General features: G+C 42.0%; 4 protein-coding genes and 1 long non-coding RNA gene across 7 annotated transcripts in view; all 5 read left to right on the top strand.

Moving 5' to 3' along the window:
* Nucleotides 1-23767, top strand: part of LOC126995340 (uncharacterized) — a 112046-nt gene extending 88279 nt beyond the window's left edge. Inside the window, exons 4-5 of the mRNA XM_050854820.1 lie at nucleotides 13799-13860; nucleotides 23675-23767. Of these exons, the coding sequence (XP_050710777.1) occupies nucleotides 13799-13860; nucleotides 23675-23767 (155 nt within the window). The remainder of the gene's footprint in view (nucleotides 1-13798; nucleotides 13861-23674) is intronic.
* Nucleotides 23768-33592: 9825 nt separating this feature from the next.
* LOC126995496 (apolipoprotein D-like) lies at nucleotides 33593-42025 on the top strand. 2 transcript variants are annotated; one of them, XM_050855080.1, is made up of 6 exons: nucleotides 33593-33750; nucleotides 38831-38983; nucleotides 40002-40089; nucleotides 40369-40485; nucleotides 41127-41212; nucleotides 41644-42025. In XM_050855080.1, exons 2-6 carry the CDS (start codon nucleotides 38837-38839, stop codon nucleotides 41794-41796), a joined length of 591 nt encoding a protein of 196 aa, XP_050711037.1. In that variant the 5' UTR covers nucleotides 33593-33750; nucleotides 38831-38836; the 3' UTR covers nucleotides 41797-42025. The 2 variants fall into 2 exon arrangements, with proteins under 2 accessions (XP_050711037.1, XP_050711036.1); XM_050855079.1 differs by having other exon boundaries at nucleotides 33674-33797.
* A 10136-nt stretch (nucleotides 42026-52161) lies between these two features.
* LOC126995495 (apolipoprotein D-like) lies at nucleotides 52162-57985 on the top strand. Its single transcript, XM_050855078.1, has 5 exons — nucleotides 52162-52334; nucleotides 53267-53354; nucleotides 54087-54200; nucleotides 54462-54547; nucleotides 57591-57985. Exons 1-5 carry the CDS (start codon nucleotides 52191-52193, stop codon nucleotides 57735-57737), a joined length of 579 nt encoding a protein of 192 aa, XP_050711035.1. The 5' UTR covers nucleotides 52162-52190; the 3' UTR covers nucleotides 57738-57985.
* Nucleotides 57986-62406: 4421 nt separating this feature from the next.
* On the top strand, nucleotides 62407-65360 carry LOC126995494 (apolipoprotein D-like). 2 transcript variants are annotated; one of them, XM_050855076.1, is made up of 6 exons: nucleotides 62407-62535; nucleotides 62688-62839; nucleotides 63549-63636; nucleotides 63793-63906; nucleotides 64094-64179; nucleotides 64597-65360. In XM_050855076.1, exons 2-6 carry the CDS (start codon nucleotides 62696-62698, stop codon nucleotides 64756-64758), a joined length of 594 nt encoding a protein of 197 aa, XP_050711033.1. In that variant the 5' UTR covers nucleotides 62407-62535; nucleotides 62688-62695; the 3' UTR covers nucleotides 64759-65360. The 2 variants fall into 2 exon arrangements, with proteins under 2 accessions (XP_050711033.1, XP_050711032.1); XM_050855075.1 differs by having other exon boundaries at nucleotides 62424-62604.
* A 4301-nt stretch (nucleotides 65361-69661) lies between these two features.
* LOC126995493 (uncharacterized) overlaps nucleotides 69662-71922 on the top strand; it is an 85562-nt gene continuing 83301 nt past the window's right edge. The window contains exon 1 of the long non-coding RNA XR_007750341.1: nucleotides 69662-70012. This is a non-coding gene — a long non-coding RNA (uncharacterized LOC126995493). The remainder of the gene's footprint in view (nucleotides 70013-71922) is intronic.

Raw genomic sequence — 71922 nt, 5'->3', positions numbered from 1 at the left:
GCCAACACATTGCAAACCTCTTAAACAATTATTTTTCCTCGGTGTTTAATACTAACAGTCTTCCTCTCGCTACCACCAACACCAGTACTATTGTAAATCTCGAGCATGCATTGCCTAATTTTGAAATAACAACCGATGAAGTCCTTAAACCTCTCCATTCACTTAAAACAAATAAAAGTCCTGGACCTGACAAAGTATATCCAACTCTGCTGAAAGAAACGAAGAGCGAAATACTCTCCTCCCTCACAACCGTATTCAATATGTCCTTGCGACAAGGCATCGTCCCTTCAGATTGGAAAAAGGCTAACGTGACACCGATTTTCAAGAAAGGAGACAAAAAAGTACCAGGTAATTACAGGCCCATTAGTCTAACTTCGGTTGTAGGTAAGCTACTTGAGGGCATAATTAGAGGCAAAATTGTGAGTTACCTTGAAAGCCACTCATTGATTGGGGACTCACAACATGGCTTCCGAAACAAAAGATCCTGCCTATCAAACCTATTAACCTTTTATAACGACCTCTTCACTGTTTATGACGTAACCAAATCACTGGACGTAATCTATCTTGATTTCCAGAAAGCGTTTGATAAAGTCCCGCATCATAAATTACTTTACAAATTAAAGCAAATAGGTATTGACGGTCAAGTAAACCAATGGATCGCGAATTGGTTGAGCAACAGACAACAAAGAGTAGTGATTGACGGATTTAACTCAGAGTGGGCGCCTGTCACTAGTGGCGTCCCTCAGGGCTCGGTCCTTGGCCCAGTGCTCTTCATTATTTACATCAACGACGTGGATGTTGGACTCAATAACCGCATTAGTAAATTTGCAGACGACACAAAGATTGGTAACTCAGTTCTCACTGACGAAGACAGGCAAAGCCTCCAAGAGGATTTGCACAAAATTTCAGCTTGGTCGGATAGATGGGAGATGCCCTTTAACGTAGACAAGTACCAGGTCCTTCAAATTGGAACGAGGAATAAGAAGTTCGAATACGAAATGCGCGGCGTTAAACTCAAAAGCGTTCAATGCGTCAAAGACTTGGGGGTCAAAATCGCGTCAAACCTCAAATTCTCACAGCAATGCATCGATGCAGCAAATAAAGCGAACAGAATGTTGGGCTTCATTAAAAGAAACTTTGTATTCAAGAATAAAGATGTAATACTCCCGCTCTACAACAGTTTAGTCAGACCCCACTTGGAATATGCGGTACAGTTTTGGTCCCCCCACCATGCAAAGGATATTGCTTAATTAGAAGGTGTTCAGCGTCGGGCAACGAAAATGATCCCTTCCTTGCGCAACAAATCCTACGAAGAAAGGCTTTCTACCCTTAACATGTTCTCTCTTGAGAAACGTCGCCTCCGAGGAAAACTGATCGAATGTTTTAAAATACTTAATGGTTTCACGAATGTAGACAGATCAACATTGTTTATGATCGATGACAGTCTGCGCACGAGGAACAATGGCGTAAAACTCAGATGTAGACAAGTAAATTCAGACTGCACCAAATTTTTCTTCACCAACGTTGTAGTGCGAGAATGGAATAAGCTTCCACCATCAGTGGTCCAGTGTAACACGATTGACTCCTTCAAAAATAAGCTCGACCGTCACTTCCTTCAACTTAATATCAACTAGAGTAGAAGTGCAACGTTTTGGAGTCTTCTGATTAATGTAAAATCACTTAGGTTTAAGGACAGACCACCAAGTCTGGACCATGGGGTCTGTGTGGTCTGATTTTCTATGTAAATCTATATAAATCTCTCTTCTTAGGCAAACATTTTATTTGGTTACCTTCCCGTACCAAAGAGACAGCTAAAGAATTCTGACATTTTTTTTACAGCAAAGGAGGCACGGCGGAGGGCAAGACAATATAGCAAAATAAGCTTGAAGCGCGTTGCTCTAGAAACAAAAATAACTATTCCTCGGAGAGGGAGGGACACACACACACACACACACACACACACACACACACACACACACACACACACACACACACACACACACACACACACACACACACACACACATAATTAGAGAGAGAGAGAGAGAGAGAGAGAGAGAGAGAGAGAGAGAGAGAGAGAGAGAGAGAGAGAGAGAGAGAGAGAGAGAGAGAGAGAGAGAGAGAGAGAGATATTGATATAGTTATATATTCCCTCATAGTGGAGTAATTTAGAGGCTAGGTAGCTAGGTTACACTTGCTGGGTTGTATTATAATAAATGTATTTTTAATATTTCCGCCGTAAAGACAACCACTCTCCCACCTTGACACCTGAGATTTTGATTACCGCTCAACTTGACTTAATGAAAGACGCAAGATGGAAAGAAAGACGTAGCATATGACTTTACGAGGGGGAAAAGGGCCGCTAAGGATAAGGACTGTTTAAGGAGATAGATAAAAAGCACAGGAAGTCTTCAGGAGAGGAGAGGAAGAGCTAAGCCAAGGTGGGGTGACTGGTATAAACTGGTAGGACTTGTCGTCATTATTCTTTTTGGTCTTGTACCACCACCACACCCTTAACAATCACTACCTATTCCCCAGACCACTTCACCCGCCTTGACCCTTCCCATACACCACAACGATCGTTCTTCTTATCTTCCCACTCCTGTTCCTCACGTCACTGCACCTTCATTCCTTTCTCTTGTCCACGCTTCGTCGCCCGTGTCATGCGGATATACAATGATGACTGTTGAAAATGTTGATCACAGGATAATGGCCGTCATGAATAGTTTACACACACACACACACACACACACACACACACACACACACACACACACACACACACACACACACACACACACACACACACACACACACACACACACACACACACACACACACACACACACACACACACACACACACACACACACACACACACACACACACACACACACACACACACACACACACACACACTATGCCCTGCTCCTCTCTTTCAAGCTTGATTTTCTCGTGTGTGTGTGTGTGTGTGTGTGTGTGTATGTGTGTATGTGCGTGCGTCAGAGGGAGGGTGTGGGCGTCCGTTGCATAGCGTTTTTCCTTTTGTCACTTTCTGTTCCCTTTCATGCTCTTTCTTTTTATATCCTTACCTCGGCGTTTTCTCCTCCCTCCCCCTCCGGGTCGGTAATTCATGCACCCGTAAATAAGTGGACAATTCTTAATTTAGGATTCACCTTGTCAACTCACCGTGTGTGTGTGTGTGTGTGTGTGTGTGTGTGTGTGTGTGTATTACTGATGATGTGACCACGTGCTGGACTCGCAATTGCAGCCAGTAACTTCCCTCTTTGGGCTTGGACTTACATATTCATTAGTCTGTGGGTGCAGGTGAGACAGCACACACCACACGCCCCATCTGCCTTGCTCTTAGGGGACAGTTTTCGCTCCTTTTATACGGAAAAATCTTTAGGCCTAAGCAAATTTCGGCCTACTATTCGGCAGCCTGGTAGTTTGACATTCGCCTCCGGATTTAGTATGTTGCGGACTCACAATTGCTAGCCATGTACCTTTCTTGAGTGAGTGTGAAGCTGCATGGTGGCGGATCTTTGCGTACAGACGGACCCTCATACCATACCAACGCGCACTAGGGAGGCAGTACCCAACCCTCGACTGACACGCTGGGTGAACAGGGACGCTGATTATATGATTCTTTTCTTCCTCTCTATCCAACTTATCTTTCTTCCTAATTTCCTTCCTGCCTTTTTTTCTGTCTTTCTTTCTGATTTCTATCCTGCCTTTCCTTCCTGCTTTCCTTCCTAACTGATTGTTTTACTACATTCCTTTCCTGCTTTACTTTCTTATTTTCTCATTCTTCTTTCTTTCCTTCAATTTCTTTCTTTCTTCTTACCAGGCTCCCTCTCTCCTTCCTTGCCTTTCCTCCTTCCACCCTTCCTTCCTCTCTTCCTTCCTTCCTTCCTCTTTTACTCTTTCATACTCACTAGTTTTCTTCTTTTCCTCCTTCCATTCATTATTACTTCCTTCCTTGCCCCAATCCCTCTCCCTCCCTCCCTCCCTCCCTCACCCATTCGTTCTCCCCGTTTTCCAGCAAGCCAAGCAGCCAGTAAGTCATTCCTTCCTTCCTCCCTTCCTTCCTTCCCTTTGCCTCCCCCCAAGCCAAGCAGCCAGCAAGTCATTCCTTTCTTCCTCCCCTCCTTCCTTCCCTTTGCCTCGCCCCAAGCCAAGCAGCCAGTAAGTCATTCCTTCCTTCCTCCCTTCCTTCCCTCTGCCTCCCCCCAAGCCAAGCAGCCAGCAACTCATTCCTTTCTTCCTCTCTTCCTTCCTTCCCTTCGCCTCCCCTCAAGCCAAGAACCAAGCAAATCATTCCTTCAAGCCACACAATTGAACCATCCTTTCCCTCTCCTTCCGCCACCTCCTACATACATTAGCTTCCCCCGACATGAGAGGGGAATCCGGGTGCCACAGGCCGCCTCAACCGCGCGCCGCCTCGCTATACGACCCGGCCCTTGGTTTCTTGGCCCTCCCGAGACTGCCCTGCGGGGGATCTTTAAAAGACATCCAGGAGAACCACTTAAGGTAATGACATTTTTCTCCGAGACCCAGAATAATGAGGCGCTCCCGAACACAATTTTCTTTCTCTCTCGACCCTACTACTTTTGATTCAGCAGGGAATATGGAAGGGATAGGCCTTGAGGGGGAGTCTTTTAACCATTTTAATCTTAGAAATGGTGGGATTTGATGTCTTCCTTTATTTTTTTGTAATTTTTTTTTTATTTGAGCCCTTATGAAAAATCTTCTTGTTACCCCAGCCAGCGCGGGGAACGTGATGTGAAGATAATGCTTAGGCCTGTGCCAGCTGGAAGATTATTGATATATATAGATATATATATATATATATATATATATATATTTATATATATATATATATATATATATATATATATATATATATATATATATATATATATATATATATATATATATATATATATATATATATATATATATATATATATATATATATATATATATATATATATATATATATATATATATATATATATATATATATATATATATATATATATATATATATATATATATATATATATATATATATATATATATATATATATAGAGAGAGAGAGACCGGGATCCCACCATTCCGTTTTGACGGATCCGTCGACGTTAATGACGTCAAAATGACGTCACCCAAACAGCTGCCGCGCGGCAGGGATGAGTTAGACTCCGTCCCACTGTTGCCCGCCGTTCATTGACAAACATGGGCAGCATTAACCACAACGACTTCTTGATTGCTGCCTCTCTGCTTGCTGCTGGAGAAGAGAGGCCAGCTAGCTAGCTTAATTATATAAACACTTGTTGATAAACACTTGTATACGAGCCTCAAATGAAGTTTATTATGCATACGCAGTCCTTATGTTTATCAATTGCTAATACCAGAATCCTATATGAAATGAAGTAGCATGCCTGATATAGTCTGACGGGCTATTAATTGGTGTCTGGACGTGGGCAGTGTGAAGTTGTAAACTCAACTGGGTAGGGATGTGTTTACATTCGGTGCGGCGGTGTGCATTTTGCCACACTTCCAGCTCTCACCAAAAGATATTTATCGCCAAACGAAATAGATGTACATATTGCAAAAATATCTAAATTATTATTATATTGAAATGTATGTATGTTATTTTGTATATAAGTACTTTCATTTCATATCTTCATGATATGTAAAATATTCAACATCACTGAACGGGCCACCACCGCCGCCATCACGGACCCAGAAGTTGACTTGGATTCATCTCTGGCCGGGCCAACGGAGCTCCGCTCGCGGGCCCGGGCGGACCCCGGTTCCCACTGTCCTCTCCGTTGATGACGTCACTGACGGTCGGCGGATCCGTGAAAACGGAATAGTGTGAACCCCGCGTGAGTCTGGTTGCTGGAGCGGGATGGAGCATTATATCAGAGAGACAGAGCTCGGAAATGTCGGAAAAGGTCTTTGTTCCGATGTGATCTGAAGAAGATATCCATGTATTTTGACTTGATGAACTAATACATTTTTTTTCCAATGTTACAGTTTGAGCAGTCTGTCGGAAAACACTGCAAAAGTTATCTTATTTCACAGAAATCATCATCATCATCATTACCACTCCGTCCCTATACCGTTGGCACACCTATCCCTTACATCTCGCGGGGAATAGTGTTATGCTCTTTCTTTTTATATTCTCACCTCGGCGTTTTTCTCCTCCTTCCCCGTCCGGGTCGGTAATTCACGCACACCATAAATATGTGGACAATGCGATCCTTAATTTGGGATTCACCTTGTCAACTTACCGTGTGTGTGTGTGTGTGCGTTACTGTTACCTAGTTGTTAAAGAAGTTTGCGCACATGTCGACAGCGCAACACGGCACAGGAAGAGACCAAACAAACCTCTCCTCTGTCGTGCGTCGCGGGAGCCGTGTGTCATGGGCCGCTGCACGTGTTGCCCGGCGGGAAGCAAAAATGCGGACCTCACTGCAAAAGAAAAAGAAAAGCGTTGAGGACGAGTTTTAAGAGTTTCCGACCTGAAAGTTTGATCCGCTCAGTCATACCCTGGCATCAGGCCATGTCTTGCCGGCTAAAGTATGACAAAATGTATGATTGGATTTTCCGGAGAAGTGCATGAGTGCTGAGGAGGAAGGAGGACAAGAGGCGGGACGGATGGACTCGCTGGTGGTAGAAAAGAAGGGAGAGGGTAAGCTTAGTAAGAAAAACAGTGCTTTGGAGAAGGAAGAGTTGAGAGAGCAAGAATAATATAAAGAGATCATGAAGGAAGAATATGGAAAGGACAAAAATAAAGGGAAAAGAAAGAAGGGGGAAGTATGAGACTAGGCCGGAGACGGAGACGGAGACGGAGACGGAGGCACAGAGGGTAGAAAAGAAAATGGAGACGGAGTAAATTTAGAAAAACGGTGCTCTAGAGAGGAAGGCGTTAAGAAAGGAAGAGTAAGAGTACACTGAAAGAAGAATAAGGAAAGGAAAAAATAGAGATGGAAAAGAAGGAAGGGGGGAGGGATATAAGATAAGAAAAACAGTGCTCGAGAAAGGAAAGAGGTGAGAAAGGAGGAGCAAAAAAAGTAAGACTCCATGAAGGAAGTAAAAGGAAAGGAAAAAAAGTAGTGAGGGAAAAGAAGGAAAGGAGGGTAAGAAAAGGAAAACAGTGTAGAAGTGGAAAAGGTGAGAAAAGAATAGTATTAAAAGTAAGTCCATAAAGGAAGAAGAAGAAAAGGAAAAAAAGAAATAGAGAAGGAATAAGAGGGAGAGAATTATTAAGTACAACACAAATGCAACACAAATAGCAACTTATGGACGCATATAAAGTAGATATTCATTGTTTTCTTATTTCATGGGGACAAAAGATTCTCTCTCTCTCTCTCTCTCTCTCTCTCTCTCTCTCTCTCTCTCTCTCTCTCTCTCTCTCTCTCTCTCTCTCTCTCTCTCTCTCTCTCTCTCTCTCTCTCTCTCTCTCTCTCTCTCTCTCTCTCTCTCCTTATTTTTCCCTTTTCCCTCAATTATGTTTTCCGCGAATTCTCTCATTTTCCCGTCACGACTCCCTTTCTTTTTAATCATCCTTTGTGTCTCTTCGTCTTCCTCTCTTTCTCTAATTTCTTCTGCTTTCCATTCTTTTTAGCTCCTTCTCCATTCCAGTTTTCATTAGTTATTTTTGCGTTCTGGCGGATTATTTTTCTCTCCACCCGTTGACATTTTCTTTCGTGGAATCTTCATTTAATTGATTTACTTCGTTCGTATTTCATCCCCGCGCGTCTGATATGTATTCGTCGTGTAATATCTATCGTCTATTGTCTGTGCTCTGTCGGCTTTATTTATATACCTTTGCTTGCTGTTCTTTGTTTTCTTATATTTCTTACGTGTGCCTGGTCTCCTATCTTCATATCCTCTCTCTTCTCCTCTCCCCTATCATCTTCACATGCTCCTTCTCTTCCTCCTCCCTCTCCTTCTCATTCTTCTATTCCTCCTCCTTTTCCTCCTCATATATCTCCTCCTTGTCTTCCTCCACGTCCTGTTCTTATATCTCCTCTTCTTCCTCTTCCTCCTCTTCTTATTTCTTCTCTTTTTCCTCCTTTTCTTCCTCTTTCGTTTCCATTCCTACCTACCCTTCCTTTCTTTCGTCCTTGATATTCATCATCCACACCTCATTCATCTCTGAAGGTCTTTTATTCACCCACTCAAACGCCCACTCAAACTTGCCTTCCTTTATCTGAGTCCGGGAGGAGGAGGAGGAGGAGGAGGAGGAGGAGGAGGAGGAGGAGGAGGAGGAGGAAGACGAAGAGAAGCAAGGCTAATGTAGGGATTTCAAGACAAAGGCTCTTATGTATTCATAGGAAACACCAGCTCAGTGGGGGCTTTCAACAGTACGTCACGGCTGGTTTGATCTGACTGGCTGGTGGTGGTGCTACGTTCATTAGGGTACATGATATGAGAGAAAACATGTGTTAGAGGAACGAGAGGCTTTGGGCTGGCTATCCGGTAGTGCTGCTTCCTTTTGGTCACCGAGCTGACGATGACTAGCGGGAGAGTAAGAGGGAGGGTAGTAAGCTTTTGTCTGGCCGCCTATATAGTTGGGAGCGATTGGCGTGTGTAGGAAGGAGCTGCCTTGGATGACTGAGTGTGGGTTCTACTTTGGTTTAGTGACAGAAGAAGTAAGTAAAAGCATATACAGGAGTTAGTAGATGATATTGACTTGCTCCTTTCATAGGTTGTGATGATGCTTCGTTTTGGGTTCATTATAGACGATGAGAAACGTGTGAATGAGATGGTAGATGATGATTTTGCAATTCTTCCTGAAAGTGATGCTTTGTGTTGGACTAATGCATGCAAGGAAAAGAACGTGTAAAGGAGGGTTTAGGTGCTTTCGTCTGCCTATTTGTCCGGCTAGCCTGTTGTCTGGCGATGCTGTGTCGATTATTTAGGAAAGAGGAAGTACGTTGGCAGTGCGCGGGGACGAAAATTCTGAATGTTTTAATGCAAGTTCTTATCTGGAAGGAAGAATGAGAGTAAGGCGTGTGACTTGTTATTTCTTATCCGTATTGGCATCGACAGAACTCGGAATGGGATAGATAGACTGATAGATTGATAAATAGATAGATAGACAGATAGATAGATAAATGGAAACAGATAGAGAGAAAAAGAAAGTCACTCAGCCAGATAGACAGACAAACAGACAAACAGAAAGAGACAAAAAGACAAACGAAGACAGACAGATAGATGGAAGAGTGAAAGATATGCAGCATGACAAAAAAAACGTGTAGTGCTTCCTGCGAGTTTTGTTTTATTTCCCGCCCTCGTAAAAGGAATAATTGCATTGCCAATAATCGTTACACAGTTTTTTCTCCCCCCTTTTACTTGTTTCCCTTTTTAGCGGTGTGGTGACAGAGGAGAAGTAATGATGCTGTCCGTTGCGTGACTAAATTCAGTACTTTGCTATTTGTTTGTTACTTTGCCTCTCATTTCACCCCACCGAATGGCCTTTTTACTATTGTTTCTGGGTCGTTATTTGAGGTATCTGACTTTCCACTCAAACTGCATGAAATTGTAAAGTATGTACGTCGACGTGAATGTGTTTTAGTCTACTCCTATGGGGACGTGCATTTTTCGTGCGCTACCTCGAGTGAATACTTCAGTCCTAAGTGTGTCAGCTAACTGTATTTTGGTGTTAAAGAAGAAATAATAATAATTGTAAAAGAAGAAAGGACTGAAAGAGTACGAACGAAAGGAGAAGAGAATGAAGAAATGGATGAAAGAAGATAAGGGAAGAAGAAATGAGAAATGGGACGGAAAGAGAGAAAAGGAAGGAAGAGAAAGAAAAGAGAAGGGAAGTGACGGAAAGGGATGAAAAGGAAGAGAAGGGAAGGTAAAGGAAGGGAAGGGGAAGGGAAAGGAAACGAAAGGAAGGGTAGAGAAGCATGGAAAATAAAGGGAAGGGAAGGGAAAGGAAAGTAAGGAAGAGAAAGCAATGGAATGGAAGAGAGAGAAAGGGAAGGGAAGGGAAGAGGTGAGGAATTAGTGGGAAGAAAAAGGATTAGTATATTTTTTTATAAACACTTACGAAATACATTGTTATTCGTTTTTCTAACTTCGATTAGACTTGATTTGCTCATTTAGAACATCCAAATTAAAAACACATCGCATTAAAGGGATTAAAAAATACTCTCCCTCTAGTATAATTTCCGTTTCGATATTCGTCTGGTTGTTTCACCCCTTCATTCATTTTCTACTCCCTCTTTAATTTATACTTTATGCACCCTTGCTGTGTTTCTCCCTCTCCCTCTTTCTTCTCCCTTCTCCACCCTTTTCTTTCTTTTCCTCTGTTAATGCAATCTCTCACTCTTTCTCCCTCTCCCCTTCCATTATCCTCTCATCTCACTCTACTTTCCTTTCTTTCTTTGGGCAATCTATCTTTGTTCCTTCATCTCCCTCTCCATTCGTCTTTTCCCCTTCTTTTTCTTTCATTTCCTCCGTTAATGTAATAGATCTGGATTTCTCCCTTTCACCCTCCTTTTGTTTTCTTTTTTCCTTTCTTCCTTTAGGCAATCTTTATATGATTTTCCCTCTCCCTCTCCCTTCATCATCTCCCCTTCCTTCCAGTTCCTCTTTTAATACGATCTTTCTGTGTTTCTTCCTCTTCCCCTTCCTCTTCCCTTCTGTCTTCAAACATTTCTTTCCTTTTTTGGGCAATTTATCTGGGCTCCATCCTCTCCCCATCCCTTTATCTTCTCCCTTTCCTTTTCTTTCCTCATCTCTGCTATCTCTTTGTTTCTCCCTCTCCTTCTCCCTCTGTCGTATGGCCTTTCCTTCTTTCGGCAATCTTTTTATTTCTCCCTCTCCCCCTCCCTGTATCTTCTCCCTTTCCTTTCCTTTCCTCTCCCTCTTTTTGCTTCCTTCACTTTTTTTCTCTTCTTATCTTCCCTTCATGTCGTTATTAATATCCCTTGTCTTGTCTCCCTGCTCCCCTCTTCCCCTCTTTCCTCTTTCCTGTCTCTTCTTTCCTCCCCCTGTCCACTGAAAAAATCCACGGCACTCAAAAAGGAGAAAAATGTAGGAAATAAAAAGAATCTGTCTGTCGACACCAATTATTATTTTTTTTTTTTTGCTTTTTGTATTCTTTTGTTGCCCTTGTTCCACCCGAGACGTTGTTCGACATTGGTTCATGTATTATTTTGTGTTCTTGTCATGTTTTTCATTCTTTTTTCTTTGTGTATTTCTCTTCTTTTTCCACCTTTTAATTGCGTTTATTTTCGATGTTTTCCTGAAGCAAGTATTTCGTAACTGGTTGTCTGACTCAATACTGTTTAACATGCTGATCATATATATAATAGTATTTTCTAATAAAAAAATATAGAGGAATTGATTGCTGGTATTTACTTACCTGATTAACAAACTACCTGGCATCAAGCCATTCAAAAGAGTAAATCAAGTAAGCAGATAATGAAACGGTGGAGAGTAAAAAGTGAACATTGGAAAAAAGAAAGAAAAAAAAGAGAAGGAAGGAGAAAAAGAAAACAACTATTGTATAAATAAATATTTGTAACTTTCTGAATATTTACCTGATAGTGGTTGCCATGACAGAACATCCCTGTGACTGACTGCCTAGCTGATTGTCTGTACCTCCATCTGTCATTCTGCCTTGAGTATTTACAAGATGAAATAAATACTAGTCAACACAGTGAAGCACACTCATACATATACAATCACAAAAGTCAAGTTATTTTCACGCTATGTTGTTGATTTGCGCGAGAGCGACTCTTCATAATTTGCTGAAGTGAACCTCTGTATTCGGATATAATATCAGCTGGAGTGTGTTGGTGCTTGCATTTGAGTGTTTATTAGTTTGTGTGTAGGGGGGTGCGGTTGATGGTGTGGGTGTGGATGTGGGTGTGGGTGGGTGTGGAGGGGGGGCGTAACGAAGAACTGGGGTAGGGTAGGAGTCCGATATGTCGCAACTTGCTTCGTGTAACCTCAATTTATCTCCAGAACTGAAGCGCGTCACGGAATGTAATACCAAGGAAAAGATAAGAACGTCACCGGTAATACACATGCGACGAAATTAATTAAGGGACGTTTATTAAGTATTGCTAACAGTTTCCAAACCAGAGTTTTACATATTACAAGACCGTGTTAAAGTTAGCGGTATATACAGTTCGAGGGCATGACTTCGCTGTGGTGCAGACGCGAAGGCAGGAGTACTGACTCATCGGCCACTGCTCTTGAAGGTGTGATGAATATTTGTGTAAAAATGGAGGAAATGATTGGAAAAATACAGCTCAACTTTCTTATCTTTTATAACTTACCAGGGATGTCAAAGTAGTCGTTTTAATGTTTGGTAAATTTTTTTTTTTTTTCAAGCAGTAAGACACGAGAGGAGAAAACAAAGTCAAAGGGGGTAAAGGTTCTGCGAGGGAAGAAGCGCCAGGAAAAGGAGGAATCTGAAAATACTGTTGGTGGAGAGAAGTAAAGTCAAAGCGTTAATTTTGAAATCAATCTCAATATGAAAATCAAATTAATAATGTAAAATGATCTAATTCCCGCAAATACATTTTTGATAGATAAAAATTACGGATCAGGTGCTGGCTATATAAATTCTTATTCCTCCTTTCGATATTTCCAACAAAATATGATTTGGACATTGTTTTATCTTGCTCAATATTGCACGATTCATTTTATTCCTCATTCTAATTGATTCATGTTTGTGGCAATGGACGATAAAGTTGTGAGGAAATCAGTCGAGAGCAAAACTGAGAGCATTGGCCGAGCAAGGCGTTGAAGGTTGGGAGAGGGAGGGTAAGGATGCCGCAATAGATGGGAGTGCTGGGAGGTAGACATTGTTGGGTCACCATAACAAAGTAACAGAGTGTTCACAGATCTCGGAGGACGCGCGTCAGGTGTGTTGCATCAGGCTCCGGTTGGGTGTTGGGCGGGCTGAATTAGCAATGCGTCGCGTCGTGTCACTGTGTAGCTGAGGGAGTCTTCCGCCGCGGGGGTCAAGGGTCATATTCTCAAAGATTTCGACGCCCAGACACATATTTGACAAGGCTTTCGTATGAGATTTTAACATTTCCATGGGTAGTTTTCTGACCCACTTCTTCTGTATCATGAACCTAAGAAAACACTCATGAGAATCCGACTGATCTCCTTTTTGGCCTTTGAAAAAAGGTGATGTGGGAGCTGGAAGCGTCTAATAGAATTGCAACTCAGGTCTTGCCGCGGCTGCGTCTCCTCTGTGGCGGCGGCAATTATTTTTACAACTTTACGGCGGCATTAAGAGTCGGCGGCGGGAAATGAAGCCCGAGCAGAGGCAATTTCATCAGGTTCGCGATACTTTTCCCTCCATTAATTAATTGATTAGTAAGGTGTGAATTATGTATTTGCTCATTAATTAAAAGGTAGATTTTTAGTATGTCCCTGGCGGCCCCAACGCGTCAGGAACACTGGCGCTGCACACACCACCATCACCACCACAACAACACTACCACCACCATAACCACTACAACCCCCAAGTAAAACTCTACCAATATTACCACCACCACCATCTGCAGCCACACCAATAACACCACTACTATATCCATCAAACCCCACCACCGCCACCACCACCACGAATAACCACGTTAATACCACCACCACCGTCGCGAAGCACTTCAATAACACCACCACTACTTTCATCATTCCCACCCCCAAAGCCACCACCAACAACAACATCCCTACCACTATCACCACCACTACCAATAGTTACAACTGGGCAATCAGTTTAATTAAGGTTTTCGTCTTTTTCAGAATTCCGCTTTGCCGTCGCGCTCTCTGATGTCACCACTGCGGGCCTAAGCCTCGCCACAAAGGTAAACCCATTGCTCTCCACGGGAAAGGAAGGGAAAGCAAGTCTCGTTCATCATGGAAATTGCGCGCCAGTAAATATTAGGAACGGAAACACTTTTAAGGCGTCGGCTCTGTGATGTAAAATAGCAAGGGTTAATTATGCATTCATTAACGTTAATCACCTGTTTATGGACCTATCTTTAAAACTGGAACGTAAAACTATATATCAATACCTTCTAAACCTAATTTGCTACCTGGGAATTTTTTACGAATATAATTGAACGCTTGACATTAATATCTGGACGACTTTGCTTCTCTTCAGAATTGCCTTACGTTCCCTGAGTTTTATGATTTTGTTTCGATATATTTGTTTTTATCATTTGTAGTCATCAGCTTCAGTTTCCATATTCTCACTTTTTTTTGCTCATCTTCCTCGTGTTTTCATATCCTCACCTTTATTGCTCCTTCTTCTCTTCCCGTATTCCTCCTCTTCCCGTTTTTTGTTTTGTTTTTGGCTCATCTTCCTCGTCTTTCCATATCCTCACCTTTTATTGCTCGTTTTCCTCCTCTTCCCGTATTTTTCTCCCGTATTCCTCCTCTTCCCGTATTTTTCTCCCGTATTCCTCCTCTTCCCGTATTTTTCTCCCGTATTCCTCCTCTTCCCGTATATGCTGCTTTTCTCTTTCCAAACTGTCGCCTTTTCTTTGCTTCTCCTCTTCCTCTTTCCACAGTGTCACTTTTTTTTTTTTTTTTTTTTGCTCCTCGTATTCTTTCCATATTCCTATCTTTTTTTTTATGCTCCTCTTCCTCCTCTTTCCATGCTGTCACCTTTTTTTGGTCCTCTTTTTTCCTATTCCTCCTCTCTCCCGCTTCTTCTCCTTCTCTTTCCATATCTTTTTTTTCTCCCTCCTCTTCCTATATTCTCACTTTTTTTGCTCCTCTTCCTCCTTTTATTCCCACCTCTTCAGTTCTTCCTCCTCCTCTTTTATTATTATTATTATTATTACCTTTTGCTTTCCTCCTCTTTTCATATTCTCACCTTTTTCCTCTTCTCTCCAGATTTACGTTCATCGCTGCACTGGGACGTCGGTTCTCAGTCACCTTGAACGTCAGTGGCGCGTCGTTCCTTTATATCGGCTCGGACTGGCCGGCGACGTTCCCGTAATTAATAGTGCCGTGCATTTTATTCCGCCAGTAAATATCGCATCGTAAATTAATATACGTGTAATTAATGGTTATCGGCACTGGAGGACACGGCTAATCCCCATCAAGGACGCGAGGATCCATCATATACATGGCGTTATTTTTTCTTCTTTTCCTTTTCCTTGTTTTCTTATTTTACCCTATGACGCACATCGCTAAGTTTTCTGATATCGTCCATACAGTGCTTCTTCCTCACCTGTAATCATTAGCTTCAGTTTCCATATTTTTACCTTTTCTCAAGCTACGTCATCTTCTTTCAACATTACATTATTATTCTCAGTTTCCTCATTTTTTTATTTTTTTATTTTATGCTATTACACAGGTCGCTAAGTTTTCTGATATCGTTTCTATATTTTCTTCCTCTCTCGTAATTATTAGCCTCAAGTCTACATATTCTCTACATATTTTTTTAAGCTACTTCGTTTTAATCAGTTTATCACAACATCGCAGTACTTGTGTTTCCCTTGTTTTCCTATTGTAAACTATTACACACACCGCTGAGTTTTCTGATATCGTTCGTACATCTTTCTTTTCTTTGTTATTTGAAATCTTTAGCTTCTGTTTCCATATATTCTCAAAAAAAAAAAAATCAAGCCATTTCATCTCAATCCGTTTATCAAAAGATTGCATTATTTTTCATTCCCTTGTTTTACTTATTTTCAGATGTAATATATATGCCTGGACTTTCTATTATCTCTCTTATTTTCTTTCTTCTTCATTTGTAATCATAAATTTCAGTTTCCATATTCTCAACGTCTTTCTTTTTCAAGCTACCTCATCTACAGTCTCAATCTCGTTAACAATTTCAGTCTGTTTATCACCACAACAATTATGCTTAACGTCTAAAAGAGATATGGTGCTTAAGCTGCAACAGTCACCCCTTTACCCTATACTGGTCGGTAATAATAAGTTTTGCTGGGTCATCCCCTTACGATCGTACCACTCACCTTCAACTAGAGTATTTGCGCCCAGGACCCGCTTTTCCCTGTACCTACATCTGCGTGGAGGTCGCAGGTTGGGTTAAAGAGTTACGCTGGTCGAGGATATTGCGCGAGGGAGTTCATGAGAGGAGAAGGGGGATAGGTGGAAGGAGGGAGGGGGAAGGGTAGGGAGGGGCAGAAGGAATGGGGAGGGAGGGGGAGGGGGAGGAGGGGGAGGATAAACTCTGTGGGTCGTGAGTTGCGTCTTGGGTGGGTGTAGAGGGGGCAGAGGGGGTGATGAGAGAGAGAGAGAGAGAGAGAGAGAGAGAGAGAGAGAGAGAGAGAGAGAGAGAGAGAGAGAGAGAGAGAGAGAGAGAGAGAGAGAGAGAGAGAGAGAGAGAGAGAGAGAGAGAGAGAGAGAGAGAGAGAGAGAGAGAGATATCAATGAATTAAGGAAGAAAGGAAGCAAGCAAACAAGAAAAGAAGGAAGCAAGAGAGAGAGAGAGAGAGAGAGAGAGAGAGAGAGAGAGAGAGAGAGAGAGAGAGAGAGAGAGAGAGAGAGAGAGAGAGAGAGAGAGAGAGAGAGAGAGAGAGAGAGAGAGAGAGAGAGAGAATGAAGGAAGGGAGGAAGGAAGCAAAGAAGAAAAGAAGGAAGGAAGGAAGAGAGAGAGAGATATGAATGAATGAAGGAAGAAAGGAAGGAAGCAAAGAAGAAAAGAAGGAAGCAAGAGAGAGAGAGAGAGAGAGAGAGAGAGAGAGAGAGAGAGAGAGAGAGAGAGAGAGAGAGAGAGAGAGAGAGAGAGAGAGAGAGAGAGAGAGAGAGAGAGAGAGAGAGAGAGAGATTCTACCGCTTCATGATTTACTTTTTCTACACATTTCTTCACTGAAAAATAATTATCGCAGTGCCTGTTCGTTTGTGCCCCCATCTTGCGCGTCAGTCTGGCGTGTGTAATGTTTGTAGCGTTTTCATGTGGAATGTTTAATTATGCTCTTTGTCACAGCGCGCTAAACACTCTTGACATCCATTCACTGTGCTCACGAAAACTATTTCATCAATCTAATATACGTTTGAACTTGTCAACACCTCAGCCTTACCCTTTTTTCAAATTATGAAGTGAATCAACATCAAAGAGAAGTATTTTATAAACCATTAATACTTGGAGAGAGCGAGGAAGTGAGGGAGGGAGGGAAAAAGTGAATCTTTGATTGATTGAGTGAGTGAGTGAATGAGTGAGTAGGAGTGTCTGAGTGGGTGAGTGAGTGGGTGAGTGGATGAGTGAGTGGATGAGGGAGTAGGAGTGTCTGAGTGGGTGAGTGAGTGGGTGAGTGGGTGAGTGAGTGGATGAGTGAGTGGGTGAGTGGATGAGTGAATGGGTGAGTGGATGAGTGAGCGGGTGAGTGGATGAGTGAGTGGGTGTGTGGATGAGTGAGTGGGTGAGTGGATGAGTGAGTGGGTGAGTGGATGAGTGAGTGGGTGTGTGGGTGTGTGGGTGAATGAGGGAAGGAGGCAGCGAGTGAGTGAGTGAGGGAAGAAGGGAGGGAGCAAAGAAGGAAGGGAATGAGTGAGTGGGAGGAGACTGGGGCACATGAACTACCACACGTGCAGGGAAAACATAGGTGAGCGAAAGCCTGACAAGAAAAAGTTAATCCCTTCTAAAGAGCGGGAAAGGTTAAGAGGCAATTTCCCGTCGCGTTAAAGGAAATTAATTAATGTTCTTTGTAGGATAATCAAGACTACAGTGTACGGCCGAAAAAGACGAGAAATAATCCTACAGGAGGTGATCAGAAATTCTTTTTCTATCTATCTACCTATCTGTCTGTCTATCTATCTATCTATCCATCCATCCATCTGTCCGTCTCCTTACTTTTGCATTCACTTACTAACGTTTTGAGGTAGGAATTAATCATTAACGAGAGCGAAGAGAGAGAGAGAGAGAGAGAGAGAGAGAGAGAGAGAGAGAGAGAGAGAGAGAGAGAGAGAGAGAGAGAGAGAGAGAGAGAGAGAGGACACAAAGTAACACAAAGGAAGAACAAACAACAGCAGACCTGCTGGTCCTTACGAGGCTGTTTGTGACACGCTACACTAACTATCTAATCAAAGGTGGAAGATGAAGGACAGCAAAGGCGAAGGCTCCTCCCCACCCCCCATCCCTCCAGTCAAAGCTAGCAGGAAAGGAAAAAGAACCATGCAGCATGGAAAAACTGCAAGGAAATTTTATAGGAAAGAGGAAAAAACTACCATTACTGCTACCACTAACCGGGCGATAAAAGTGGACAAGGACACCAGAATCCGAAAGAAATTAACGTTATTACGACAATGACAATGCTGGTTGGATTCAAAACACTTGTCTAATCTATTCTTGAAGCCCGTAACTGTTGTACTATCAGCGACATCACAGGGTAGAGAGTTCCAAACATTAACAACTCGATTTAAGAAGAAGTGTTTAGCTTCGTGCGACGAGAATCTTTTACCACTTATCTTCAAATTGTGATTTCTTCTTGTTCTATTTGATCGCTCAATTGTAAAGTAATCTTCCGCATTAATATCACTGAATCCTTTAAACATTTTTGACACTTCTATTAGATCGCCTCGCATTCTTCGTTTTGATAGACTGAATAAATTTACTTCTTTAAGCCTTTGTTCATATGATAAATTTCTCAACCTAGGAATCATCTTTATTACTCTTCGTTGAACCCGTTCCAACTTTTCTGTCTTTCCTGTAGTAGGGAGACCAAAACTGTACACAGTACTCTAGACGGGGTCGAACCAACGAATTATACAGTTTTAATATTACTTTTTCCGATTTATTATTAAAGACTCGTCCGATGAGAGAGAGAGAGAGAGAGAGAGAGAGAGAGAGAGAGAGAGAGAGAGAGAGAGAGAGAGAGAGAGAGAGAGAGAGAGAGAGAGAGAGAGAGAGAGAGAGAGAGAGAGAGAGAGAGAGAGAGAGAGAGAGAGAGAGAGAGAGAGAGAGACTCGGACAGACAGGCAGACGGAGAATCAGTTTACCCCTTCTGCCACCCTATATTCGTCGATGAGTGGAAATTTCTGAAAATGATGAACGTGATGACTCTTCTAAGCTGGCCCTCGTAGTTTTCAATGAGCTGCCAGGCGACGCTCGAGTGCTCACATTTACAGACCCTCAGCGATTATTCCATCTCATTATAAAAAGATTGCGAGACAGTTCCGTAGAATATGTTTTCTAATGTTCCTCTTTCAGTGCGCGATCTGAATAATGGAGGAGAAAGTAGGGGGTTGTTGAGAGTAAGTTGTTTTCCTCTGTCACGCCAGCTTGAAATAGAGAAAGGTTTATGCACTTCATCCTTCACTACTTCAGAGTTATTCTTTGCAGCACTCAGATGGAGGGGAAGCGAGTCTGTTGTCATAACGTTGGATAGGTGTAGAATGAGGAGTCCTGACGTGTAATAGGTGTTCTTTAGAGGGTTAAATTCCTTGACAGAAATGTTTTTGTTTGTTTGTTTTTCGGGTGTTTACGCTCATGACTACATTGTAAAAGAGAATAACAAGTGGTGCTAAATACATAATGCTCTTTCCATAGGCTTAAGTTATGGAGAATGTGCTTAGACAGATAAATAGGCGCACTTAACCTCACCAAAATGTGGAGTACAAACTTGGCGCAGGGACAGTTTTGGGGGGCCATTGAAGGTAACGGGCCAAAGAGTAGCCTATCCGGATATTTTGTTTTTTTCTATTAATGATCCACGAGACATCCTAGAGTTAAATCAGAATATGTGCTTATTTTTGTATTCGTTCATACACACACTGGTAATATTTCTGTGGGGTCTTATTCACTTATTAGAGTTAAATTCTGTTGTGAAAATCAGTCACAAATTCGTGTCAGTGGTAAAAATGAAACTAGGAATTTAAGTTTTGCCACCATGAAATATACACAAATAAATAAATATGAAAGCTCACGAAGTCACAATAAGTGACATTACCTGCTCTACGCAGTAAAAATATGCTATTTCAGGTATCTGATACCCTCAAAATGGGGTGCGCGCTACCTCTGGCCTGGGAGCTAGAGCCTCAACGTTGCCAGATTTTCGTACTTAGCCGATTATAATTCCCGACTTCCTACCCCAAACTGTCTTCTGGGCTCCAATAAGGAAACTAATTTATAGTTATCGTTAAAAGAGCTAGATTCTGATGTTTCTCGGCAATAGTTAGGCGTCAGAAACAGGTAAATACTATGATCTAAGTACGACAATCTGGCAACGGTGGCTATACGTATTTTCATATTTTTGTTCTGTTGTTTATTCAGTGTTGTTTTCAAGAAAAAGAATACTCACAATTTTAATTAGTTTTTGGTTATAAGGATTCTTTACGAAATAGAATTATAACGCTACCTTCTCTACCTTAGGAAACGTCCTGAATCCTGGATCGGCTATGGTGATGTTAGGTGCGCCTATTGCTCCGGTTTTGGTACATGAATTCAAATGTGACACTGCCATCGAATCTGTGGTGTAGTTGTCAGCACTCCTAGCTACAAATCTTTGGGTCTGGATTACATCCTGGCCTCACAAACGCACAGTCCACCCAGCTTTTGGATTGGTCGACAAGTGGAGTCTTTTACACCACAGGCTCGCAAGACAATGAAACAGAAGCGAATGCCAATGCAATGCGCAGCTTAACATATTCCCTTCAATTTACCTTACATATTACATGCATCCACCTGCTACTTTGAAGTTGCTGCTCACAAACTTCAAAGATAAACACACATCTAGCGGAAGCAAGGCACTGGAAGACTTAAATGACCTACTCTGTGACGGAAATCAAGGAACATCCAACAAATTATGATACACGAGAGGATGAGACGAACCAACAGGACTCGTTATTTGGAAAAACAAAGAGTAGACGATAAAAAACAATTAGTAAACATACTAATAGCCTGTCTATGTTGCTCTCAGTTCAACATTTGAAGGATCCCGTAAAGCCTGGTACAAGCTGGCTGGTTATTGACGCATCGCTTTCCAGTAGAATGCAGACAGCAAAATACATGGGTAGGCGGTGGCCGAAGTGATAGCGTACTGGACCCACATTCGCCGCGTGATGGACGACGCGGGTTCGAATCCTCACGCTACCACTCGGATTTTTCAGTCACCGCCGAGTGGCTTAAAACTACCCACATGCTGTCCTGAAGACCATCCATCAACCCGGACTCTAGAGAAGACCAATGAGGCGGCATGAGCCAATGCTGCAGGCCTGCGCCAGACGCCGCTGGGCCGACCATCAGGCCGGGCTGGGCAGACCATCAGGCCCCACCCCCAGAAGATGCCTGCCGGCCAGCGAGGCAGCTACAAGCAAAAAAAAAAAAAAAAAAAAAATGGGTGGAAAAAAATATAGATTGTCCTTTCGCCTTAGCCCTCAGGAAGTTAGTCAGCATAGTGCCGTGAGTGCAGTACTATTGGTACCGGGTGCTGATGAAAAAAATATCTCGTTAATCCTGTCTACGATGCATATACCTAACGACTCTAACTCACGTGACGCCTCAGGAGCAGCCACGGCGTTTAGGTGCCAAGAAGACGGTCACCGAGGCATCGCACAGCCTTGACTGACACCCCAGCACGACACCAGCTCAGGGAACTTTCGCAGACCAGTCGATACTTCAAGGGACATCATGATAAATTACTGCCATTTCATCTCCATTATATGTAGATTATGTAACAATGGAATTTTATTTATGTACAACTGTAATATATATTTCTAGTATATTGTCGTTAGCGTATATATTAATATGAAATTAGGTATTAGAACAAATGACGGAGAATTACTTATATCCTAATCTGTATATGTTAAGTGCGCGCGCGCACACACACACACACACACACACACACACACACACACACACACACACACACACGAAAGAGAGAGAGAGAGAGAGAGAGAGAGAGAGAGAGAGAGAGAGAGAGAGAGAGAGAGAGAGAGAGAGAGAGAGAGAGAGAGAGAGAGAGAGAGAGAGAGAGAGAGAGAGAGAGAGAGAGAGACCCGAAAACAATAAACCAACTTCAAGCTTCTTTATCCGACAGGAAAACTTACCCGCGGACTCGGATCAGGAACCCAGAAAAAAGGTGAAAATTAAGCTAAAGGCACACGATTTAGCAGAAAAACGAACGGTGTAGAGCGTATTATCGCTTAGAGGTAAATGAGAGAGAGTGACTGGGTTAAAAAGGAGAAGAATCGGAAGGGGAAAGGGAATGTGAGAAGGAAGGTGAAGCGGATAAGAGAGCGAGTAATATCCTGGACATATTGTTGCACGGGAGAAGGCAGAATACAGCAATTTCCCTCACGCCGAAGTGGTTGGAAGGATCGTGTGAATGTGTGTGTGTGTGTGTGTGTGTGTGTGTGTGTGTGTGTGTGTGTGTGTGTGTGTGTGTGTGTGTGTGTGTGTGTGTGTGTGTGTGTGTAAGTAAGTAAGTAAGTAAGTAAAGGTTTATTGCTAACATATTTAGAACAAAGGTTTACAATTATTTAACTTTGAATATAATAGCTACGGTCCGTCGAGCCGAAGCTCCATGACGAACGTCGTGATTAATATTTTTGAGGGAGGGAGCAAAAAAATCATTCAATGCTACATAACTAATGACCGCTCTTTACATTATGACATGAACCCAAATTGAAGACATCCAAGTAACAGTTTGAATAACAATAGTCAAACAATACGGATAATAATTACATACACACACAAAAAAAAACGTACAGTAGTAACAAAAATGACAATGATAACTGTAATAATAATTACAAATAAAGATAATCATTACAATAATAATATTGCTAATCAATACAGTTAAACTAATAGTAATATTAATAAAGATAATATTAATACTGTAATAAGAGTAATAATAATAATAATAATAATAATAATAATAATAATAATAATAATAATAATAATAATAATAATATAATAGATAATAGATAACAACAATAATAAAATACTAGTAATAAAGACTAAACAGGATGGATGAAGTACTACAAGTTATTACGGAAACACATATACTTTGCTGATAAAGTTATTATAATGTGTGTGTGTGCATATGTGTGTGTGTGTGTGTGTGTGTGTGTGTGTGTGTGTGTGTGTGAGAGAGAGAGAGAGAGAGAGATGTAAATAGGTTTTCTCCTTCGCCTCGGCCATTGTGTATTCCCTTCCACGCAACACTGTGTTGTGTGTCCTAGTCTTCTTGGGTTAGTATAATATCGTTTAATATATTCACTGTTTAAATCCAATAAATGTCAGATCGAAAGTTATGTAGGAAATGGAAGATGTTCGCAATATGAGGGGAAAAAAAACTGTTGTAATTTTTTATTGAAGTACATATGGTGAAATACAGTAAATCATGGCTGTTACTAAAGTATAGTGGGCTTATTGAGGAGAGGGTAGCCTGCTTATTTTGAGACACTGACTACTTTTTTGCAAAAAAAAAAAAAAAAATCATATTGTAAGTATTAACTTCAACATTATCCGAGTATAGTAGTGGAAGAGATGAAAAAGTGAATATTGGTAAGCTTGGACACCATTAAGGGTAGAAAGCAATCAGGAAAACTCTACTATCCAATAAAAACAATGGGAAGATTTATTCTCCATGCAGGGGGTGGGGGGGGCATATTGGTGGAGACAATACAGAACTTCAGTCCTCGAGGAACATGATTTAGCAATGCATGAGCTGTAAACCAACTTCAAGCTTCTTTACCCGACAGGAAAACTTACCCGCGGACTCGGATCAGGAACCCAGAAAAAAGGTGAAAATTAAGCTAAAGGCACACGATTTAGCAGAAAAACGAACGGTGTAGAGCGTATTATCGCTTAGAGGTAAATGAGAGAGAGTGACTGGGTTAAAAAGGAGAAGAATCGGAAGGGGAAAGGGAATGTGAGAAGGAAGGTGAAGCGGATAAGAGAGCGAGTAATATCCTGGACATATTGTTGCACGGGAGAAGGCAGAATACAGCAATTTCCCTCACGCCGAAGTGGTTGGAAGGATCGTGTGAATGTGTGTGTGTGTGTGTGTGTGTGTGTGTGTGTGTGTGTGTGTGTGTGTGTGTGTGTGTGTGTGTGTGTGTGTGTGTGTGTGTGTGTGTGTGTGTGTGTGTGTGTGTGTGTGTGTGTGTGTGTGTGTGTGTGTGTGTGTGTGTGTGTGTGTGTGTGTGTGTGTAAGTAAGTAGGTAAGTATAAGTTTATTGCTAACAATTTTAGAACAAAGGTTTACATTTATTTAACTATACAATAGCTACGGTCCGTCGAGCCGAAGCTCCATGACGGACGTCGTGATTAATATTTTTGAGGGAGTGAGAAAAAAAAGTCAATGCTACATAACTAATGACAGCTATTTACATTATGACATGAACCCAAATTGAAGACATCCAAGTAACAGTTTGAATAACAATAGTCAAAACAATACGGATAATAATTACACACACAAAAAAACGTACAATAATAAGAAAAAAGACAATGATAACTGTAATAATAATTAAAAATAAAAATAATCATTATAATAATAACATTGCTAATCAATACAATTAAACTAATAGTAATATTAATAAAGATAATAATAATACTGTAATTAGAGTAATAATAATAATAATAATAATAATAATAATAATAATAATAATAATAATAATAATAATAATAATAATAATAATAATAATATAAGAGATAATAGATAACAACAATAATAAAATACTAGTAATAAAGAGAGAGAGAGAGAGAGATGTAAATAGGTTTTCTCCTTCGCCTCGGCCATTGTGTATTCCCTTCCACGCAACGCTGTATTGTGTGTCCTAGTCTTCTTGGGTTAGTATAATATCGTATAATATATTCACTGTTTAAATCCAATAAATGTCAGATCGAAAGTTATGTAGGAAATGGAAGATGTTCGCAATATGAGGGGAAAAAAAACTGTTGTAATTTCGTCTTGAAGTTTTCAGTAACATCCATGGTGAAATACAGTAAATCATGGCTGTTACTAAAGTATAGTGGGCTTATTGAGGAGAGGGTAGCCTGCTTATTTTGAGACACTGACTACTTTTTTGCAAAAAAAAAAAAAAAATCATATTGTAAGTATTAACTTCAACATTATCCGAGTATAGTAGTGGAAGAGATGAAAAAGTGAATATTGGTAAGCTTGGACACCATTAAGGGTAGAAAGCAATCAGGAAAACTCTACTATCCAATAAAAACAATGGGAAGATTTATTCTCCATGCAGGGGGTGGGGGGGGCATATAATATTGGTGGAGACAATACAGAACTTCAGTCCTCGAGGAACATGATTTAGCAATGCATGAGCTGTAAACTGTCTCTACACTTTTACGTCGCCGGAGAACACGTGACAGATTCTGATTTAAAGCAAACCAAGAACGATTGTTGTAAACGAGGCATGTGTGATATCGACGAATGGGGGATATAAATTAAGTCTGGAAAGTTTGTGTCGAGCTCTGAAGTTGAGAAATTGAGGTTGTGAGCCATTAAAGGGCACTTAAGTTCATGGTTAGTATACACCATAAGTCTCGGAAAGAATAATTAGTCAGCAAGATCTATGAAAGCATTGTTGGTGAGTCGAACAGAAAAGGTTTAGCTCGAATCCGGGTTAAAAAAAAAGTATAAAGTGCGTGATTGCTAGGAGTTGGAAGGCTGAGGTATATTTTATTGGCTGCCTTTTTCTTTTCGACAGCAAAAATGTCTGATAGAACGAAGACTTTTTTTTAGCATGTCTTGAGGTGAAAACTACACACTCCCATAAAATATACGAAACACATTCAGCATTTTTTTCTTCATTAGTATAAAATCTATTGGGACGGTATTTTGCACTGCACTTTGCACCTGCTAACGACGCTTGGCTGCTGTTACACACACACACACACACACACACACACACACACACTGACCCCGAGGACTCCGATACAATTATTTCCGAATCCACTCTCAAGAATTCGGCTAACGGTGTGCTTCGTTTTCGGGTCCGGAAGTGTGGAGACTTTATGGAAACGTATAGGAGCGGCGGGAAGTTCCCTCGCCGGTGTAATGAAGCAGACGGGAATAGCTTCTCCTCCTCCTCCTCCTCCTCCTCTTCCTTCTCTTCCTTCTCCTCCTCCTCCTTCATGCTTCACGAATATTGAGCACACGGGACCTCGGACTCACCTCGAACTTCGCCTCGGAAAAAGTTAAAAGGACGAGAAGTGTTTGGTTTCCACGGCGTTTGAAACAATAACAAGAAGAAACTAAAGTTGGGAGACACAGCGCGGCTGTCATGGAAGGCGTCGACGGGAGACAAGACTTTTTTGTAATTCCTCGAACCTTCCTTCCTTCCTTCCTTTAGTTGGCAAAGTAGTTCTCAATCAAATTTTCTGGATTAAACGGAGAGAAAGGAAGAAAAATATAAAAGACGAAAGAATAAGTGAATCAGTCAGGAGGTTGGAAAGGTAAGGTTCATATTTAAATGGGGAGAGAAAGGGACGGCAATACAAGGGCCAAAAATCACGAATTATAAGAGAAATGAATCCGTTATGAAAAGGACAAAAAAGGAAAAAAAATGTCTAAACTGAACGCATCCTTGATATCTCTAGGAAAACTTAACCCAAGTATACCAGCTCTGAAAAAAAAAGAATGTGTTAAAGAAAAGAATCTCCCATAAATCGATATGTCCCTGACCATTAGACAACATAAATATATGCACACAAAAAGAACGGTGGGGGATTTATCGAGCAGTTCTTTTCTTGAATCGGCAAAATGGATGTAAAACTGACCCCAAATATTCCAGTGATAAAAAAATGGAATGTCTCATCAAATAAGTAGCCTTCACGAACCGATCGAAGTGCTTGAATAGTAGACAAGCATACATGCATACATAAGGGCAGGTGGAGGCTTCATCGTCAAGTATCTTTGTTACGCATAAGTGTTTGTTTGTTGAGTCAGTGCACGTCATTGCCTACCTGTTTTTTTCTCGGCATAACCCACACGTCACGACCTTCACAGATAGCCATATCACCCTCTTACCTACGCCTCAAGACCGCCCGTCACATCAATTAGCACAACCATTACTACTCGATGTCTTTATTTCTCTCACTATATCACATCTCCTTGGTACAGTGGTCAGTACGACTATATAGCTACAAATTCACGGGCCTGGGCCTGAATTCGAATCCTGGCTGTGCAGTCTGCGCGCAGCTACCCAGCTCTTCATCCCACCATTTGGGCAAGGCCAATAAATCGGTACCTGGGGAAACCCCGGAACGATGAGCTGTGGCATCCGGATGTTGCACTGGCCCTGTGTACCGGGAGAGTGGTTTCTCACCCACCACAGGCTCAAGAGTCAATGCACCGGAGATGAGCACCGAGGCCGCGCGTAGCTGGTGTGCCCCAGCCTTGCCCACTCCTCTGAGTCTGGGTCGGATCCCGTCACAGGCTTCAAAACAATAAACGCCAGGAGGGCGGCAGGTCCAAGGCTGACACATCCAGGGGAAGGAGTTGGCTCCTACGAGTACTCGGTAGGCGGCCGCCTCGTTATTGCCGCCGCCACCACAAAGTTTTGTTTCTCTCAGACTTCAAGATCAAGCCAGTGTGGGTGTTTCACCGTATGTGTTAGTGTACATCCACGAACATCCATTTCTCTATAAACAATTATCATTTCAGATTTCTTTTTTCATGTTCTATATAATGTTTCTCAGCTTGTTGTGAAGACAGTAGGCTGCCCACCCATGGTCCCCCCAGGGATAACATTACGGACCTCCCTGAGTTAAGACCAAGGCCTCCTCTTAGGGGCCTTGGCTAGGACCCCTATACTTATCTCTTAATTCTCACCCTGTACCCTTCCCGATCCTACCCTCCGTCCCCTTACCTAGCAGCCCACTCCCACCGAACCATCCCCAGCCGCTCTGCACCTACTACATCACTCCCACCAACGCATCCCCATCAGGCCTGACAGCTCGCATCACGTTTAGATTCCGGCGTAATGACTAACCCACACCCACCCCGGAGGAGAGAGGGGCGGGAAAGGGTTGGAATTTTAGTGTTTCAGAGTTAGAGCAATTTATTTCCTCCTAGCTATAAGGGAGAGGAGACCAGGGGGGAAAGGGGAGAGGGGAGAGGAACTGCTGGACGGTCTGTACACCGACGGAAACAGTATTGTGCTGTGCCCTGTGACTGGTAATTACTGAGCTCTTTGTGAAGGTCTCTGTTGGGTAATACTGAATAATCTTTGCTGCCCCGCCTCACCTGCTGACCCAATTAGTTGTGTTAGGCGAACGTACATATTTCAAGGTTAGAGGCAAACAAATTAACACGAAAAGTTAAAACATTGGAAGTATCCCGGTGAAACAATGTACGTACGCTGGTTAGTGTCTGTGTGTGTGTGTGTGTGTGTGTGTGTGTGTGTGTGTGTATAATTATCTAAGTAATTCGTACGTAAATGTGGCTGGGGACGGAATCGAACAACCTATTCTTACTTAAACTTTTCGGCGCCCAAGCCCGCACACACACACACACACACACACACACACACACACACACACACACACACACACACACACACACACACACACACACACACACTCACACTCATTTGACAAGGCCTGCTATAGGAGTTGTGAGCCTTTCCATGGTAGTAGTGTGACGAAGCTTCTGTACCATGAACGTGAAAAAAAGCTCATGAGAACCCGATTAATCTCTCTTTTGGTCTTTGGATGTAGTTGATGTGAGAGGCGGAAGCGTCCAAGAACGCCGACCATAGAGTTCTGCGTGCCTTGTCGTGAGTTTGCTCCTGATTGTCACTGGCTGGTCAACGCGTGGGTGATAGAAGGGAAGGCGCATGAAGAACCGGCAGTGTGGCGGCCTTGGCGACACCTGGCGGGCAGGTGAGGGAAGAGCGGTGTTATGTAGCACTTTTTACCTGCGGAATTCCCCGTGATTAAGCTGAAACTACTATTTTTTTCTAGTTTTTGTCTTTCTTTTTTATTTTATTTCTGTCTATCCAGCTTTCTCTTTTCTTTTCTTTCTCTTTCTTTCTTTTCCTTTCTTTCTGTCTATATTTATTCATTTATTTATTTACTCTCTCTCTCTCTCTCTCTCTCTCTCTCTCTCTCTCTCTCTCTCTCTCTCTCTCTCTCTCTCTCTCTCTCTCAAACCTAATATAGTTATCATACTCTTATCTATATTTGTTCTCCCCATCGCTCCTCGTCATAGCCTTCCATATATCTCTTGCACTCTTTACAGTCTTCTCCACTCCTCCTTCCTTCATCATCCTTTTATCTCCTCCTCCTTCCTTCATCCTCCTTTTATCTCCTCCTCCTCCTCCTCCACCTCCTCCTCTTCCTCCTCCTCCTCCTCCTTAGGGAAAGCTCCAGGGTGAAATTAGAGCAGACAAGTGTCACGGAGGCTGAGAAACGACGGTCTTTGTCATAATTTTACACTCATGATAAATTACGGCGAGAGAGAGAGAGAGAGAGAGAGAGAGAGAGAGAGAGAGAGAGAGAGAGAGAGAGAGAGAGAGAGAGAGAGAGAGAGAGAGAGAGAGAGAGAGAGAGAGAGAGAGTGTGTGTGTGTGTGTGTATTAGTTCAGTGTGTCTGTCTTTAATCAACTTTGCCCTATGGCGTCTACAGGTTCTTTTATCAACTTTTATTTCGCTGATACCAACGAAATTCCTGACATATCGAAATACCTACGTGACATTTTTAAATACTTGACATTATTAGTTGACGTCATCAGCCCACCAGCTTCCCCATAGCCCCCCCTCCCCCCCCCGCCCCCCCATCACAACCCCTCTCCCCTATGCAGCCCCAGTCTATGTACTTTCCACGATCGTTTTCGCCACATATCATTCGCCCTTTCATTCTCTTCCTCCTCGTCCCCTTCTTCTGTTGCCTTCTTTGCCCGTATCACTTCATCTTCCTTCTCCTCCTCCTCTTCCTCCCCCTCTACCTCTTCCTCTTCGTCTTCCTCTTCTTTCGTCTCCTCTACCTCTTTCTCTTCCTCCTGCTGTTGCTCCTCCGCCGCCACCTCCTCCTCTTCCTCGCAGCATGACAGAGTGAGTGTCTGGGGATCTGTCTCCCCGCGTGAATAAAACTCTCCTCCTCGCTCGTGCTGGTCGTGATGTCTCCTCAGATTTATTACCGCGCGTTGCTGGAGATTCTTGTCCGCCGTCATATTGCTGAGCGTCTCCTCGTCGACGTTTTCTATGAGCCATAATCGCATTCATTCCTCAAGCTTCCATGGGCCACGAACGCACTGCCGCCTGAGTGAGTCCCCCCGTCGCCCCGGCCATCGAGGAACGTCACTCATGCAGGGAGGGAGTCGTGTGTCAGTGTCAGGTGCTCCCGGCCGTCACCTGAGTCGCGGGTCTCGTCTTGAACAGTAGGAGGAGGGAAGCGCAAGACTGTCGGATTCATTGTGCCTCGAGGTATCCATCCTATCCCTGTGAAGACGGTGCTCGGTGGTGCCAGCGGCGTGAAGGTTTGATGGGTTTGTTCCAGCCATGATGTACACTGGTTCTTTGATTTCGATATATGCCGCGAGACATTCAGAAGTCGAATTGGTTTTGTCTGCGGCTCAGTCGTCTTGTTCACTGGTTCAGTCGCTGTCGTTATCCAGAAGATCCATTTCATTCACAGTTAAGATAAAATTGAGCATAATCGCGATAAGTTATTCCTTAAAACTTCGACTGGTTATCCTCTTAGCTCGGCAGATGTAGGTATTTAAATGTGTCAGTTATTTTATTGCTCTTCGAGGTATCGCGTTCTCTGGTACAACTTTTGAAAACGTGTACTCGTAATATTGTATTTTTTTAAAGTTATTCTTCCTGCCCATCATTTCAAGCAAACTTTTTCGCACACCTTTCTCATCCGTGGCACGAAGAAACAAAATGTCACTTCCTTGCACTGGCTTTGGAGACGCGTCCTTGATTTTCGCAGCAAGACGTCGGAGCGATGACCTTCCTTTGTCTTGTGTCGTCTTACCGCCTTCCAGGAAAGGCAGTGGGTTATGAGTCCACTGTCTACTTTCTGGAAATAAAGACAACATTATTTTGCGCGTGACGAGTAAACATGAATGGTAAATATCCTCCCATCTGTTGCTGCCTTTTCTACTGTCAGAGGTGTCAAGTACTAGTTAGTGATAGTTCGTGTATGCTTCCGAGAATACGTGAATGGTCTGATTTTTATCGTTAAGAAATTATATTTTGTCTGTAAAGAAGGCGCACTTCATTATACGCACCCATGTGGAGAGAAGTGTTTCTCTTTAATCCCTTTCCTTGGTAGGCTTCAAAATAGCTTGCCTCCCGAATTTTTATATTTTTAAAATTATTTTTATTAAAAAAATATATAGTACCTGAAATCAACAAACATGCTTCAATTTCGGGGAGACTAACCTGCAGTAGTCAGGGCACGAAGCTGGTCTCAGGGGCTCTATTTCGAGCCCCACCGTCGACTAAGTACTTTTTAGCCACTGTCAGGTGGCCAAAGATCCCTTACACTTTGTCTTATTAACTCCACTTCAGCGACTTTTGTCAAGAGGGAGGAGTACCCGCGGTTAGCAAAAATATAAAAAATAATAAAAATAATAAAACACCGCCACCGGGCTGGGGCTGATCACAAGATGTCCTCAGAGTAGCCCACCGGCGGAAAGACTCCACATAAAAAAGATAATAATTTGCGATGTTCTCTTATGTTTATTTGTTTGTTCATATTAATTTTCTTGTGAACAGAATTTAGGAGTTCCTAGCAATGTCTCTTTCTTGTATGTCACTGAATTTGTATTACTGATTGTATGAACAAATTTTCCATTCAGCCAGGAAGGATCTCGCCAAAGAAAACTTGGACGATATCATATGAGGCGTATCGTGTAATAGGGGCGACCTGCCATTTTTATAGTTTTGAGAAAATCACGTTTAAAGAAAAGTTTTCAAAATTGTCTGTAACTCTGCTATTTATTGGTGGATTTAAGCGTTTTATGTGTTAATGAAAATCTTGAACCAAAAGCCATTCGACTACATAAATTTTTTTTTTACCATAATAGCAAGAATTAGCCTTCCTTTCAGGGTGAAAACATAGATTGTTGGAGCTACGTGTTCAGAAATTCTAGGTTTTGGGACACTTTCCTTTTGTATTTGATTATTTATGGATTGGTTTTCATGTTTTTAGTCACTAAAGATTACTTTCATCAAGGGATATTCTATTATGTTCAGAAAAATAACCCAAAACGTAAAAAAATATAACCTCATTCTATAGGTCTAATAAAAAAAGAATTGGTCAGTTTCCCTCCATGGTTTATATTGAAAATATAGGCACAGAAGGATGCTGACTGCGTGACGTCACAGCCACGGGAGTAGGGAACAATCACCGCATTGGCTAAGCCGCTCGCCTCTTTAAAAGAGACTGCCACACACTACACACCCCACGCCGTGCGAGTTTGACAAAAAAAAAAAATCACGCAACTTTAGCCTTATGAATCATCCCCTCTAAGGTCGCCTTTCCCTTAGCTTGCCTCACCACATGATGCGGCAAGAATTCAGCTATCAGAAGCTGCCTAAAACTCAAAACCGCTCGATTTGGCTTGGTCGTCCCTTTTACACTATACGCCTCATATGCTCTTCACGTATTGTTCTCTGGTAGTTTTGTAACTCCAAAAAATCATGTTTTCCACTTCCATCCTCCAACAATACAACTCTTCGTTATGGAAGAAAAGACGACAGTACGCATGTGCTGCTTCCCACGAACAACCCACTTCTACATCACCCCCCTCCCACCCCTCACATCCGTCGTCCCTTCCTCCTACCCACGCCACCACACAGGCACATGTCGTAGTACGTGACATGTGTTTGTATTTCTCTGTTTTCCCGGGACATGGTTTGCCGGACCGATAACGTACACCTTGCTTACTTAAGTCATCACGTGCCATCCTTGTATAAGCTGTCAGTTGCAGCGGTGCCAATTTGTTATATTCTATATTTATCGTATTTTATCTCGTAAAAGCATAGATACCTGCATAGATCTTTTGTACACATGTCAACGCATATAATACATTACTTCCAAGACATTTCGGTCCACCATGCTCCTCCAGGCCTCACCCTGTCCCGGAAACCATAGCTGAGGTAACAAACAGGAAGTGGTTATTAGTAACCGAAATGCATAAATTTTTCGAAAATTGTTACTGAAAAAGAGTCTCCCAGTGAAATGTTTGTGATCATAAATTTCAATGTTCATGCATGGAACACTGCTAGCGGCTGGTTCCAAAGCTTAAACTCCGCTATGCCTCGTCGTCCAGCAACACAATCTTCTTATTACGGTAAAGGGGAAACTGTAGCTTAGCTCTTCACCCAGATTATTCACCTAACATTTGATCGTTCGCTATGGAAGGGAAAGTTATATGCCGGCCAAGCTGACCGCCGCATGTTCAGTCCTAAATCCGGTCTGAGGCCGTCGGGGTCATAACGAAAACCACTGATGCTGCCCGATGAAAATTCTTTGTTAATCACCTTGTACTACATATATCATTTTGCTCTAAATTAAGTTGTCCGAAGCATATGCGTGTCTTGCTGCAGTATCATCGTTATATATTTTTAGAATCTGAGTTTTTTCACTTATATAAGCTAACCACGTGGGGCTCACCGCATGAGGATCGCGCGCCACTTGGCCGCTCCCACGCGTCGAAGGGAGCGGCCTTGCGTGGGACCCAGACAAGTGACCGTTGCATAAAGGGGAAAAAACGCGCCAATGGTACAGCTATGGGCCGCTATATAAAGGGGAGCTGTAGAGGTCCTGTCATCCCATAGTGACTCTACGCTTAACAAGGTGAATAGCACGGCCCAGGCAGGTAGTCTTGGCTTCACGGCGGCGGTGTGAGTAAGGGACGGCTGGGGTTTCATCGTTAAGGAAAACATCATCATTGCCATTATCATTAAAGCCTCCGTAGTTTGAGGTGGAACGCGATGCTTTTTGTCTCATGGTCTTCCAAATTACTTGTAATAGCAGCCTTCTTTTCCTCAGGCAGCTCATTCATACATCTAATTCTGCACAAATTTCAGTGGTTGTCCAAAGTAGCTGATTTTATCTTGTGTTTGCCGAGTTACATCTTTTTTCTTGTTCATCTTTGTTGAGTCTTTCTCTGTATCTCATATCATTCAGTTTTCTTTACTATCTTCCTCGGGTACGCATTTATTTACTAATTTATTTATTTATTTGTATATATATATATATATATATATATATATATATAGAGATATATCGATAGATATATATATATAGAGATATATATATATATATATATATATATATATATATATATATATATATATATATATATATATATATATATAGATAGATAGATAGATAGATAGATAGATAGATAGATAGATAGATAGATAGATAGATAGATAGATAGATAGATAGATAGATAGATAGATAGATAGATAGATAGATAGATAGATAGATAGATAGATAGATAGATATAGATATAGATATACTTGTACGACAGCATGGCAAAGAAAGAGGTATAGCATTGTACACAGTATCATTCCACTTTTATTTATCACCATTATGCTACACATTTTCTAACATTTCTCTTTCAAGTAACTTCAGTTTGCATAAATCACTTATATAACTTTGATATTGATCAAACATATTAAATCTGAAGTTAACAAACCTTGTCTCTGAAATTCTACTTAACCCATTTTTCTTTTCTCTCTCCTCCCTAACCCAGGGATTTAAAGCTCCACTTCAGCCTGACGAACCACGAAGTGTGTTTCACGATTATAATTTTTTCCTAATTAAACGTGTTCCCATGCACCCAAAATGGATAAGAATAACGATAATATTGCTAAGAGTAATGATAAAAACTGATAATGATATTTATGATAATAATAATAATAATAATAATAATAATAATAATAATAATAATAATAATAATAATAATAATAATAATAATAATAATAATAATAATAATAATAATAACAATGATCAATAATAGTAATAATAATAATAATATTGATAATAATGATACGTAATAATAATAATAATAATAATAATAATAATAATAATAATAATAATAATAATAATAATAATAATAATAATAGGCCAAAAAAAGACTGCGGGGCTGGCAGCGGGCGCCACACATGTGGTTCGAGTCCTGGCTGAGGTATAATCAATAATAATAACAACAATAATAATAATAATTGCACTAGTAATAATGACAATATTAATAATGATAATAATAATATTGATTATAATATCATAATAATAATAATAATAATAATAATAATAATAATAATAATAATAATAATAATAATAATAATAGAGATTATAAGTGGTGATAATAATTAAAATAATACTTACTAATGATAATAGTTATAATAAAATTCCAAGCAATGATAAAAGTAATAATATTGCTGATAATAATTATAATAACAATAGTAATAATGATAGACACTAATAGTAAAAATAATGACTAATAACAAAATGAACGCTAATTGATAATGGCCTGCTAACTTCTCTTGCATAATTAGCTTCCGCGTTGGCCCCCAGTGACGGCCTTGCTGCCGATATGCCAATTATATCAAAGTCATTTCCGCGGAGAGAACCTTGCTCAAGCCATCATTATTATGCATAAAACTAAATACTGGTCTTAATGCTGTTAGTATAATCTGCTTTCCAGTGGAAGCAAGTTTATTTGCTGAAATAATTGAAGCCAAATATTATTGCGTGATATTTTTTTTTTCATTCTATATTCCTCGCAGCACAAATCAAGAGAACAGAATTGCTTGCTTTGACTCGCTACAAATCACAGCGTCATCATCAACCCACAGCTCGTGTTTATCAGAGTCGCTGGATGTTATTATTGTATAAATGTTTTTTTTTTCATTATTTGTTCTCTTGGCTGTGGAATATAGCCCTGTTCTGGTCAGTGTTTGACATCTTTTTTCTAAGTATCCAGTACATTTTCTTTATAGTTTCTACAGCTCCGATCACGTCAACGCAGTTATTTATGCGCAATAACTGATAACCTGGTTTGTGTTAATTACCTGGATGCCCTTGTAGCAACAATAGTCTTTTCCCCAGCGACAAGCGTGAGCAATATCTTTTTTTTTTTTTATATATATATATAATTCTTATAACGAGTCTGGAGTAAATGCGCCATAGATTGGGGACCCAAGATGAGTCGTGGCGCTTCTTGACTGACGAGTTTGGTATATATCTAGCCTTAGAATGCAAGTGGTGTGTTAAATTAAACCAGTCTACAAACTTAGTGCTGCAGAAATATAAGTGTGCTCACCTGTCACCGTCGTCTGTGTTTTTATGCCGCGCACTCCGCCCCGCACCGGGCACGTGTGACTGGACCTTGTTTCTCAGCGACACTTTCCTCCACCTTCATGATTTCTTTCGACTGATAATATTGCCTTTCATAACTAGCCTATTAAAGTTTATTAAATAATTATAACATATGGATTCCAATTCCTGTGATCACTAAGACAGTGTTTGATAAATAGTTTTATTGATATTCTTAACACTCCAGTTTTTTTTTACTAAAACAACAACATTTAAATCCACATTTTACACTATTTCATTATACTTCAATAATTCCAGTCCTTTGTGTCATATCCAAGAAGTGCTTGAAATACGCAGTTTAAACGGTGTCCCCTGCAGGAGCGGCAACCCCTGAAACGGAAGCGAGCATCGTGTGTGTGGGTCGTGGGGAGCAGCTTTGTTGTGTCGTTATGGGAACCTCTCCCTTAAGTGTCTCCCGCCTTTACGCTCGACAGTCAACCCAAGCTCCCACGCAGCCACCCTATCCATCTCAAGTCCTTCCCGGTAGGATCGATCGACTTGTCCGATTCACGAGTTACGTGGACGTCCCCTTGGTCTCCTCCACTCAGGGTTGTCTCGTACAGAAACAACCCTATGAGCAGGATCGACGTTCAAGAGGTGTGGCATGTGCCCATATGGCCGGAGTTGGCGTTCACAGACTAAATTGATAACAAGCCTCTATTCAGTTTCATCATGTAGTCGCTGGTTTGACAGGAAGTCTTTCCAGCGAAAGTTCTTAGTACCAAAGGCATCGACACGCCTCTCCAAGTCGCTATTCAGTGTCATGTCTCACAACCATACAGTAAGACTGGAAGCACAAGTGACTTGAAGGTTCGAATCTTTGTTCGCCTGCATAGATATCGACAACGCCATATATTCGTGTTGAGTGAGTCCATAACACCTGTTGCCAGGCCAATCCATCGAGTGACTTCCTGGTAAAAACCCTCCATTGTTATTCACTACGCTACCAAGGTATGTGCAGTTTTGGTGACCTCGACATCCTCACCAAATGCATGAACAGACTGAACTGTGTCATCCAACAAGCATCCAAACGACTGGACCTGGAAAGCCCGCCGGAGGTTAACACCGGGTCTGGCTCGACGATCTTGTTTCTCGGTTGCACCACCCTGGCGCTCCCTAAGAGAAGGGGATGGTTGAGTGACGAAAATGAGTAAAGATAAACGAAGCCATTTTATGAGCATCCTGGGAAAGCTGGTAAGTGCCTTTGTCAACAACGTTCGACGACACGTGTGTGGCCGGCGGGGGCTGCGAGGCACGTTTCTCTGCCTCGTGCTGGGGACGAGGGGGGAGAGTGCAAGACCTTGGGCGAGGGGAACAAAGAGGCTCAGAATCGTCCACGTTACTGCGGTGTTTAAATGAATCATTTTTGATTACCCGTATTTATTTCATTTTCACTGCTCTTATTTATTTCCTTCTTTCATTTTTATTTGACTGTTTACTCATCTTTTTCCACCAGTTTAATCCTGTACTCCGTCATCTCGCCACAATGGTTCATGTAACATACGTGATGATTCTCCATATTTTTTTTTAATTATCACATAACCTATTTCTGTTTTTTCATTACGGATTTATCTCATTACATATTTTATTCACCTATCCATGCCTTCTCTACTCTCCCCTGTTCGAAGGTGGGTTGTTCGTGGGAAGCAGCACATTCATATTATCGTCCCTTCTTCCATAACGATGAATTGTATTGACGATACCCTGCATATTTCACCCTTACTAACGATTTTGGTGTTCTTTGATTTCCCCAATCGACTCCCCTAGTCTTGAATGGTCCTATACCTTTTACCCTCCCCTTTCTTTCTCCAATCGCTTCACTATTTATCACTCTAAGTTGGGTTTTATAACTCACTCATTTTTTAATAGCTACTTACATAATATACAGTCTTTTGTTTGTCTATTAATTCCCTTCCATTCTGCAGCTTAAAATACATCTGATTGTAATAATTTTTTTGAATAGTAATTTGCCTACTTGATTATATCACTCATTCGAATATTTATTCACGCATTCTTTGCCTCTATCGCAGTGCTCTATTTATATATATTTTTCCCCATGATACTGCATTATTATTTTATTTTTGCAGCCTTTCGTTTCTCTCCTCCACAGTTTTTGTTTTTATTCTCACAGCTCGTCATTCCTCTCTTTTTTTTTTATCCTCACAGCCCTTCATTCCTCTCTTCCACAATTCTGTTATCCTCACAACCCTTCATTCCTCTCTTCCACAATTCTGTTATCCTCACAACCCTTCATTCCTCTCTTCCACAATTCTGTTATCCTCACAGCCCTTCATTCCTCTCTTCCACAATTCTTTTATCCACACAGCCCTTTATGCCTCCCCTTTACAGTTTTTTTACCCTTAGAGTTCTTCATTTCTTTCCTTCACAGTTCTTTTTATCCTTACAGCCCTTCATGCCTCTCCTTCACATTTATTTTATCCTCACAGCCCTTCATTTCTCTCCTCCACAGGTCATTTATCCTAACAGCCCCTCATGTCACTTCTCCACTATTCTTTTTATTCTCACGGCCCTTCATTTCTCTCCTCCATAGCTCAAGATGAAGTTCCTGATCGTGAGTGTCCTGGTGGCGGTGGTGGCGGGGCTCAGCAACGCGGGGACGGTCCAGAGGCTAGGCATGTTCCGGGACTCCAGCCTCGGCTCGTGCCCCAACATCACCAATAAAGAGGACCTGGAAGTCGTGCCGGTTAGTTTTTGTGTTCATGTGTGTGTATGCGTTTGTCTGTCTGTCTATTGTCGGTATTCTTCGACGCTTCCACCTCTCACATCCACTATTTCTAAAGGTCAATAAGGAGATTAATTGGGTTCTAATGAGTGTTTTTAGAGGTCCCTGGTACAGACGAAGGGTCAAACTACCACCAGGGTCATAAAACTACCCGTGGAAATGCTCAACTCTCCTACGAAAGCCTTGTCAAATGTGTGTTTCTTAGGTTCGAGGTATAGGGGGGGAAGGGTCACACTACCACCAGGGTCATAAAACTACCCGTGGAAATGCTCACAACTCCTACGAAAGCCTCGTTAAATGTTTGTCCTCGGGGGCAAAATATTTGAGAATAAATGGCTTTTGTCTGTCTCTCTAACTCTCTATCTGTCTATCTATATCTGCGTATCTCTCACCTTGCCTGATTCGAATTTCTCCATTACTAAGCATATTTCAGTTTTCTACATCTTACTCCTGGAATAAGTCTTCAGTATTTAGTTTTCATATGTCATTCGTTTCTTGATTTGCTTTGATCGTTCACCTTCAAGTATTTTTTTTTCATTCCACCATTTGTACTTTTTGAGCGAGCACCTTAACTATTTATCATGTAGACAACGCCTCTCTCTCTTCCCCCTTACGTGCCGCTCAGAGGAAATAGTTCGCTCTCATCTTTACAAGCACCTACACTCGTCCCATTTTCCCTTCTTGAACAAATATAACCTACTTCTACTTCTGTTTATCCTTTCTCTCTTCACTATTAGTTCCATTTTCCCCCATTTCCTTTGGCATATGTTTTCTCTCCTTTAAATGCGTTTGACAAATATTACAGGTTTCGTGATTATGTCTCTATTTTTTTTTTCTTTCTCTCCACTATTTGTTCCATTTTTCCTCATTTCCTTGGGTATATGTTTTCTCTCCTTTATATGCGTTTGACAAATGTTACGGATTTCGTGATTTTGTCTCTATTAATTTTGTTATCTATTGTTTCCTTGATTTGTTTCAGTACCTGGGCGCCTGGTATGAGATCGAGAGATTCGACATCATCTGGCAGCTGGGCATGGACTGCGTGGAGGCCATCTACTCCGACATCGGTGAGATAGAGAAATAGGCAAACAGATACTGATAAGTGGGAGACAGAGAAAGTGAATGTGTGGGGGGAGGGTTGGATGGTTTTACGAGATGGTGGGTGTGCGTGTAGGTGTGAGTGGGTGTGAGTGCAATTGAGTGGATGTGGGTTTAGCTGTGGGTGTGGTGTTGGTGTGGGTTTTGTATGGGTGTGGATGTATCACCCTCCAATTTTCACGTACCACTCCCCTCCCCCCACCCACCACCCAGACGAGACACACCTTCAGCCCCTCTTCTCCCTTCAGGCGGCGGTTGGGTGGAGGTGCACAACGTGGCCCGTAAACCGAGCGGCGAGTTCACGGAGATCATCGGCAACGCCACCGTCATTGCCCCCGGAGTGCTCTACGTCATCTTTGCAGGACGTGAGTATCCGCCGACAACCCGCCGCTCTCACATTACTCTAGTCGTCAGTTTTCTTTTTCTACTATTTTCCATTCAGAGATGTTTTTATGTTTTTTCTCCAGTTTAATATTTCTGGTTACTTATGAACGCGCGTGTCATTTCACCATTCACCATGTTTTCATCACGTGCTGGACTCGCGATCACCACCTAGCAGCACCTTCCCGATTGGCACGTCTGTAACCTCGCATCACACCCACACATGACTCCCGACTGCCAACTGTTCTCACTCTGTTCTGTGGGGATAGGTGGCACAAATGAAAAGAGACTGCCCATCCGTTTTTACTTCTCCCGGGAATCAAGCCTGTGACCTCCCAGTTGAGCCGAGCGCGCTAACCCCCTGTCATTCACAATGGTATGATGGCCTGTTGAAATCACGATAGCCAGCCAGTATCCTCCCAGCAAGAGGTTGGAGCTCAGTTGACGAATCTTTGGGTACGGCTAGAGCTTCGTCACATCCACATGCACACACCCGGGAGACGTGACACAACCCTCGACTGACACTCAGTGACCATTCGCTGCTGGGTGGACAGGGACACTGATGAGAGGAGACAGCACATTCCCTTGCCTTTTCATTCCTGAGACCCATCCTTCCTCCTCACAGACGTTCCCGCTGAGTATCACGTTCTGGACACCGACTACACCACCTTCTCTTCTGTCTACAATTGCTTCGAAACCGGACCTGAGCGGGTAAGTCACGCAGTATTGCCCAGCGTGGGAGAGGCGAGGCCGGGTTGGCGCCTATCATCCCTGCCACGCCCCTACCCGCTGAAAGTTCAACGCCAGTAAAATGAGAGCTGAAGGTGTATGATGATCTGAATAATTGATGTTATACTGTGGTGCGCAACTTAGGATTTGTTCTGCTTCCTCTTGATTGACATAACAGTTGTATAAAAAGCATCGTACAACTTACTAACATCTCCTTCCCGTTTGCTAAGGCTGACGTGTTTCTTTTCTTTAAGTTCTTGAAATTAGTTATATTTTAAAGACTGATACGTATATGTTCTTCGGATTGAGTAAGCTCCAGGTCATTGTAAAGCATTTTTTCTACCTGGCCTTTTTTCTACAAACGCTGCCGCTGCCGTGTCTCTCCTCTCCACTCACCCTTGCGTCACCCACAGTTCCAGTACGCGTGGATCCTTTCCCGCACCACCACCCTAGACGATGCCACCTACGACCGCGCCCGCCAAGCCTTTGCTGACAACAACATCGACCTGAGCCTCTTCCACCCCACATACCAGGGCGACGACTGTCCTTACCTTGGGACTCAGTAAAAATGAGAAGCATGCGCTAGAAGAGCAGCCACTGCTTTCCGCTTCTGCGGTGCCAAGATCTTGTGATGCTGGGTTCTCAAACTTGCGGTCATCACTGTGCCAGCATCGTCAGACTCGCTCAAGAGGGCACTTTTTAGTTTTCTTGTTCAAATTATTAGTTTAAGACAGAAATGTGTAATCTATTTATCATTATATTTAAAACTATTTATCAATAAAGAGTTGAGATTTTTGCTTGTTCGTTATTTGTGGTTTATTTTTGTTTTTGGTCGACGTCATTGGTACATTTTCAATGATACGAATTTTATTCAAGTATATTTCGTGATTTAATTCATTCAGGCATCAAGTGCTTAGTAAAAAAAAAAAAATAGTATCTAGAATGGCATAAAAATTTTAGTCCATCGTGATAAAACCATACAAACGTAATATATATATATATATATATATATATATATATATATATATATATATATATATATATATATATATATATATATATATATATATATATATATATATATATATATATATATATATATATATATATATATATATATATATATATATATATATATATATATATATATATATATATATATATATATATATATATATATATATATATATATATATATATATATATATATATATATATATATATATATATATATATATATATATATATATATATATATATATATATATATATATATATATATATATATATATATATATATATATATATATATATATATATATATATATATATATATATATATATATATATATATATATATATATATATATATATATATATATATATACAGTAAACCCTCGATATAACGGACCCGCTTATAACGGATTTTGGATATAACGGGTAAGGTCAGAGAGTCAGAAATCCACGGGGTCTGACCGAGAATAATTTTTAAAACACCTGCCTCCAGTAACTACCATAGCGTCTGCTGGCCACCTCTCCCTCCTCCCTTTATCTTAGTCTTATTCTGTTCCCCTGATGAAATATTTTCCTTCTCGTGGTTTCCATACAAATGAAGGACGTATTTATACCACAAGAAAGTCGTATGCATCAATCCATAAATGTATATCCCAAGTGTTTGTGAGTCTCGTTACTGATACAGCTTTAGGGGGTAGAGGGGAGCTAAGCCCCCAGTTAGGTAGGGTAGAGTAAGTTATGTTTGGTTAGTAAAATTATTCTTCACGGCGTGTGGCGTGGAAATACACACCACGGGGTGGGACATTGCGGTGGCGTGGTGGGCCGGTGTCGCGAGAAATATCTCTTCGCTGAAATAAGTTCCTCTGCTCCCCACCACACATGCGCACTGGGGAAATACATGGCAGGAAAACATTAATTTGCTTGGTTTTGTTCTAGTTTGTCCACTTGTGATCATTGTAAGTGGTGAGTGAAAGAAAAGATCAGTAAGCAAGTTGATCATCTTTCTCTGCGGACTGCGGCGGGTGTATAACAGGCATTGAAAAGTCAATCATTTAATGATTTGTGACAGAAAGTTATCGGATTATTTCATGACATCGAAAACTACAAAGAAAAAAAACGTTTCGTCTCCCAGTACGAGATTGGTGCACTTGTAAACTTTTGCCCATTCCTGTAACAATACGGCCCCCTCACAGGGCCCCATTGCCACCCTGGCAGCCTCAGTGCCTCGCAGTCCATCGCCAAGTTTGCTAAGCGGCTATACAGGCAACGTACACACAACATACACAGTAAAAAAATATATATATATATATATATATATATATATATATATATATATATACTTTTAATAAGTCCGTTTGTATTATTTTACGTTTTTTTTTTTTTCGACGCTTATAACGGACTTTCGGCATTAACGTACTAAGGTTTCCCCCAATTAGTCCGTTATATCGAGGGTTTACTGTGTGTGTATATATATATATATATATATATATATATATATATATATATATATATATATATATATATATATATATATATATATATATATATTCAAGAATGATTCTCTATACTTTTCAAAATATCATTTCACAAGCATCTCTGGGACGCAATAATTAATGGCCCGTGTCTAACAAGTACTTCTGGGTTTTGATGCCAATCTCTCGGAGTTGTAATAAGTGCATTACTCTTCGACATATATTGAAGAGCAAGTATTCAGTGAGCAGTAATTATTGGAATACGTGTATTTTGCTTATGCAACTTTAAAGTGTATTACTATCATTATTATCAATATTATCATCATTGTGATTCATTATCTATATCATTTTTTTTGGTTATTATTATTATTATTATTATTATTATTATTATTATTATTATTATTATTATTATTATTATTATTATTATTATTATTATTATTATTATCATTATTATCATTATTATTATTAATATTTCATTATCATTAATAATATTAGAGGAAATGGTGCAAAAAATGGGCTACCTTTATTTTCTCCAAATATCTTTGGGTTTTAACGGCGGTTAAAAAAAATAACATTCGCAATACAAAATATGTTTACTATACGCTAAGCATGCAACCTCCTTAAAAATCATTACAGTCTTCTGTCCAATAACTTTCTTATTCAATTACTCAAAATTATTTTGTTAAATGGTGGTGCAAATATGGGCTACTTAAATAAAAATATATTTAATGGTATATTTAAAAGGATTAACGGTGGAGAACCTGAATGCCACATGTACCTTTAATTAATTTCTATTTCATACACAGCCATAAGTAATCAAAGATGAAAGAAAATTTATTCCTTTTCAGTACTGTAATAAAATGTTTCCGTATTATTTTGTTATATGAAAACTTTGAAAGAAAAAAAATCTTTTAACTTGTAATTATTTACAATAGGCACACACATATGCGTCCATATCAGCTCCTGCACATTCATTGTATGCCCACAGTTAACACATCCTACACTAAACCCACAATTCACCTCTTTTAGCATCAGAAAACATCCTGTCACAGAAAAGGTAGGCAGCATCTTCATCTCCTGGCTTTTGTGTCCCAGCAGGCATTTCTATCTCACTGTCTCACTGTCACTGTTCTGTTCTGTAAAATACTTGCACCAGGTCCACTGTCTGAATCTTCAGTATATACTTTCCTACCAATTTGGTTGTTTCTCTTTATTGGAGTCTTTTCTTCGGTCTGCTCTTTCTTGAATAAAAATCTAAGCTCTTCTTCGGTTTCTCCACATTTTGCTCCTTTAGAGATTCAGTTAGTGACTTCTTGTAAGGTTTTCCTGTTAAGAGACACTCTCCAGCCCTCTTCCGACCCCTGTTACTTGTCTTCTTTCTGATGGCAGGAGCCCACATTTTAAATATGAGTAGTATCATTTCAAATATGAGTAGTATCAGCAGGTGTTTAACATTTGCTAATAAAATATATGCTGACTTTAAAGTTCAATTCTTAAAGTTATCACTTGACCTTAGAAAATAAACTAATAAGGTAGCATATGCATGGCAAAAAAAAAAAATCTTTGAAAAAAAACTTTAACACTGTGATAAAAATGAGCTTCACGTCTCTGTCCAGTGGGCTGATCGCCGCGCAACTGAAAACAAAAGTTCATTGCCCTTGAAAGTAATGATTCGTATGTCTCCCATCAAGATACAGAGGTTCACATAGTTAGAATCTCGTTTGGTCATATTTACACCCTAGCCCATATTTTCATCATTTCCTCTATTGTAGGCCAAGAACGTTAGCCCCCGCTAATACAGTTCAAAGGAATATACACTCAAGTGCGTCTCAGTCTGGAAGATCATTTATCCATGTAAGAAAAATACGATATGATATTAAAATCATTTCAATAAAAAAATCTTATCATTCCAGTCATAAACAACTGTGTGTGTGTGTGTTTACGTAAAGAAACTGGCTTCACCATTTTGGGGTGGCGGTGGCCGAGTGGTGAGAACAACTTTTGGGAAGATAAGAGTCCTGCATTGCTTCTGTGTGTGTGTGTGTGTGTGTGTGTGTGTGTGTGTGTGTGTGTGTGTGTGTGTGTGTGTGTGTGTACTCTCCTCAGTTATTTGAAATTTTACCCTCTGTCTGAAGGAATAAAAGGCATGATGAGACGGTCGATGAGAGATTCATATGAAGCATTTCGCTGAACATTTTATAAGACAACGAATGTGTGTACAAAATTACAGACGAGGCTAAGTTACATGAGAATAATGAGCAAAAAAATATAGTCCTCGTTATTTCATTCAGAGGGGCGAAAAAAAAATCGATGAGAAATATCTGATCCACTGTGCTGGACACACCACCGCTGGGTATCAAGCTGTTGGTTTAAAGAAAATGTCCAAGATCTACTGAACCCCCGAAATATGGCCTCTGTTTCATGCACATAGAAAGGGAAAGAGAAAGTGTCAGAATATCTTCTATGTATGTTTCGTTTCTCATGTCAATTATTTTTTGTGTTCTTTTAATTCTTATATTTTCTAAAGACTTGCATTATTTTTATGGAACACTCTGCTTTTGGCTTGCACAACAAATATTTCCAAAGGCTACAGAGGAGACAAGTAGGGTTATCATGAGTGTTTTTCATAAAGGTACCCATGGGAACACATGCAGCCTCCGCGAAGCCTTATCAAGAGTGGGTGTGTAAGTCATAAAGGTTTTAGGATATGGACCAAAGGACCTCTTCGGAAGTCCTCCATACTCCCCTCCACCACTTGCAACACGACACAACAATCATGGCGGGGCTGAAGTATCTCATTTACGTATAATTGCAAGCCCATCACCTACCCTCTTAAGTTATACCGTCCTCCGCGCACCCAGCACCATGGCCCCACAATGTACCTCAGCGAAACAAGCGACTATGCTATTTCTAGGATCCATTATACTGTGAAACTATCGTGCGTCATTTTACTCTCGTTTGTGGCGTCACTGAAAGGTCTCAGTCAATCAATTTTGGCAAGCAGCCCTTCCTCAGAGGGTGAAGGTGAAGAAGAAAGGAGAGAAGGAAGGGAGGGGGAAGACCTTGCCGAATGCCCTTTGATGAAGCTGATGACGAAGGTTACAAGGTCGCTGAGATGCTACGTGACTTTTCTGCCATCTTTCCAATCCTTGCACGCTTATCTACTTTCCCCCACCTCCTCCTGTTCCCTTTATTTGCACGGGCCCCATCCCATTACATTATGTGCTCCCTCCACCCATCAGCCCCCACATCACCTTTTCCCAAGCACGCCTGAGATACACCACCTCACACGAGCCCGCCTTACCTAACCAGATAAGAATTACTGACTTGCACTTTATCTTGTGTGAAAAAAAAGGAATAGACTAAAGTTTTGAGACTGTCTCCACTCCCGATGTATTCACATAACAGGGTGTGAGTAATATCACTCTACTGATAAAATCATGTGACCGTCAGCCCTCAATGCGGCGTTTTACTGAGGTAGCTCAAACCAGACGCATGCAGTTCTACGCAGTTGACTGTGCACGTTATCGTACATTATCATGGCAGGGCTGATAGATGCCTTCGACGTGGTTCCCTCATGTCTGAAAGAACTTTACACTTTTTCCACCTTTTCTTCCATACTGTGTTTCATTTATATCAGTTGAAATATATATATTAAGTGGTTATTCTTCCAGAGGTTGCTTCTTTGTCTTGGCTGGTGGGTGAGGTGGGATAATCTTTTTAGAGTTTGCAAAAAGTTCTCATTGGACCCAAGAGCGCTGCCGGAAGACTTCCTGTTTCCATGACAGCCGTGACATAGCTGCCTGTTGATGTTTGTCACCTGGACATTGCCAGCATTACGGATAGGCATATATGCTGGGTTTACCTTTGCGTCAGTTGTCACATTTTCACCCTCGGGCTATTGCCTAGTGACCCTGGGAAAATTGTGTGTGATCACAGTTCTGGATGGTGTGTGTATTCGGTGTGTTGCCTGGCATGGCATGAGGATACGGGATGTGACTTGCGGCGCGCCTCAGTCCGGAAGACGGCATTTGAGGCGTCAAGTTTTATAAATATTCTCTCCGTTAAGGACTACATAACAAAGCTAACCAAGATGAGACTAAGGAAATAAGGGAGCAGCTCCTAAACACCATTTATTTTATAGGAACACTGCATTTCCAGAACCTTGTTCACACAAGTCTCAGCAGCGCTGATGCAGAGCGATACTGCGAGTACTCAATAAATATCACTTACTTGAAACTCAGTTACCATTCCTTAATAAGCGGGGCTTTGGGTCAGGAATATTTTTTTCTAAGAAGAAAAAGGTTGTTTAAGATCAGTGACATCTGAGATAAAGAACTGTTCACTCATTTACATGATACGCTTTTACCAGATAGCAAAGTGTGACCACCTGTAGATTTCCACGCCTTCTTGGAGCCTCTCTGAATATATCATGCTTCGAGGGGAGGGAGGGGTGGGGGGAAGACTGGGGGCAGAGGATGCAAATGCTTGGGGTGATTGAGACGGGGTTGGGGCAAAGGAAGGACAGCTCGGGGTAGGGAGGAAAGCTATCCATATATTTGTCTGGCCGCAGGCACAAGCAAGCGCATTGCAACGGTGCAAAGCAGGTAAGGAGGTCTCTGGCACCACCTCCAATGCCTTCCACTCTCTCCCTCTCTCTCTCTCTCTCTCTTTTTTGATTGTTTGTCTCTCTCTCTCTCTCTCTCTCTCTCTCTCTCTCTCTCTCTCTCTCTCTCTCTCTCTCTCTCTCTCTCTCTCTCTCTCTCTCTCTCTCTCTCTCTCTCTCTCTCTCTCCATCCTACCTCACCTCCCCTCCCCTCCCCTCACTTCTCACCCCACCTCACCTCATCGCACTTCCCCTCACATCTCCTCACCTCACCTCACCTCATATCTCCTCACCTCACCTCACCTCACCTTCCTCTCCCCTACTCACTCTTGCGTCACCCACAGTTCCAGTACGCTTGGGTCCTCTCCCGCACCCCGACCCTCGATCAGGCGACCTACGACTACTCCCGCGAGGTCTTTGCAAACAACGGCATCGACGTGACACACTTCAACCCCACATACCAAGGCGACGATTGCAAGGGCCTCCCTCTACCCTGGAGATCCTTGTGTGCCCTTAACCAGCAGCTGATGCTTGCTGATGGCATTATATCATATTCCTTATAGATTTTTTATATGAATAGTATATACATTACCCCATATGACAATAATGCAATAATAGTTCCCGATTGAAAAATGCGTCTTTATTTACCTATCGACTTATTCTTAATGACTCGTTAAACACCGTCGTCTTGATACATTCAAGAAGAGGTAAGGTGGGGTTAGGATTACAGGAGCTGCCTTGTATAGGCCAACCGGCCTCTTGCAGACTCCTTACATTCTTATGTTCTTATGTCTCATTCTATGAGGTGAAGCGCTCGTATGAATGCTGCGTGCTTTCTTCCCGCCACCGAACAGCTCAGCACCGCTCAAGCAGTCGCCAAACTAATCAGCTAAACACTGAGACAGCCACTCCATGCCGTGCGGCCCTCACACACCTAGCCAAGGCTTGCTAATGCCGCTGCTAGGAACCCGAATGACAAAATATATAAAACACACTAAGGTTGAAAATTTATAATACATCTGAGTAAATGAACTAGTCATAATAATTTGCGTTTAATATTTGATACTAATGGCAGCTACTGTAGAAACTGCGGGGCATTCAGGCGTGTGGGAAAAGCTAAATCATAAAGAATCTACTTTGTTCCTATTTCTTTGAGTTTTACTCTCTGAAAATTTAAAAAAAAATCAAGTACCCTACGTATTAAACTAGTAGTTAAAGTAGAAAAAAAAATGTTTCACATTTCGTAGGGCAATGGTCACAAAGGTATAGTTTTGTCATACCTACAGACGGCCAGAGATTTGCTTGGCAAACGACAAATAGAAGTTCGATTGGACCACCAGTATATCATTAGTGGCATAACCAGTGTCCTGAAGGATTGGAAATTATTTGAGAAGGTTAAACAAATTTCTTCCTCCGAGTATTTTTTACAGCACAGAGAGCAGGTCAACGGCAACAAAAAGATGATGTAAAAAGAAAAAAGCCCGCTAACTGTTGCTCTCATATAGAGATAAGTATAGAGTGGCCAAAAGAGAGGTCAATTTCGGATGGAGAGGTGTCTTGATACATTTTTCTTGAAAGAGGTCAAGTCATAGGCAGGAGGAAATACAGACGAAGGAAGACTGTTCCTGAGTTTACCAGTGAAGGGGATGAAAGAATGGAGATGCTGGTTAACTTTTGCATAAGGGGTTTGGACAGTATAGGGATGAGCATGAGTAGAAAGTCGTGTGCAGCGGGGCCGCGGGAGGTAGGGAGTCAAGCAGTTAGCAAGTTCAGAAGAGCAGTCAGCATGAAAATATTGATAGAAGATTGAAAGAAATGCAACGTGGCGGCGGAATTTAAGAGGTAGAAGGCTGTCAGTAAGAGGAGGAGAGCTGATGAGACGAAGACCCTTAGACTCCACTCTGTCCAGAAGAGCTATGTGAGTGGAGCCCCCCCACATGTGAGATGTATACTCCATAGGAGGGCGGACAAGACCCCTATATATGGAAAGCATCTGTGCAGGGGAGAAGAACTGGCGGAGACGATACAGAACGCCCAACCTCGAGGAAGCTGATTTAGTAAGAGAGGAAATAAGAAGAAGAAAAATCAGGCGACGACTGGTGATGAGCAAGTTACGTGAAATGTAAACTCGTTGACAAAGTTTTCTTATAAATTTATCGAAATGTCAATAAACTTCTTACATGTCAAACTTATCGACCTTTTTACCTATCTATCCACTGGTTCATTTGTTTATGTTCTTATATATCGATCGATCGATCCGTTGATCACTCATCTATTAAAAATCCGTTTTGGATGATACAAAGTATTTTCCTCCCACTTAACCTTCAAACAAGTCTGTGATGCCTGATATAATTATTTATAATGATGTTTTATATGTCCTTTCTGGCTTATTGACTTTATGCAGTTGCTTTAATTTCCCTTAAATTCTGCGCTTAATCGTTGCCACTCAACACATTCACAAGAAATTTCTGAAGCGTGCTGGCCCCGCACTCACCGTGCCATGGACGACGTCGGTTCGAATCCGCCCGCTACCACCTGGGATTTTTCAGTCACCGCTGAGTGGCCTAAGACTACCCACATGCTGTCCTAAAGACCACCCATCAACCCGGACTCTAGAAGAAACCGTCCAAGTAAATGAAGAATGAGTTCCGGGGGGCAGCATGAGCCTAGCATAAATGGCGCCACTATAAAAATTGCCTTCACCATGACGGCCTTGCGCCGACCACCAGGCCCCTGAAGAAAGCCTACCGGCGCTACAGGCGAAGACGTAATATATATATATATATATATATATATATATATATATATATATATATATATATATATATATATATATATATATATATATATATATATATATATATATATATATATATATATATATATATATATATATATATATATATATATAACGAATATGAATACATTGCTGTCAGTAGCCCCAGAAACATGTGTAACTTATGAAGAGAAGTTGAGGTTTAAAGGAGGAGAGATGATTTATCACAAAATTGAGTGGAGATCATGAATGTAAGTAATTAGTAAAGAGATAGTTGGAACAGCCATCAAGCAACCTCTTTTGTTGTACTCAGATTTTTGGTCCGACCTGAGTATAATTCAAGTCCCCTCCTCAGATGGGGACGCCGAGGCCCGTTATTATTCATCAAATTTAAGCAATAACATTGAAACAAAATTTGGAGGAAACGATTTGTTTGCCATGTGCATGATTCTTAGAGAGCATCCTGAACTACTCGTTGGCGTTAATTGAGACAAAGTGAGAGCACGAGAGGGTCATTGACAGGCTTTCGAACAGCACCCCTTAACCCCCAATATATACCTCACCAGAAGTAGCTTACGCCCGTTGCGCTAGGTGAGGTGTTGGTGATTTACTTCTCGTGACTGCTTAATTTCCTTAGCTGATAGTTTTGGCCTGACTGATGATGTACGGTACATCTTTCCTTCCTGGGCTGATAACAAAGCCCAGCTGGCCGCTCACACATTATTAACTCATGCGGACTCATCATCACGAGATAAGAAGCCCACGTGGGGTGACGAAGGAGAAACGTGGTCAATACGTAAGTCTAGATTATGTAGGGGAGGGAGGGGAGGGGGCGTGGCAGGTATAAGAAGTATAGGTAGGAGCGTCAGGCTCCATAGCTCGACAAGGTAGCAGGTAAGGAAACGGCAGCGAGAACTTGGCGCCACATCCCCTGTCGAGAATTATTGTCATTCGTTACTTCCTTTCAGCTTAAGAGCAATGAAAACAGAAAACAAAAAAGTCCTCTAAGCATTGAAAGTCTTTGCGCCAGTATGAATGTTTTTGCCTGATCTATGTTATCTCAATGATTTTTTTTTCCTTCCCCAGTAAATAATGAAGGTGACATTGGTAACAATCCTCCTGGCGGCGGTGGTGGCAGTGGGTCAGACCATGGCTGCCAAGGGCCTCATAGCACGTGACGTGAGCGTCGGGATATGCCCTACCTTCAGCAACAAGGAGGACCTGGACCCGGTGCCCGTAAGTGCCTCCCCCAAACAATAATGAAACTGACTTTTTCTTTTCTTGATAAGTCTACACTTGGTTTAGTATTATTATGATACTTTCTCTGCCGCCTGCTTTATTAAAGACATTGGTCGGAGTTTCCCCTAATTTGCAGAATGTGATATAGGGATTGTAGTAATTTATATTTAGCCACAAACTTGTGTATCAGTTTAATTTTCAAATTATTGGTAATTAATATTTGGTCATATGTCAGGGCCTATGTTCAAATGTTCAAGCCAGGAAGGCTCTTATAAGTTTTAGTACTTAGTGGTAACACATCTTAAGAAGTTCACCCTCTCCACTCTTCCATCTATCTTCGCAAATATGCAGCTCCCTAACCCTAACAGGAGACTTTCATCGGCTAGTTTGCAAGCACGCAACGCCTTTTATCTCAGGCTAAATAAAACTGGTGGATATTGGGAAAAGTTACATCTTATTGGCAGTTGCTATTCTGGCGGTTATTTATCACCTGCGAAACAACCTGAGTATTAATTACCACTTTAACATCATACTTTTGTAATCATAAGCATCGAGTAGGCGGTGGCTGAGTGGTTAGCGGGTGGGCCCCGCATTCACCGCGTGATGGACGACGCGGGCTCGAATCCGCTGCTACCACCTGGGATTTTTCATTCACTGCCGAGTGGCTTAAGACTACCCACATGCTGTCCTGAAGATCGCTCATCAACCCGGACTCTAGAGGAAACCGTCCAAGTGAATCAAGAACGAGCCGCGGGGGGCAGCATGAGCCAAGAAAAGATGGCGCCACTTTAAAGAAAAACACTTGCCTTCGCCATGACGGGCTGGCGCCGACTAACATCCAGGCCCAGGCATTGTTAAGCTTATGGTAATACGTAAGCTCATCTTTGAATACATCCGGGGTAACATTACTCCGTTTGGGCTCTTTTCAGTACCTGGGCCCCTGGTACGAGATCGAGCGGTTTGAGTTGGCGCCCGAGAAGGACATGGACTGCGTGAAGGCCGTCTACTCCGACCTGGGTGAGTGCCGGATGAAGGCGCTGAGGTGTGTGTGTGTGTGTGTGTGTGTGTGTGTGTGTGTGAGTGTGAGTGTGCATGTATAGCCTACGTGTACCCTTCCTCGGTCCTAGACGAATAGTAGATTTGATAGACTGATTCAGAATTAAGAAAACCATCCCAACAAAGTAACAAACCTTAGACATAACTTCCCGTCAACATTTCTTAACGTTACGGAACTTCATTTTTGTGTCCCTCTTGTTATTTCCTTCTCTTTGATCCCTCTGCCACCTTTTCTTTGTCTACTTTTACCTCCACCTTCCTGTCCCACTTCTTTATCACTTTATTTTTACTCTTCCTCAGTGCTTCACCTATTTACCTTACCTTACTGCATTTCTCTCCTCCATCACTTTACTACCCTGCTTTTCCCTCTGCCACTATCCCACACCTCTTCACTTCTTTATGGTCCATTTTTTAAACGTATCGGGATCCCATTAGGACTATTTTCCAAGGTCATAGAGAAGATTAATCGGGTTTTCTTGGGTGATTTTTTTATAGTTTTGGGTGCAGAGGTCGTGTAAAACTATCACTAGCATCACGAAACCGTCCATAAAAAGCCCAGCAACTTCTACGATTGGCTTTTCAAACATGCGAACTGAGGAGCATGCCGAGATGTTGAAGAATGCGGTCTTATATTTTCTTTAATTAAGCCTTCTCTTCCAATGTTTTATCTCCCGCCTCGCCCTTTTCCCTCAGGTGACGGCTTGGTCGAGGTGCACAACATGGCTCGCAGCAACGGTTTTTTCACTGAGATCTACGGCACGGCCACGGTCATCGAACCAGGCGTGCTGCTCGTCGAATTCCCCGGAAGTAAGTAACGAGCCCTGGCCTGCCACTACTTTTCTGTTTTCCTTCATTATCTAGTCCGTGTTTCATTTCTACTCTTCCTTCACATGCATTAGCAGTTTCGTCTAACACACATTCATGGTCATTCATTACATTCTTTCATTTGTTTCGTTGTTTCGTTTGAATGTAACTTTTTTTGTCATCCTATAATTTTCCGTTTGAGATTACCATTCTTTATCATTCCTGTCACTCACTCATCCCAATACGTCCTCGCTTCCCCTACAGGCGTCCCCTCCGAGTACCACGTCCTAGACACCGACTACACCACCTTCTCCGCTGTGTACAACTGTGAGCAAGTCGAGGAGATGCGCGTAAGTACTTCAAGAGATCTATGGAGGGCGGGTTAGCTTAGGTTACCAATTGTTAGTTAAGTTAGGTTAGCTTAGGTTAGTTAGATTACCAGTTGTTTTGACTTCTTATGCAATGGTCACACGTACGAGCAGCCACACGGACGCTGGGTTGTCACTCAAGGGAAGAAGTAACCTACTGCAGACCTTATTTATATGTCACTGCGAAAGTCATCCTCCTTCCCAGGGTGAGAAGAAGAGTTAGGCTTCATACTGGCAGGTGAAGGTTTGTTCAGGTGACGAATATCTGGACGTAGATCCTCTTGGGAAAACTGAATACTTTTTTGTGAGTTTTGTTAAATTATACGTTGCGTTCTTTTATATCTCTTTACTCGGTTTCGTGTCTGCACCTGAAGGTAGTGAATGCTCACCCAGCTACCTTTGCTCCGCTTTGCCTCACCTCCTCAGTCACAGCATTATTATTATTATTATTATTATTATTATTATTATTATTATTATTATTATTATTATTATTATTATATGAATCAATGAAGGTGACCCGCAGGAAAGCACGAATGTTATAAGCCAAAAGGCCCAACGGGCGACACTTCACCGATATCGGGAAATACAGAATGAAGGAGAAATCAAAGAATAGGAAGATGGAGAAAAATCTAGTAGGTAGCGAGCTAAGAGAGAAGAAAGGCATTCACATGTATTTTAGAAATTTCACAATTACTTGAATTAATAATAGCATTAGGAAGTGTATTCCACAGTTTGACGGTCGCTGGGATGAAACACCGGGAAAATTGTGATGTATTACATCGGTCGACAGACAAGGAACGGTCATTTAGCTCCAAGGAGTGTCGTGTAGCACGCGATGGTCGTGAGAGAGCAGGCAAACGACGGTGCAATGGGTGGTCGATATTAGACATAATTTTGAAAAAAATAAGACAATGATCCCACCAAGCGACGATGCCGAAGATTAATCTCGAGATTCGGAAGAAGAAATTTAATCTGTTTGAACACTTTATCTAACAGCTTTAAGTGAGACTCAGCTGCAGAAATCCAAACGGAATGACAGTACTCGAAATGAGGCAGTATGAAAGAGTGAGAGCATTTTTTTACATCATCAGAGGAATAAAGCTGACTGCACTTACGCAACAAACCAACGTTTTGTGAGACTGCCGACGCAAGTGAACGCAGGTGCAACTCAAAAGTGAGTTTGGGACCAAGGGTCACTCCGAGCAACTTCAGTGAGGAACAATTAGGGATCGGTATTCCACTGACCGCAATATCAGGGTGAGGAGGAAAGGGAGTCCTTGACCTGCTAAGAACCAAACTGTGGGATTTACTCGGGTTCAGCTTCATACCCCATCGACCACACCGAGACAGAATCCTAGACACATCGCGAGTGAGAACATTGGCAATTCTCTGTCTATCCTGAGGGGAAGGAATTACTGCATATAAAGAGGTGTCGTCAGCATATGCAACCATATTAGACTCGATTGCACACCACATGTCAAATGTATAAATACTAAAAAGAAGGGGTCCCAGGACACTACCTTGGGGAACACCAGATATAACTGAAAAGAACTGTAACAGCCATCAACAGTCACACGTTGCCTTCTCTCAGTTAGAAACTCGGAAAGAACTTGAAGGAAGCGGCCTCCAATTCCAAGAGATCTGACTTTAAACAAAAGGGCCTTGTGGTTAACACGATCAAATGCGGAGCTAAAATCAAGTGACATTAGTATAGCTTCATAAACAGCATCAAGAGCAACTTGTATGTCATGAGTTATGCAGATAAGAGCGTCGGAGGTGCTGAGACCTTTTCTAAAACCAAACTGACTTGAAGGTAATAATTTGTTTGTGTCTAAAAAAACGAGTGAGACGCTTGGCCAGCAAGCGCTCAAAGATCTTAGACAAGACCGGGGTTATGGAGATGGGTCTGTAATCACCGGGGTGAATAGAGGGTGAGGATCCCTTAGGTATCGGGGTAACATAAGCAGTACGCCAGCATACTGGAAAAGAACCCTTACGTAACAGAGCTCTAAAAATAACTGCCAGTTTGGGACCCAATAGAGACGCTGTCTTTTTGTAAAACAGAGGCAAGAATCCCAAAGGATCACAATCGCCGAATGAGTCCAAGTCATTAAGATATCTTAATAATTCTGATGACTTAAAGGCAATAGCGCTTAATTCTACATTCTGGGGACAGGACGGAGGCAGGTCCAATACTTCATTACATTGTTTTTAATTAAAATTAGAAGCCAAAAAATTAACTTTATTCCTCGAACTATGGCAGATTGAACCATCTGTGCAGGACAGAGGAGATAGGCTTGAATCCACACCAAAGAGGGACTGCTCAAGAGCTGACCACCATGAATGTGTCTGGGAGGTCCCAATCAGAACATTTTTAAGGTGTTCATTGTACTCATCCTCAGCATTAGAATAGATACGCTGGGCTGCAGAACGGAGACTAACATAATTCTCCCAAGTCTCGTGTGACCGCAGTCGAGACCATTCACAGTAGGCAACCTGCTTTTCACGCTGGGCTCGTCTGCAGTCATCATTAAACCAGGCTTTGTCCTTACGACGACTACGAATAATTTTAGAGGGAATTCTTCTTTCGCTTATCTCAACTAACACACTGTTAAGGGCATCGACTGGACTATCAGCCTGAAAAACGTCCCGCCAGACAATGTTACTACAATCGGCAATGACATCGGCCCAGTTGGCACGTGACTTCAAGTATACTTTGCGGGAGTGTGGCTCATCTAGAATTGGAAAAGAGGTTTGAATATTAATAGACAAGCCAGAGCAGTCTGTACTGCCAAGGGGAGGGACTACCCGTACAGACACCGCTGAGGGGGCATCGGTTAGAAGAAGAACTAGGCAATTACCCGAAGTGTGAGTTGGACTTTGAACAAGTTGGTCACAACCGGCAGCATTTACTGTTCACTCGACATTTTTTTTTTCTCTTCCCCTCTGTCTGTTTGTGTGTTTGTCTCTCTCTGTCTGTTTGTCTGTCTGGCTGCCTTTTACTCACTCTTGCACAACCCCACAGTTCCAGTACGCTTGGATCCTGTCTCGCACCTCGACCATGGATCAGGAGACCTATGACTACGCCCGCCAAGTCTTCGTGGACAACGGCATCGACGTCACAATCTTCCAGCCCACCTACCAGGGCGACGATTGCCCCTACGTGGAGTAGGAAAGGCAGCCTCATGCCTATTCCAAGAAGCATTCCCGTGACGTCGGTTTTCCTGTAATTATATTTCCAAGTGCTTCCAAGGCTCTGTGCACGATAAGCGTCATCCGTAAACCTCCAAGAATCCCAAGGCAACGTTTCCGGGTCTATCAGTGACCATGAGCTAAAGCCTACAATTCCCTGTGTCTTATATTGTCTTATTTTTAAGGATTATGTTTTCATTAAAATATCAATATTTGACTGTATTAAAACTCTTTTTTACTGACCTTCTGACGTCTGAATTCGTACGACATTTTTCGAAAAGTATTCACTGATTATAACTAGTTTATTCCCCTTGGCCGTAGGAATGGTGATTTTCCATGTGTGCGGTCGTTTATTGACTAGTGTAGCGTGTTTGCCTGTACCGGTGCACAAGCGTGTTGTTGCCTCAAAGGTTCAGTGGAAATCGTTCGTTTGTGCATTTTTGCTACGCCGAGACAAAATTTATATAATCATCTTGCCTATAACGGAAGGAACAACGATTGGAACTATTTATATTTATTAGTTAACAGCAGATGAAAGGTACGATATACATAGGAGGGCTGGGCTATATTAGGAGCTGCCTTGTACAGGCCTGCCGGCCTCTTGCAGACTCCTACGGTCTTATGTTCTTATGTTATGATCTTATGATATGTCGTAAGTGTTCAGATGCCAACGCCTTTCATAGAGTACAATCAGTGATATGTGGACTATACGTTCTTTTAAGATTAAATCAACACTAAATCTTCTGTAATGATAAAAGTGTATAGGATTTTTAAACACCCCAAAAATTACAAAACAGTCAAATGCTTGGCGTTGCATGGCCACTTGCCACTTTCCACTTGCTATCCTAGAGTGATGCAACTTCACCTGAACGCTCCAAGGGTACCTTTCTGCCTGATAAAGACCCAAACAGAGTCCACCGTGAGTGAAGTGATATAATCGTATGTGTTAGTTAAATATTCACGTCCAACAGCTGATGAAGTGTATCATGATCACAACACAGGAAGCAATAATGACAGGATCGTAAAACTAAAACATTTAGAAAAATCAGGCGACGACTGGTGATGAGCAAGTTACGTGAAATGTATTCTCGTTGACAAAGTATTCTCATAAATTTATTGAAATGTCAATAAACTTCTTACATGTCAAACTTATCGACCTTTTTACCTATTTATCCACTAGTTCATTTGTTTATATTCTTATATCTATCTATCTATCGATCGATCTGTTTATCACTCATCTATTAAAAATCCGTTTTGGTTGATACAAGGTATTTTCCTCACAATTGACCCTCCGGCAAGTCTGTGATGCTTGATAGAATTATTTATAATGATGTTTTTATATGTCCTTTCTGGCTCATGGACTTAATGCAGTTGCTTTAATTTTCCTTAAATTCTGCGCTTATTCGTTGGCACTCAACACATTCACAAGAAATTTCTGAAGCGTGCTGGCCCCGCACTCACCGCGCCATGGACGACGTCGGTTCGAATCGGCGCGCTACCACCTGGGATTTTTCAGTCACCGCTGAGTGGCCTAAGACTACCCACGTGCTGTCCTGAAGACCACCCATCAACCCGGACTCAAGAAGAAACCGTTCAAGTGAATGAAGAATGAGTTCCGGGGGCCAGCATGAGCCTAGCATAAATGGCGCCACTATAAAAACTGCCTGCACCATGATGGGCTTGGGCCGACCACTAGGCCCCTGAAGAAAGCCTACCGGCTCTACAGGCAAGACGTAATATATATATATATATATATATATATATATATATATATATATATATATATATATATATATATATATATAAAACGAATATGAATAGATTGCTGTCAGAAGCCCCAGAAACATGTGTAACTGTTAGGAAGAGAAGTTGAGGTTTAAAGGAGGAGAGATGATGTATCACAAAATTAAGTGGAGACCATGAATGTATGGTTTTTTAAACACCCCAAAATTTACAAAACAGTCAAATGCTTGGCGTTGCATGGCAGCTGCCTACCACTTGCTATCCTAGAGTGATGCAACTTCACCTGGACGCTCCCAGGGTACCGTTCTGCCTGATAAAGACCCAAACAGAGTCCACCGTGAATGAAGTGATATAATCGTATGTTAACTATTCACGTCCAACAGAGGATGAAGTGTATCATGGTCACAACACAGCAAGCGAAAATGAAAGAAAAGAGAGAAGAAAGAGGAATCGAAGGGAACGATGAAGGGCGCCGCTGCATTGGTGAGGTTGTGTGACAGATTTCAGAAGCACGCTGGCGTCGTATGATCATGTGCCAGGCTACTCCGCTGCACCCACTAGTGTTATGTAAATCTAATTTGTTTATTGACGTGACCAATGTTGCCGTCGATTTCGCGTTCTTTCTCAGTATAATAATTTAACTAATTGAAAGTCACTAGCATTTTCGTCGTTAGTGCGAAATGAATTATCTTCACCCGTTAGTTTAACCTGTTCGAGTTAAACTGAAAAACGTCATAATATCTTTGTGTTAATATGTTGCTGTCAAATTTGATACTTTTAACGGTATTATTATATTGGATCAGGAATATTATTGCAACCTTCTCCCCAACCTCATTTATTGTATAGCCATATGGTGCAATACCTATCCTACTCACTTACTGCCATTATTTAGTTTCCAGAAGAAAATTGTTAGGTTTATAACAAAGAGTGACCATTTAGAACACACACAACCACTTTTCAAAGAGACCAGCATCTTAAAACTTTTCGACCTAAATGAAATACAAATTGGTATTATACGTATATCTAAAATTCTAAGAAATAACCTCATCCCAGCATTACAACCACAACACAATCATCCAACACGCACTCGTGAAAATCTTAAAACACCACAACACAATCTAACGTTTTTCAAACATTCCCTATCATACTCAGGCCCAAAACTATGGAATTCGGTACCTAATCACATTAAACTTTTGCCAACAGCAAGTTCTTATAACTAAAAGTCTTTTAAAAAATATATAATAGCTGAGTACTAGGAATTAATCAATGTATCTTTATTATAAATAGCGCCTGTCCTGATTCAATTTTTATAAATGAACTATTATTTTTCTTCTTCTTTTCCCTCTCCCATGTAAATACTGTGCATACTGTTGTGTTCTTGACCAACATGGCATATAATTGGTCCTGAGTAGGACGAGGTATATCTATATCTACATCTCTCTCTCTCTCTCTCTCTCTCTCTCTCTCTCTCTCTCTCTCTCTCTCTCTCTCTCTCTCTCTCTCTCTCTCTCTCTCTCTCTCTCTCTCTCTCTCTCTCTCTCTCTCTCTCTCTCTCTCTCTCTCTCTCTCTCTCTCTCTATATATATATATATATATATATATATATATATCTATCTATATATCTATATATCTATCTATCTATATATAAAATATATATATATATATATATTCTTTAGTCTTTGTCCTTGTTTGGTGTATTTAAATGTACGTAAAAAGTTAATTCATATTTTGCCCGAAAAAACAGTTTGTTTTATATGGGCTATTTGCTAATGTGTTAATATTACATTATATTGTTATATATTTTCTTCTGCAAGTTTAATAAAGAGTTTCAAAGAGTTTCACAAAGCTTACCGATCGAATGGATCTTGCTCCACGACCTCCTTCAACCTGAATTACGGACTCTCAGAACCCCTCAGATGTAGCCCGATGTGCTTGAGGATCGCAGGAATGCACACTGGTCGAGTATGTGTTGTCAATGAGTTTGGAAATTAGTTTATATCAGCCTGCAAAGTCTGGCACTCCAAGCTAACTCTTCCCTCGACATAATTTATTTACCAAGGTTCGTGCGTGCGCACTAAGCCTGTGACGTCATAGCGTTGGCCTGACAATAATGAGGCCACTCACGCACACACATAATGGCACGGCCAAGGACTCTAGACTCTAGAGTGTACTCCTCGGGAACGGCAATCAGCCATAGTAATCCATGGTCACCGGTATCAGTCAACAGGCCACGACTCGTCCTCCCAACGCTTAAGTCGAAAATATCTGAAACCTAACCTCCGAAAACAGTATCGTGAGCTGGGGTCAAGGCTGGCACTACGGTACGGGATACGGTACGGAATACGGTACTGTACGGTTGAATTTTGATAAAAGAACGGTACGGAATTACGGTACGATATTTTTCCAAATGCACGGTACGGTATGACGTAGGTACGGAAAATATAGGAAAATTCCGAACCGTACCGTACCACAGGCTTAAAGCAAGTGATCATCCTAAGATTTTTATTTTTATTTATTTGTTTTTTTATCTACTTTCTTCTAAATATAGCCTGGTAGTCTATATTTAGGAGGCCTGATACATGTATAGTCACTTTGTAAATGTGCCTTTTCAAATTTATTGACGTTCCTTAATTATTTTTTCACAAATATTTTTTTTATGTACATATATTTTCCTAATGGTACAATAATGGTACGGAATTACGGTACGGTATTCTTACCGTACTGTACGGTACGGAAAAAGAGCTTGGGGTACGGTACGAAATTACGGTACGGTATTTTTTCAGGAACGAAGTATGGTAAAAATTCCGTACAGTATCGCACTGCCAGCCATGGCTGGGGTAGCAAAAAAATAATAATATGACGCAGTGCACCCTCTGGGACATCAAGGCAGCGTTGCAAGGACAAATGAATTAGCAACAGTGTGTCGTTGTTGCCCGCGGGGAGGGGAGGCACTGAGCAGGCAGCTAGCCGATGAGATAGTCTGACTCCCGACTGACTGACGCAGGACATAACAGTGGACGGGCGGTGACTCCGTGGTGCGAGAATAATCCCGAGAAGCCATCAAAAAATATTCTCACCTATTGACAATCTTATCCAAGACCATCGTAAACGCAACGATCACTAGTATATATACTTATTGAATTATTTTTCTTTTCTTCTCTCTCTAAAACAGTGTGTCTCCTTCCAGAGTGAACAATGAAGGCGATGCTGGTGACCCTTCTCGCGGTGGCGGCAGTGGCTCAGAGTCAAGCGAAGGACGGAGAAAAATTCCCTTCGGGCATCGTGAGCGTCGGCGAGTGTCCATCCATTACCCCCAAGGAGGACTTCGACCCCGCCGCCGTGAGTACAGGCGTGACACGGATGGTCGTCTTTACTGTATTGCGCAGTGTCTCCGTTGTGCAATGGTTAGTACCCCTAGCTACGAATCGGCAGGCCCGGGTTCGAATCCCGGTTAGGGCGGACGGCTTGCAGTCCACTCAGCTGTTCACCTTTTCTTTCGGGCTGGCCGATGAATGGGTACGTGAGGGGTGGTGAATTGTGCTAACTCGGTTGTCATATTTGATTTGTGTTCCGGAGTAATGAACGGGTTCCCACCCACCACAGGCTCAAGGACGAATGAGACCGGGAACGGGGAGCAGCCTGGGAGAGCATGGGGACACCGAGGCTATAGCGTATGACCCCAACTCTCCCTTTCCTTTACTGTGAATGTATATTTTGATATGGGCGTTTGTGATGTTAGAGTGAAAATAGGTACTGAGCTCATTCCATATCTGATTATAATGACTGTCACCCTTTTAATAGAGGAAAAGCAAGTAAGGTTGAATGCTTCTTTTATGTGCCATCTATACCTTTTTTTTATATGATCAGCATTCTTTTTATTAGGATATATATGTTCAATTCCTTGACGAATTAATTTATTTACACAAGATTTATGCATCTACATAAAAAAATGGTGGGCATTGAAAAATATTCATTCAGACGTAGTTGGTTTTTCATCTAAGATATAAGTAGTTTCACGCTAACTGTATACTCCTGTGCCTTGTTTCAGTATCTGGGAGCCTGGTATGAGATCGAGCGGTTTAATATGATCTTCGAAGAGGGAATGGACTGTACACAGTCTGTCTACTCCGACCTGGGTAAGTGACTGAAGCAGGAACGGAAAAGGTCAACAGGCTTTAAAGAGGTGGAGTGTTTACGTGTAACCTCAACATGTCATTATACCAGAACGAACTCAGTATAATTGTTTTGTATCAAAGAGTCCGTATTAAGCTTTTCCTTAACCTCCCCTTCAGGTGACGGTGTGATGGAGGTGCACAACGTGGGGCGCATCAGCCAGGGGCCGTTCACCGCCGTGGGGACGGTGACGGTAGAGGAACCCGGTGCGCTGCTGGTCGCCTATGAAGGATGTGAGTATCGACATGAGAACATCTTTTTTCTGTCTTCATTTTTCGTAGATATTGCATCATAATCAAACTTACATCTAAAAACGACTAAGAATTCTTCAGGAGCGGGGAAAACTAGAACTAGTATACATTTTTTTTCTCTCCAAATTTACCTGTAATACAAACGCCATTGTCTCCGCTGGTTACACAGACATACCGGAGACCTTCTACGTCCTGGACACAGACTACACCACCTTCTCCGCCGTGTACAAATGCGAGCAGATGGGGGAGCTTCGCGTAAGTACTCAGTCCGGGGGTTCATGGGTGAGGTCTGAGACAAGTAACATGCCTGGCTGGCGTTGAGAGTGTGACCCTGGATATATATGTTGCGTCTCAGAGATGATACTTAAAAAAAACTCTTAGGTGTGTGAAGCGTGTTGTTTTTAATATGACCTCCATTTCTGTGAGATGAAAAGTGTGATAAGAAGGATGTTTCTTTCTTGTTGAGTTGCAGTTATTTTGGTTCTCTCTCTCTCTCTCTCTCTCTCTCTCTCTCTCTCTCTCTCTCTCTCTCTCTCTCTCTCTCTCTCTCTCTCTCTCTCTCTCTCTCTCTCTCTCTCTCTCTCTCTCTCTCTCTCTCTCTCTCTCTCTCTCTCTCTCTCTCTTATTTACTCCCCCACACCCTCACCCGCATAACCCTCCCGTTACCCACAGTCCCAGTACGCGTGGATCGTCTCCCGCGCCCTGACCCTCAATCAGGCGACCCTCAGTCACGTCCACCAAGTTTTCGCAAGCAACGGCGTCGACGTGCGCCTCTTCCAGCCCACCCACCAGGGCAGCGAGTGTCCCTACCTGAACAACAAACAAGAGCTGTAACGCATGCGGCCCCACCTGCCCCCTAAAATCTTCATCATACGTAGAGCTATTCTTGTAAAACTCTGCTGTCTGCAAATGTGGACAAGGATGGTCTCAGTTATCCTTAAGGAGTTGGGTAGTATATAATTTTGTGTCAATAGTCCTCATTTCAAGGAAAATTATGATAGGAGAATGGAACTTATATTAATTTAGGTTGTGACCATAATCTCTAACATATATTATATGAAGAGTATCCTTTAGGGAAATTAACCTCTATAGTATTACTACACTGCTAATGTTTTACTTGTCATTACGTTAAGTTACACAACACATGTGTGTTTAACTTCAACATTACATCCTGATTCACAACGCACCGGGCTGGAACGTCGCTGCCGCTGAGTTTTCCTGCACCGGTTGTGTCCTCCGCCTAGGCAGCGAGACACAGTCACCTTTACCCGTAAGGTTCATTGCCATGTTTACCGCTTCATGACTGACTGTTTTTCAAAACACCAACGGTGATGTGTGGCGTCGTCTCGCTCATATCCAGTTTATCTGTCTTTGAACGACCGTAACAAACTTACTCAAGTTTCTTCATTGTTGTGAAATAAAAAGACGCGCTCTAACATGATGTTCAATTCTATCCAATTAACCATTTTTCTAATTTGTGATAATATTTTTTAACACACATCACGTTTGGGCACCTCGGTGTTTTGTTACTTTTTCTTTGTTTTTTCCAAGCATCCGGTGATACTAATCTGCACTGATGAAACAACAAAAGGTACGGTATGCGTGCACATACCAGCCATTACTTAACATAAGAACATAAGAACATAGGAGTCTGCAAGAGGCCGGTAGGCCTGTACGAGGCAGCTCCTCTGAACCTAAGCTCCCGTGTAGCTCCCGTGCATCTAACCCCACCTAATATCGCTGTCCATGGATTTATCTTATCTATTTTTGAATGTGACAATTGTATTGGCACTCACCACATGACTGCTAAGCCTATTCCACTCATCCACCACCCTGTTTGTAAACCAATTTTTGCCTATGTCCCTGTTGAATCTGAATTTATCCAGTTTAAACCCATTACTTCGTGTCCTACCCAGTTCTCTTACCAACAAAACCTCATGAATGTCTCCCTTATTAAAGCCCTTCATCCATTTATAAACCTCGATCATGTCTCCACGCACCCTTCGCCTTTCTAGAGAATGCAAGTTTAACTGTTTGAGTCTTTCCTCGTATGGCAAGTTTCTCAACCCCTGAATCATCTTAGTCATCCTCCTCTGCACCGATTCTAACATTTTGATATCCATTCTATAGTAAGGTGACCAGAACTGAACCGCATAGTCAAGATGAGGTCTAACTAATGCTAAATATAGTTTGGGGAAGACTTCGGCGCTTCTGTTGCTTATGCTCCTTGAAATAAATCCCAGTACCCTATTTGCTCGACTTCTAGCTTGAATGCATTGTGCCCTTGGACGGAGATCAGAGCTCACTAAGACCCCTAAATCCTTCTCGCACCCAGACCTGCTTATGAGAGTGTCATTTAAGTAATAGCTATGTTAGGGGTTGTTCCTACCTACACTCAGAATACTGCACTTCCCTACATTGAACTCCATCTACCATTTATCCGCCCAGTCATACAATCTGTTTAGTTCACCCTGGAGAATACTAGCGTCCTGATCCGACTCAATTACTCTACCGATCTTGGTATCATCTGCAAACTTACTGACATCACTACTAATTCCTGTATCTAAGTCATTGATATAAATAATAAACAAAAGTGGACCTAATACCGAACCTTGTGGGACCCCACTCGTAACACATTCCCAGTCAGATCTTTAACCATTGATTTGCACTCTTTGCTTCCTATTGCTAAGCCACGCCTTAACCCAGTTCAAATCTTTACCCTCTACTCCGTGAGCCTGTAATTTAAGCAACAGTCGTTGGTGAGGAGCTTTGTCAAACGCTTTACTAAAACCAAACAAACAACAACGATAGTTCAAAGAACAAAGAACAAAGATAGCTCGTCACTCCATAGCTATGGTCTTCGCTCCAGTCGTCACCGTCACCTACTGTTGAGGAGGCTACGTGTCATCTATGAATGGTTTTTGAAAATTCAAGAATAAGAATTTTGGTTTTCATGTACAGAGACGGATACTTAGCCATTCAGTCTCACAACACCTCGTATGCCCATTGTGAAGCAGGCCGCTCTGTAACGAGCACAGAAAGAGGCGAGTCAGGAGGTCGAAGAACTTCATAGCCAAACTACCTTGCGTTGACTTCCTCTAAAGAAACTACTGCGAAGAGCAACATCTGCTTCATTTTTTCTACTCTTGAATACGGTCTTTGACCAACCAACTTGTGCTACTTTCCAGTTGACAGTTCCTCCATTTTCTCATCTCTGTTTATTCTCACAAACTCAAATAGCATACTTACCACAAGAATTTTTCCACATTGTACATCACTCATGTAATCTCATCATGATAACTAACGATATGGGCTTCACCAAACACCATAAAACTGGATGGGTTTTCCTCAACTCGCTTCCCTTCTCCTTTACTCCAATCCACTCCCTGTTATTATCCCTTTCTTCTCTTCCTCTTTATCTTATTACCTTCTGTCACGTCCTGCCGAGAGTACCGTACCAGCAGTAGTTCAACAGATTCTTTCGCCATAGACCAACAAGTCTTCTAGTATCTGTTCTTCCTATGTATTAATCTTCCTCCTCCTCCTCCTCCTCCTCCTCCTCCTCCTCCTTCTCCTGCTGTCATATGTTACGTCAAGAACACACTCCCAGCTATGAAAATAAAAAATCAAGACTCTGAGAAATACGACTCCGTTTACGTAGAACTAGAACCTAGCAAGCACAACAAGCTGACGATTGGTACCGTGTATAGACCTCCTAAGCAACAAGCAGCTGACGACGCAGCGCTATATGAGGAAATCCATGCCATAACTCAAAACAAGCAGTCGGTGATTATTGGGGACTTTAACTGTCCTAAAATCAACTGGAACGCAATGAATGGAGACCATATATATATATATATATATATATATATATATATATATATATATATATATATATATATATATATATATATATATATATATATATATATATATATATATATATATATATATATATATATATATATATATATTTCAAAGACCTAGAACTAGATATTAAACTCCACACTCTAAATTTGCTGACGACACTAAGGTGGGAGGAAAGACCCTCACGACAGCAGACTGCGAAATCATCCAGAGAAACTTGGACCAGATCACTCAGTGGTCGGAAAAGTGGCAGATGTCATTCAACACTACCAAATGTAAAGTAATGCACATCGGGTCCAGAAATAGCAACCACACATACTACATGGGTGGCGAACCACTACAGGCAGTGCAGGAGGAAAAAGACCTCGGGATCACTATTAGCAGTGACCTGAAACACGCAACTCTGCAAGTCCGCCTGCAAGAAAGCCAATACTATGCTCGGGTTCATAGCGAGGAACTTCGAATACAAGACGTCGGGAGTTGTGTTAACCTTGTACAATTCTCTGTTAAGGCCCCACCTGGAATACGCCGTGCAGTTCTGGTCTCCTAACTACAAGAAAGACATTGAATTACTCGAGCGAGTACAGCGACGCGCCACGAAAATTATACCATCATTGAGAACGCAACCTTACGAAGAACGACTCAAGCAACTCGACCTCTTAACGTTGGAAAAGAGACGACTGCGGGGAGACATGATACAAGTCTTCAAGTATCTGAACAAGTTCAGCAATGTTGATCACTCCAATTTCTTCACGCTATAAACTAACCCGCAAACAAGAAACAACTGTAAAACAATTCAAGCCAAGCGATGCTCTACGGACATCGGCAGGCATTATTTTTCGAACAGAGTCGTCCGCCACTGAACAACCTTCCTGCAGGAGTGGTTAGTGCTGACACAATCATCTCCTTTAAAAATCGCATTGTCCGTCACTTTGCTGCGTCGGGAGTGAACTAAACGTATCCACGAGTACGTTCAGTAGTGTTTAATCCTTCCCGCAAACCACTCCTGTGGCTGACGGATTGATTAAATCTCTAAAAGCAGGCAGCCTCGCAAAGAGCCAATAGGCTTTCTGCTGCCTGCTTGAACGTGTTTCCATTTTCCTCCTCCTCCTCCTCCTCCTCCTCTTTTGCGTTTACTGAATATTGTATACTTTGGGGGAGTTTTTAATTTTCTGATGTTGCTGATTGTTCTTTCGTGGACATTTTTTTTTATGAGAATACTTAATTAATTTACTTGGTGTGTGTGTGTGTGTGTGTGTGTGTGTGTGTGTGTGTGTGTGTGTGAGAGAGAGAGAGAGAGAGAGAGAGAGAGAGAGAGAGAGAGAGAGAGAGAGAGAGTGAGAGAGACGTATCGGCAGGAGACGTATCCATTCCAACGGACTCATTTCCCTGTTGTACCTTCCATCGTTATTTCCTGGACACACCACCTCGACGCCCTGCCCCCTACACCCCACGCGCCCCCTTTCCCAAGCCTCCCCACCCACACTCGCGTCACCACTTGCCTCCACCACGCTCCTTCCATGCCGCCCCCTCTACAGCCACGCCACATAGCCCCATCACACCCATGCCACGCCCCTGCTCTCAACCACGCCCTGGTTGGCCTGTCGCTGTGCCTCTGGGAGATTGCGTTCATATATAGACTGGGATTAATGTTTGTTGTCTCAGTCATGGTAGACCGCAAACCACCCCCCCCCCCCCACACCTAAAACAAAAAAAACCATTCACATATAAGTAATACAACAAAAAAGCATCCATAACCCAATAAACAGACATACATTTTCTTTTTCTTATTGTTAGCAGTTCAGATACGTTTATTCTGAACATATTATGCTACTAACAATGATGCCGCTTAGTGGGGAGCGTATTCCCTCCATTTCCAAGCCCTTCCCTGTCCCGCATGCAGCTGTCCCTGGCAGGCTGTTGCTGAACCCTGGTAATCTAGGGGAACCGCAGTGAGGTTATGGGCGTGTTCCGTGAATATCCAAAATCTTAGCATTTCGTCCCAACTCTAAACTGTCCCTAAATTGTTCTTGCAACCAGTTAGCTCGTTTTCCTACGTTCCTCAGTATACGTGTGTCATCACCCCACCCATTCCCCCTCCTCTCATCACATGGCTCTCAGAACACTTGTATCTCCCCGCAGGCTTCCACCAGCACTGGCAGAAGCCTCATCGCCGCTCCTCGCCCCGGAACCCTCTAACAATCCAGGCGGCAGGCGACACGTAAGTACCGGATTGCAGTTTTTTGGCTTTCATGCTTTTCAATATGTTCAACATCCTCCAGGAGTCCTTTCAAATTCACCAGTTGTTTCATTTGAAGAACACATAGTGACAGGAGGCAATAAGGTAAGGTAAAGTTGGGTGCATACCCTGCAGATGCGCGTGACCGCGGTGCTCATCTCCGTACCATTGGCCCTTGAGCCTGTGGTAAGTGTGAACCCTTTAACCCGGAGACAGCAGGCAAGGGACTCCGTAAAGTGTTTATTTTTGCCACGGAGTTTTATATTCACGCCACAACCGCACGATCTCCATTTTTGCATAAAAGATGGCGTATGTGTGTGCAGCCACAACCCGCGCGTGGTGCTCAGCGTTCAGGTGAGTAATTCGTACGCCCTCCGCCGAGCCCGTGCATTGCCCGGAGCTCTGACGCGTCGCTCGGCGTAACTTGGCGACAATTTGGCAAGCTGCTAAAATATACATATCAATGTTTGTCGAGTAAATCCTCGTCGACATGAATATATGACGAGTCTGCGTGGAGAGCGAGGAACGGGAATACATATGAGTGGACTAATACGCTAAATGCACGACCCACCTGCCGGCGACGGGTTGTTGACACTGCCTGAGAGGAACCTCGGAGCAGCGCCAGGCTCGCGGCCCCAAGGATAAACACCGCCACGTGTCTGCTCCTCGGCAGCGTGAAATATTTGAACTCTCGCGGCTGCCTCCTTCAGGTGACAGTTATATAAAACTCTTCCTTCCAGCACTCACATGCTTTTCATTCCTTGCAATTGGTAATTTTAGTGTCACTAACCTTGCTTTTCCCGACGATGCATTAATTATCTCCGAGTCGCTGGAGTTTCTAGTAATACCTTTCGAGGAGTTAAAGCCCCTGTGATTTAAGGACTCCTGGGCGAAGGCCAAGGTACATATAGGTGTTTAGAGGCTTACTGGATGAAACATTACAGTATGTTCGTACGTGTGGCGATTGTGTGACATTGATATCTTGGAAAATTTTACATACTTTAGTAGTGTAGCGCTGAACAACTGTGGTTTATGTCAAGACGTTTTACTCCGGATTGACATGGCCAACGATGTTTTGAACTCACTCGGCACGAGGACATAGCGTTTTCCATATATGTGCAGAAAAACAAAGATTTAGATCGCTTGTATCGCTTGTATACCTGTCTTACTCTTTGACTGTGAGACATGAGCACTAAATAGCGATCTGAAGAGGCCAATTGCTGCCTTTGATAATAAATGATAACGCAGAATCATGGAAGATCGCCAGAACGACATGTACCAAATGGACGATTACTCCGTGAAAGTGAATGAGAGCTTTTATCTGCATAGTCCGCGAACGCCACGTGGCACGCTACCCAAAAATCGACCCTTCTCACCGGGCTGTTTCTGTACAGACTGGAGGCAAAGGGGCAGCCCACAAAGCTCGTGGTTGAGCAGCTCGATGGATCCTGCCATGAATTACTTAGAATCGGAAAGGGGCCTGCATGGAGACTTGCTAAAATGAATTCCCAGAAGGGCGTCGCAGGGTAGGCAAGGTATTAACAGACTGCCTTTCTTTTGTAGCTTCACCTCCCCTGCTGCCTCCATCCCGCCTCTCCTACCCAGCATCACATATGTCACCCTACCTTGACATCGACAATTTAATGAGAAGATATGATAACGTTATTAAAACACCCTATCCTCAACCCTTTGCTCTCTCTCTCTCTCTCTCTCTCTCTCTCTCTCTCTCTCTCTCTCTCTCTCTCTCTCTCTCTCTCTCTCTCTCTCTCTCTCTCTCTCTCTCTCTCTCTCTCTCTCTCTCTCTCTCTCTCTCTCTCTCTCTCTCTCTCTCTCTCTCTCTCTCTCTCTCTCTCTCTATCTCTCTCTATATCTCTCTCTCTCTCTCTCTCTCT

The sequence above is a fragment of the Eriocheir sinensis genome, chromosome 8 (genome assembly GCF_024679095.1).
Source record: "Eriocheir sinensis breed Jianghai 21 chromosome 8, ASM2467909v1, whole genome shotgun sequence".
In the NCBI taxonomy this organism is placed as follows: Eukaryota; Metazoa; Arthropoda; class Malacostraca; order Decapoda; family Varunidae; genus Eriocheir; species Eriocheir sinensis.
This window is presented reverse-complemented; position numbering and strand designations above follow the sequence as displayed.

Coding starts and splice junctions, on each gene's coding strand:
- LOC126995496 (XM_050855080.1), top strand. CDS start 38,837: ATGAAGTTCCTGATCGTGAGTGTCCTGGTGGCGGTGGTGGCGGGGCTC. Junction 38,984..40,001: donor AGGACCTGGAAGTCGTGCCG/GTTAGTTTTTGT, acceptor GATTTGTTTCAG/TACCTGGGCGCCTGGTATGA. Junction 40,090..40,368: donor GGCCATCTACTCCGACATCG/GTGAGATAGAGA, acceptor TTCTCCCTTCAG/GCGGCGGTTGGGTGGAGGTG.
- LOC126995495 (XM_050855078.1), top strand. CDS start 52,191: ATGAAGGTGACATTGGTAACAATCCTCCTGGCGGCGGTGGTGGCAGTG. Junction 53,355..54,086: donor GGCCGTCTACTCCGACCTGG/GTGAGTGCCGGA, acceptor CTTTTCCCTCAG/GTGACGGCTTGGTCGAGGTG. Junction 54,201..54,461: donor GCTCGTCGAATTCCCCGGAA/GTAAGTAACGAG, acceptor CTTCCCCTACAG/GCGTCCCCTCCGAGTACCAC.
- LOC126995494 (XM_050855076.1), top strand. CDS start 62,696: ATGAAGGCGATGCTGGTGACCCTTCTCGCGGTGGCGGCAGTGGCTCAG. Junction 62,840..63,548: donor AGGACTTCGACCCCGCCGCC/GTGAGTACAGGC, acceptor GCCTTGTTTCAG/TATCTGGGAGCCTGGTATGA. Junction 63,907..64,093: donor GCTGGTCGCCTATGAAGGAT/GTGAGTATCGAC, acceptor CTGGTTACACAG/ACATACCGGAGACCTTCTAC.